The 52,119-nt window shown below is 50.8% G+C and overlaps 2 protein-coding genes across 5 annotated transcripts; one reads left to right on the forward strand and one right to left on the reverse strand.

Moving 5' to 3' along the window:
- The first annotated feature begins 8,187 nt into the window (after positions 1–8,187).
- On the forward strand, positions 8,188–14,005 carry Gli4 (GLI family zinc finger 4). 2 transcript variants are annotated; one of them, XM_087898910.1, is made up of 4 exons: positions 8,188–8,662; positions 9,732–9,863; positions 11,945–12,040; positions 12,706–14,005. In XM_087898910.1, the coding sequence occupies exons 2-4, from the start codon at positions 9,761–9,763 to the stop codon at positions 13,608–13,610; spliced, it is 1,104 nt and encodes a 367-aa protein (XP_087755036.1). In that variant the 5' UTR covers positions 8,188–8,662; positions 9,732–9,760; the 3' UTR covers positions 13,611–14,005. The 2 variants fall into 2 exon arrangements, with proteins under 2 accessions (XP_087755036.1, XP_085535301.1); XM_085679175.2 differs by lacking the exons at positions 8,188–8,662; positions 9,732–9,863 and adding an exon at positions 11,356–11,805.
- Positions 14,006–15,037: 1,032 nt separating this feature from the next.
- Positions 15,038–36,702, reverse strand: Top1mt (DNA topoisomerase I mitochondrial). 3 transcript variants are annotated; one of them, XR_015735617.1, is made up of 15 exons: positions 36,547–36,702; positions 34,021–34,133; positions 32,148–32,269; positions 29,459–29,581; positions 28,057–28,244; positions 27,265–27,409; positions 26,793–26,936; positions 26,374–26,559; positions 25,175–25,243; positions 24,856–24,970; positions 23,271–23,398; positions 22,596–22,690; positions 19,039–19,190; positions 18,723–18,939; positions 16,024–16,163 (listed from the first exon to the last, which is right to left on the reverse strand). XR_015735617.1 is itself a non-coding variant. In XM_087898862.1 (14 exons), exons 1-14 carry the CDS (start codon positions 36,648–36,650, stop codon positions 15,462–15,464), a joined length of 1,782 nt encoding a protein of 593 aa, XP_087754988.1. In that variant the 5' UTR covers positions 36,651–36,702; the 3' UTR covers positions 15,038–15,461. The 3 variants fall into 3 exon arrangements, 2 of the variants coding, with proteins under 2 accessions (XP_087754988.1, XP_087754989.1); XM_087898862.1 differs by lacking the exons at positions 18,723–18,939; positions 19,039–19,190 and adding an exon at positions 15,038–15,564 and having other exon boundaries at positions 16,017–16,163; XM_087898863.1 differs by lacking the exons at positions 18,723–18,939; positions 19,039–19,190; positions 29,459–29,581 and adding an exon at positions 15,038–15,564 and having other exon boundaries at positions 16,017–16,163.
- Positions 36,703–52,119: the final 15,417 nt, after the last annotated feature.

The raw sequence follows: 52,119 nt of genomic DNA on the forward strand, positions 1-52,119 counted from the left end.
GGTGGTCTCCCTTGGTCAAAGATGATTTTTCTTAACTCTGAATAAATCCAGAGCCTTTCATTTTCTGTGGAAACAAAAACAAAATCTCTTCTCCAAAGTAACATACCTTTTGACTTCAATTCTGAAGCCAAGGTATTTTCAAAATACCTATCTTGGATTAATTTTGCAGCATTTATAAGCAAGTATCTTTTAGCAGCTGTTGCTCCTTCCTCAGCATTTAAACAATTTAAAGAGAGCATAATAGCAAACAGTATCAAGATTCTCCATGTATTTTCCATCTTTGTGTGGCTTTATTTTAACCTCTATTTCTTTTATTTTTACTTTTAACTTTTGGCTTTTTGAGACAGGTTCTCTGCATATCTTTGTCCTGGAACTCCCTCTGTAGACCAGGCTATCCTTGAACTCCCAGAGATCCGTCTGTCTCTGCCTCCCCAGTGCTGGGAGTAAAGGTGTGTACCACCACATCCAACTATTCTCTTTCTTTCTTTTTTATTTTAAGGCTTTAAACCTTTTTCCTTTCAAGCCTGCATATATTTTTAACACACTGTAAACCACTTAGAGGCTTTCTTACTCTTTGAATCTCTCTTTACTGTATATCTCTCTTTTTCTGAGCACATGGGTCTTTAATTTGGTAAGAAATATGGAGAAAACAACAGTAAAAAGCTCTTAAGGCTTTTCAAGGTCCTTGCCAGGAAGCAAGCTGCAACAGTGTTTCCATAGTCCGGACTGTCTGCTTGAAAAAGTCAGTTTTCCCTGGCAAGACGGCCCAGAAAGCCGACATTTTAAAACAGCGCAATTTTTTTCCTGCTACAGCTGAAAACCAAAATGCTTTACTCTAGTCTTTCCCAAGCTTTCACAGGCTTTCTGTGATGCAGTTATCCACGTTGGGCGCCATTCTGTAACATGAGGGCCGGCTTGTTTGTGTTTTCTGTGCCTCCCAGTACCCCACAGCTGTTTAGTCCCAGAGAAAATTAACCACAGAACTCCGTAAGTTATAAAGCTGATTGGCCCTTTAGGTCAGGCTTCTTATTAGCTAACACTCTCATCTTGATTAACCCATTTTTCTAATCTATTTTAGCCATGTGGCTCAGTACCTTTTTCAGTGGGGCAGCTCACATCCTGCTGCTTTGGTGATCTGGGCAGGAGTGGGAGGAATCAACTTCCTCCTCCCCAGAATTCTCCTGCTCTCCTTGCATCATTTCCACTTCCTGTCTGTTTTTCCCGCCTATACCTCCTGCCTGGCCAATCAGTGTTTACTTAAAACATGATTGACAGAATACAGACAATTCTCCCACACCAGTTCCTGTTATGTCTCATTTAAATTTTTTATTTAAATTTTCTAATTAAAAAGATTTATATAAAAATTAAGATGGCTAAATGTAATTACAGATGTCTAGCTCTGACTTCTCCTTTTATTTTTTTCCTTTTTCTTTTATGGGCTCATTTGTCTGTGTGAGGGTGCTGGATCCCCTAGAACTGGAGTTACAGACAGTTATGAGCTGCCATATGTGTGCTGGGAATTGAACCCATGTCCTTTGGAAGAGCAGTCAGTGCTCTTAACCACTGACCATCTCTTCAGCCTCATTTTTTCCTGGTTCTTGTTAACAACAACAACAAAAAAGTGGTGCTGGAGAGATGGCTCAGCGGTTAAGAGCACTGACTGCTTTTCCAAAGGTCCTGAGTTCAATTCCCGGCAACCACATGGTGTCTCACAACCATCTGTAATGAGATCTGATGCCCTCTTCTGGTGTGCAGGAAAACATGTTGCATATAACCAATAAATAAATCTTTAAAAAAAAAAAAGTACCCCATTCAAGGTCATACATATTCAGAGCTCTTAATAAAATGAAAGATCATTGCATTGGAGACAGGCAGTGTGCTGTAAAATTCCAAGCCAAAAAAAAAAAAAAATTGCGTAATAATTTAAGATTTCCAAACTCCTAAGGTTACAGAGGTCTGCTCAGGACAACAGAAAACTGACTTAGAGATGTATGCCTAGCCATGTACGTCTTTGCTAATTGTGTTCAACACTAGACTTCTAAAAATTTTTAGATTAAAAAGAAGTTGAAAACGTGAACTATATTTGATAAATAAGGTCTATAAACTCCTTACGCCTATTCAGAAAGTGATTTAAAGACACAGGTCTTTGATAACTTTGTTAAGCTTTAGCTATTTGAATAAACTGAGTCATCCAAAACACTGATATAAAAAAATGAAAAAAAGTAAGGCTCTCAATCTCTCTGTGGACCGTATTTATGGCTTTATAAAGTTTCCAGTCCCTCTATGGACTGTATTTATGGTTTAAAGTTATATTTTACTGCTTGAGGATTTTCAATTAAATCTTCAATTCAAAATTTTAAGGCTAGGGCTGGAGAGATGGCTCAGAGGTTAAGAGCACTGACTATTCTTCCAGAGGTTCTGAGTTTAAATCTCAGCAGCCACATGGTGGCTCACAACCATCTGTAATAAGATTTTACCCTCTGTTGCCCTGCAGGGACACATGCAAGGAGAATGCTGTATACATAATTAATAAATAAATCTTTAAAAAAATTAAAGCTAAAACTTGATGGATAAAACTGCAAAATCCTAATCTTGTATAAGTTGTTAACTTGTCAACTGTTAAAGATATTAAGAATGCGAGCTAATGGTCAGTCACCTTATAAACAATCAAATTCTTTAGTGTGATCAGAACTATGTTTATAGTCATGCTAAGTCTTTCATTTACGGAATGACAAACTTAAACATAGTCACATAGAGGATAGATTCCTCTCTGTTTGGGGTACGGTGGGATGGAAGCAAAGGAAAGAGACCTAAACACCCTTTTCTGAGTCTGAGAATTTTGTTGGGCTTTTTCATTTTGTTTTGTTTCTAATGTCCTGTTTGTTTTTATCTGCCCAGAAGTCTGAGATCTGTACACAAACCGGAACTGTTATGTTATGCGTTTTCAAGACAGGGTTTCTCTGTGTATGCAGCCCTAGCTGTCCTGGGTTTCACTCTGGAGACTAGGCTGGCCTCAAACTCATAGATCTGCTTGCCTCTGCCTCCCAGGATTAAAGGTGTGCACCACCACTGGCTGACTCACAATGGGGTTTTTAATCAGTGTCTAAAGCCTTAGTTAGCAATTGAGAGGTTTTGGCTATGAGAGCCAGGTCATTGTTGGACCCCATTGTTAGGGGGAGGCCAAAGCAGGGGACCAGTTCTGGAGGAGCTTTTAAGATATTTGAGCAGTTTCAGTTTGGATAGGAAACACTTTTTGGTACCCACCCAGAAAAGGTCCCTATAAAATTGTATACTCCCCAGGCAGGCCTAATCTCAGTGAATTGGTTTCCAGGAGATCCCTGGGGTGTTCACCTTTCATCTGGATGCCTTTCTGGGTAAGGGCTCTCTGTTTTTTATTTACTTGAGCACAAATCTGGCACCTGGCTGAGACATCCTGAGCCAGGTTGTCCAGTCTAGGTATATCAGAGCTTGGTCTGAGCAACTCAGAAAGTTTTGTGTAGCCTGGTGAAGGTCAGTTAGAGTCCTGCCAACCGTCTGTGGGAGAATGATCCAGGATGTTTCCCTCTGGAGTCCTCCATCCACCTGTGACTTGAGCTGTCCATTCGTTTGCCTTCTCTGTTTTCTCTTGGTTGTACCATGGAGTCTCAGGCAACAGTGGGTCAGTCAGGGTATGTCATCAGAATATCCCTAGGCCCCACTGGCTTTAGAGCCACTTGTCACACAGCCTGGTTACCTCTTGCCTCAAGGGAGTCATCTTTTCCTGTTCTCAGAAGTGGAGGATAGCAATTCATAGGGGAAGCCAAATAGCCTCTGAGAGGGTTGTGGTTGGTTGTTTTTACTCCTTATTCTTTGTGAGGGCTGCTACCCAGCTCCCAAGTAAATCACACATGGAGTCTACAGCAGAGGGCCAAGATTTTCTGTGTTTTTAATGTCCTTCTCCCAAGTGATGAGAAGCCTCTTTTCTATAGATGGTACCATGGACATGCGCAGTAGTGGAGAAGCCCTCTTTTTCTGTAGATGGTACCATGGACATGCGCAGTAGTGGAGAAGCCCTCTGTTTCTAGAGATGGTACCATGGACATGCGCAGTAGTGGAGAAGCCCTCTGTTTCTAGAGATGGTACCATGGACATGCGCAGTAGTAAAAGCATAACGACTGCTTGTGTGTACAGTGGTGGAATTTCCCTTTCCCAGTCTGAGAGCCTGAGTCTGATCGATCAGTTCTGCTCCCCAGGTTTCATCTTTCTCCTCTCTGTGACATTCATGGATGAGCACCTGTGGGTCATTAGCAGGCAGGATGGCAGTGGGCTTCTCAAACCGGACTTGAGGGTTGTGGTGGTCTGAAAGAAAATGGCCCCCACAGGGAGTGGCACTATTAGGAGATGTGACCTTGTTAGAGCATGTGTGGCCTTGTTGGAGGGGTGGGCTTTGAGCTCTTCTATGTTCAAGCTAAGCTCAGTGTGGCACACAATTGCTTCTTCTGCCTGCGGGTCTCCAGCACCATGTCTGCCCGCATACGGCCATGTTTCCCACCGAGACGGTAATGGACTAAATCTCTGAAATTGCAAACCAGCCCCAATTAAATGTTTTCCTTTATAAAAGTCGCCTTGGTCTAAGCCTTAGCAACCCTAATGAAGACAAGGGTGGACCAGGAGTACAGGCTGGGACTGGGTCACATAGGCCTTAGACAGCCAGTGTTCTGGTGTTCCTCTGACACTTGAGCCTCAACAGTGTGGGGCTCACACTGAGTTCACTTATTTCATTAGACCAGCGGTAGCCACCACAACTCTTAGACAGGTGGGCCATCCTGCAGCTACAGGGTCCAATCCTGTGGACAGGTATACCACAGGGCTCTCCCATGATCCCAGATTTTGGGTTAAAACCCCTCTTTGTTTCATGGACAAACAGATGAAAAGGTTTTGAGACATCTGGAAATGCTGGGGCAGGAGCCAGTCAGAGCTACTTTTAAAGCCTCAAATGCTTTTTGTTTAGTCTCAGTCCAGATTAGGGGCTCAGTGCCCCCACCCTTTGTGCTGGTATATAGAGGCCTTGGTATTTCAGCAAACTCTGGTACCCAGAGGCAGCAATACCCAGCCACATGTAGGGACTCTTGAACCTGCCTCCCTGCTTTGAACCTGGGATCTTTTTATATATATATAGTTTATTAGTCAACATTTTTTAAGATTTATTTACTTATTATATATAGTGTTCTGTCTGCATATATGCCTACTCACCAGAAGAGGGCACCAGACCTCATTACAGATGGTTATGAGTCACCATGTGGTTGCTAGGAATTGAACTCAGAACCTCTGGAAGGGCAGACAGAAGCCAGTGCTCTTAACCTCTGAGCCATCTCTCCAACCCTGGAGCTGGGAATCTTAAGGATGGCAGCAATCCTACTCTGAGACAGGTTTTTTTCGCCTCCCTTCAGCTGGTAGCCAAGATGTAACCTCTGATGTACAGTCAGTCCTTCTTAGCTAATGCTCTGTAGTCAAATGTCTGTCACTCTTTTAGAATTTATTTTAGTTTTAGAGGCTAGGAAGAGGTTTGGTTAGAGTATACGTTGTAAGAGTATGGTCCCAGGAAACCTCTGACGAAGAGCAGAAGGTCAGCATTTAGTGTCTCATCAAACAGGGCTGGAGAATTTTCAAATCCGTGGGACTACCTGGTCCAGGGAAGTTGCCCACTGCAACCTCTCTCTGGATCTGACCATGTAAAAGCAAAAATGGGTTGATTCACCTGTGCTCATGGGAGGCTGAAGAAGACATCCTTCAGGTCCAAGACAGTGGACACCTTTTTCTCTGGAGGAGTCAGACTCGTGAGAACCAGAGGTCCCAGGTTTCTTCACAGGCAGGGGAGGTGTATTCCAGAGTGACTGGCAGGGCATCCAGAGAGGATGCCTGTCTCTCTAAACCTGGCAATGTGGACCACAACTTCCCTTTTTGTTTCCAGGGTCATTGGGTATTGTTTAGTCTGCAGAGAGCAGCTAAACTGATTAATTGAGCAATTATAGGAACTTGGTGTTGGGGCAATACTGAGGGGTTGGTTTCTGCCCATATCCCCAGGAACTGTAAATCTGAGAGCTGTATCCTTTGTCTGGGGACAGGACTTTCAGCTAGGAGATATTCTTCTGACGGAATCTGTACATCTAACTGCGTCTTATCATCAAAGAAGGTGACAGTGGCTTTCAGTTTACACAAAGGTCTCATCTTTCGATCAGTTCTCTGTTGTTAAACACCTTTGAGCTTCCTCCAACAACTTGGACCTATTTATACCTTTAAATTTTTAATTTTTTTTTTTGTGTGTGGGTGTTTCGAGACAGGGTTTCTCAGTAGCTATGGAGCCAGTCCTAGAAATCACCCTGTAGACCAGGCTGGCCTCGAACTCACAGAGATCTGCCTGCCTCTGCCTCCTGAGTGCTTGGATCAAAGGCATAGGCCACCACCCATGGCTAAATTTCTTAACTTGTATATTAACTAATATATAATACTATATTAACTAATATCTGGGGCTGACTAGAAGACAAAGGAAATATTTTCAGCAACTGTTTTACTCCTCCTAAAAAGGACCTGGATGCCTAGTGGTGGTGGCACATACCTTTAATCCCAGTACTCAGAGGCAGGCGGATCTCTATGAGTTCAAGGCCAGCCTAGTCTACAAAGCAAATTTCAGGACAAAGACACACACACAGAGACACACAGTAAAGACAATCAGGGGTGGCCACCACACATTCATATGCTTAAACAGCCACAAGGAATCCCGTGACATCTCACATGGATCCTGGGTACAGCCACATCCAACCTTTCCTATAGGTTCAAACAGAAGCTTCTTAACCAGTGTTACCTCCAGAGGTGACAGACCAGGTGACAGCATTAGGCAGGGACTGATCAAAGGGAGTCCTGGGGACCTGGGACATCCCATCCTGTAGGAACTCCTTGGTCATTGCACTCTTTTCGGCTCTGATACTACTACACCTGGGTGTTCAGGATTCCAGGGTAGCCTGTGTCTTTCTCAGGATGGGCTTTTAAGCACAAAAGCCATGTTCTGGGTTGGCACACTTCAGTTAACAAGAAGTCAGAGGCAGAACTACAGAAGCCAAAAAGCAAAGTTAATGCATTTAAATAGAGACTTTCCCAGAAGTGTGGCCTTTGATGGATTAGATCTTTGCCTTTGTTTTGACAGATGGGTGGTGTCTACGTGTTTAATTTTGTGTCCTGAAATGTGCTAAGGTCTGGAGGCCTGTTAAACACTGACCAGTCATGTGTACAGGAAGAGTTCCCAGAACCTCATGTAAGGATTCTGGGGTTAACTAGCCCTCCTGCCTAGGGAAGCTTAGGAAGTTCATGTGATGGTTGGGTGAGATGGAACCCTAGAGACCCAGCTGGAATCAAATCAACTTCTGCTGAGTGGACAAATGGAGTGTGTCCCATTTTTCTAACCTAACAAACCCAGCTGAGGCCTTTCCTACTACTTTGCATTTAAGGCTGTAAATCCAAGCACCAAGGAGGTCTGCATTAACCATCTGAGTGCAAAGGCTGTGCGATTAATCTCTCTCCCGGGAATCTCCCTGGATGAGAGTGAGGACCCTCACACTTTAACCACAGGGATCACAAGTGTCTGGTGTGATGGCTAAAGAAGCTCCATTTTGTGCTAGGCATCCAATTGGGTACCTAATAGCTGTTTGTCTGACAACCCTGACTCCTTGATGCCCACCCTCGCCCTTACCCCATCTGCCTGCTATGGTATAACTAACTGCTGGTTTGACTTCTGCAATGTGCTTATACAGACATTCAAGGACTATTTTGAAGTCACCCTGACCATCTAATCGAATCCTGCACAAGACAGCTCCTGTGGTTTTTCTCTTTTAAACCCCTTCTTACTGTGCCCGCTTCTGGGCAACACGTCTCTGATTTAGGTTAGATACTGTGGCCCTGCTAGCAGCATTGAAATGTTTTCTTTGGAGCCGGTTGTGATGGTACATGCCTTTAATCTCAGCGCTTGGGGGGGGCAGAGGCAGGGGGATGGATCTCTGTGAGTTGGAGGTCAGCCTGGTCTACAAAGCGAGTTTCAGGACAGCTAGGAGTCCGTTATGCAGAGAAACCCTGTCGGGGGTGGTGGTGCTTAATTATAATTTGAATTAAGTCTGGAGGTCTTTTCCCGTGATCTCGAACTCCATTATTGGCAGTAGCTCAGTCACAAGGGACAGCAGCTTCCTCGGTACTGATGCTGGTGCTGGTTACAAAATCGCAGCGACAATTCTTACAACCACATGCGAGGACGCACCCCTCACAAAGTCTGCAAGACTGTGTAAGGTCAGCTGCTGTCTGAAACAACGTGTGAGGTCCTGGTTGGGGCCAATTCCAGTACCGATACGAAATCCTCCGCAGCCCAACGCCAGGGCTCTGACGCCTCTTCCTCGCGCGAAGACGAGGGTTTCTGCCGGGCTTTTCGGCTGGTTTGAAAACAGATCTCCTGACGGATCTTTGTTGGGCCACAGGGCAGAGACCCTTCGAGGGGAAGCTACACAGAATAAAGGATTTGAGCCCCCAGAGACCACCAAGGCGAGGTCCTCCAGGATCCAGAGCGTCCCTGAATTGGGGGCGGGGCCTCCTGGAGGCGGAGCACTTCCGGCCAACGCGCGGGCGGTCTCCTCCCGCTCGCAAGGTGAGTGAGAGCCCCTCCCAGTGGGTCCAACCCGGACCCGTCGGTTCATCTGCGCGGTTGTCCGCTTGCTTCCCTTGCCGAGATTCCGGTCAGCCCCGGACCCGGACCTTGAGTGGTTTCAACCTGGGGGACCCGGCAGGGTGGCGCCACAGCGTCTGCCCCGTACTGGCACCCAGCGCCTCCGTCTTCTCCCGGCGGGTGCTGCTGCTCCTCGCCCCATATGTGTTCCCTGGCATCCTTTCTGCCCGTGTCACTGTGGAAGAAAACCGGCCTCTTTCTTTGGGCTTCATTCGTTTATGGCAAACCAAATTAAGAAAAAATCTCCCCTTCTTAAATTTTCTCGAGTCCTGTAGCTCAGGCTGGCCTTGAACTTGCTATGTAACCAAGGATGCCCTCGAACTTGTTTCTGCTGCCTTTACCTCCCAAACTGCTGGAGTTAGAGGCATGCTCCACCACACCCAGTTTTTGTGGTGCTGGGGATTAATAATGATAGGCTCAAAGCGTCAGGCATGCTAAGCAAGCATTCAACCAATGTGCCTTTGACACACACACCTGTGGATGGTGCTGTTGGAAATCTGAACTTGGGGACTACAACCTCAGGGTCTTCAGGATCTGGGAATGTATCCCTTCCTATTTTCATAAAGTTGCCCCTTTAAAAATTAGATTTAGAGTTCTCAAAAAAAAAAAAAAAGATTTAGAGAGCTCTCATGCCTCATAATCCCAAAGCCCCAACTGGGTGCAGGAGTATTCTCTGGAAGAATAAGCAAGCTTTTCTCTGCAGGCTTGTTGGGAAGAACACTTAGGCTGCTTTATTGAGAAGAGCTTCTAGGTCACTCTGACTTGCTGGTGATGCTTCCAGGCCCAATGAGGGTTTCACACTGAATAAGCAAGCAGCCCCCTTGTACTGGGCCCTGTAACTCCCCAGGAGTTCACCTGCCTTTTCTTGGCAACTTTCTCGGCTAAGCAGAGAAGCTAAGAATCACCTAGCGCTGCTCAGAAAGCGGATGTGATGCTCTTCTTCACCCACAGTCTCCATCCCCTCGTCTACCTTGGCTTTTATTTCCCATAGGTCCTAGGTGTTAAGCAGGTCTCAGGAAGATGGCAACCTTAGAGGACATTGAGGAGTTCACTCCTGTCTTGTCACCCAGCAGTCTCTCATCACCAGGGACACCTGGAGACCGGCACCGTGTGCATCCTCACGGTATTTGCCCCAGACTACTATGCCCCTCTGCCCTACCCCTGTGAGACTGGTCTGACCTGGGTCTTGGCCAACCAAGGAAGGGAGGGGTCACTTGGATAGCTCTGTCAGTGCTGGGGCCACTGGGAAAAGCCCCAAGGGAGTGATGGACAGCAGCAATGGTTGTGGCCATGCTCTACCTCCCTGGGGCCAGACCCCTGGCTGTTTCTTCCTCAGTATAGAAGGAAAAATGGCCTCAGCATGGGCCCTCTGTTAGGAAGAGAAGATCTCCCTCTGACATCATGTTCCAGGCCAGGAAGAGAGACAGGACTCTTGTCTGGCCAGTTTGGATGAGTTTGCCTCAGGACTTGCAGGGTCAGAGCTGCTGCCCTTGTTTCACGACAATGGGGTGGCCTCCTCAGTCAACTGTAAAGCCAAAGTAAAAGGGGTCCTGACCCAATACCACTGAGCATACCTCAGGTCTCGGGGTCATGTCATCCAGAGGCTTCATCCCTGAGGCTCATAGGGAGCCCCACTGCTCCCATGAAATAGTGCCAGTGAAGATAAGAGTCCACACAGGACCAACTCTTCCTGCAGGTCTAGAATTCTGGTGGCTGATACAGTGAAGCTGAGGTTTATGGAGGGCAGCTGTGTCTGTGCCAGGCACTTAGGTGATGCCAGAGACCAGCCACAGCTTATAGATGGACACTCACAGATAAGGACAGAGATCTCACTTCCCTCAGGACCCACAGGGGTCAACCCAAGACCAGATAGGAGCCCTAAGCCGTGTCCTGTTTGCTGTCTGGCTCCAGGACCCTTCTGCCTGTCACAAGGACAGTTCTTGGACAGGGCCTTACAGCACTATACTGTTCCTGGTGGGCCTGTGAACAAGGGACTCAAAGGAGCAAACATGGATTCTGGGCTAAGGTACGGTTGTTGGTGGAAGAGATTTGGTTTTTTTTTATACCAAGTCCTAGTGGAGTTTGGGAAGGCCCTGAGAGTCAGAGGCAGATGAGGGAATGGCAGTCACCCCTTGCACAGATATGCAGGGATAGGTGGTCTCTAGGCCTGCTTCCTAGCTGCCAGCAAATGCAGGTAGAACTGAGCCCGAGCTCCGTTCTGCTGCTGCTTCAGATGTGCTTAGAGGCCATGGATTCCTTTTCCTGTGTATCATCTTTTGTTTTCGTTGCGGCAGAGATCTCACAGTGTTGCCCAGGAGAGCCTTAAACTTGAGGTCTCCCTGCCTCAGCCTCTGAGTCTCTTGAATTACCCTGTGTTAGACCACTCCAGGCTCTGAGTCTCTGGGATTACCATGTGTTAGACCACGCCAGGCTCATTCTAAATTCCTTACCAGTGAAGACCCCAGTGTTCTGAAACCTGCCTGCAGCTCCCAGGACTCCTAGGAACCTTGGAGGCCCAACCAGGACATCTGGGTCCCAGCAACCTGCAGAGTCACCTTTGCACACAGTCATTTCAAGGTTCTTTCCTTTGGGAGTAGCGTGAGGTGAGGCACACAGGAAAAGCATAAGCAAACAATACACAAGGGTCCCTGTGCCAGGGACCTACAGGAAATGCTCCAAACCACCCTGGCTAACCTTCTCCGAGCAGGAGGCCTGGCTTGGCTACAGGGGACAAACAGTTCTAGGACCTCTCTGAACTTGCAGACACAGATCAGGAACCACGACTGCTTGTGGTGCTGAGACGGAGAAGATGGAACCTTGGGGCAGCTGCAGGACCTAGTGCAGTGAGCACTGGTGGGTGGGAAGGCAGCCAGACCAGAGTTGGCCAGGACACCAGCCAGCATGGGATGAGCACAGGAGCCATCTGGGCCGCTTTTGCTCACCTACAGAACTGAGGGAGAATGAGTTCCCAAATCCAGGCCTCCGGAGGGCTCCCTCAGTGGGGAAGCCAGGGTATTGGCACATATTGGGCTGATCTTCTCTTTGGGGGCACAGGGAGATGCTAGGTAGGTGATGGGTATCCTGTGTGTCAGGGTCTTGGCCCTAGAGCCTTGAAGTCCTACTCTTGGGTTGAGGAAAGAGGGAAGGGTCAGGAATGCTGCCCTCTGGAGGGTGGGGCATGAGCCTTGGTCCCCTGCCCTCCAGGCTCCCCCTGTTCCAGTCCTGAGGTGCCTTCCCAGGCAGCAGACCTGGACCTTCAAGACATAGAGGAAGTGGAGGTCAGCAGAGACACCTGGCTTGGTGAGTGAGCAGCCCCTGTCCCACCCTAAGCAGCCTTGGGAGACCCCAACTGGATGCAACACTCATCACTTCCCTGGACCTGCTGAGAGTCAGGGCCATCCTGCTGGGACTCTGCTTAAGCCTTGCTACCAGTTTTGTCTGCCCATAGAGACTGGGTGGACAGGGCTTTGGCTGTGTCTGTGATGCTGAGTCCATGATCAGTTCCATAGGAAGAGTGAATCTTAGGACCATCCAGACCCCATCCCTTTGGCAGAGTGGCCACAGACACTCCCATCTCCCGAGGTTTGTGGGGTAAGACGAGTGTCTGCCCAGCATTTCAGCCTGAAGGACTACTTGTCAGAGCTCTGTAAGTTCCAGGTCCCTGCTAGCCCTTAGTAGCAACCTGTACTTCCTTCTCCCAGCTAAGAAGGCATCACAGGAGTAGTGAACCACCAGAGAGGCTCCTGCCCAGGCTCAGGGCCTCCTGCTGATGGGGCCCAGCAGCTCCTAAAACTGGCTTTATTAGTCTTCTGGCCCACCCCCATCCCTCACCTTAGCACACTCTCTCTCACCAGTCAGCCTCTCCCTCCTCTGAATAGTCCCCATGCAGGCTTTCCCTGGCCTCAGCTCCTAAGAATGCCACAGTAGGGATGAGGCTGGGAGCCATCTACCATTTCTCCTTTCAGACTCTGAGTGGGAGCCCAAGAAGACTCCAGGCTCTCTCAGTTCCCACAGTCCTGGAGATGGCCTGGCCTCAGATGGAAGGGCTCTGAGGGGCCTCTTGAAGAGCCTCCCCAGCATGTCTAAGTGTGGGGACAGCTTTGGCCAGGAATGTACCTTGGAGCAGTCAGCAGACCTGCCTTCAGGGACCCTGCCCTGCTCTCAGAACAGGGATACTTGGCACATGGTGCTCTTGCCGCAGGGAGCCCAAGGGACAGAGGACAGCGCCAAGAAGGCAGAGCTGGGCAGTAGTTTGGGGCACAGCTGCCGGCAGGGCGCCAAGCCACACCGCTGCGAGACCTGTGGCAAGAGCTTCAAGTACAACTCTCTGCTGCTGAAGCACCAGCGCATCCACACCGGGGAGAAGCCTTATGCCTGCCACGAGTGCAGCAAACACTTCAGGAGCTGGTGGGGCTTCATGCAGCACCACCGCATCCACACGGGCGAGAAGCCCTATGAGTGCGGCGAGTGCGGCCATGCCTTCAGCCACAGTTCACACTTCACGCAGCACCTGCGCATCCACAATGGCGAGAAACCCTACAAGTGCGGCGAGTGCGGCCATGCCTTCAGTCAGAGCTCCAACCTGGTGCGGCACCAGCGACTGCACACTGGGGAGAAGCCGTACGTCTGCAGCCAGTGCGGCAAGGCTTTCATCTGGAGCTCCGTGCTCATCGAGCACCAGCGCATTCACACCGGCGAGAAGCCCTACAAGTGCGAAGACTGCGGCAAGGCCTTCCGAGGTCGGTCACACTTCTTCCGGCACTTACGGACCCACACGGGTGAGAAGCCCTTCACCTGTGGCACCTGTGGCAAGGCTTTTGGCCAGAGCTCCCAGCTCATCCAGCACCAGAGGGTGCACTACCGTGAGTAGTGCACACCCCAATAAAGCTTGTGATTGAACCTGCCCCTCTTGAGATGGGGATGCTTTATAGGTGCATGGCAGGACATGTCCTGTGTCCAAGTATGGTGGCTAAAGAAACCCAAAAGTGCACAGCCGTGACATCTACGTGTCATGATACGGCTAACTGCCCTTTGACTTCTGTGACCTGCTTATGCAGACATGCGAGGACTATTTGAGTTCTCCTTGGCTACCTAATCTTGGCAGAGCAGAACGGCTCCTGGCTGGCGTGTGCAGATGCTCAAGGTCTTCTTGTGGGTTTTGCCTTAAGAATCCTTCCCTCAACCCCCTCACACAGCAGTCCCTAGTCTGGCTCAGAGACTGCTGTCCTGCTAGTAGTATCAATAAATTTAACTAATTATAATCTAGATTGAGTCTGTGGTCTTTTCCTGGGGGGTCTCAAACCCTGAGAGTCCTTTGGGGCTGAGCCCTGAAACTAAGGAGTGGCCAGGTCTGCCCACAGCCAGAATACCATGGAATGGAGCTCCTGGGGGCGGGGGAGTGTGTGGAGCAGATGAGAGTCCGCTTGCCCAGAGGTGCCCACATTCTCCAAGCTGTGCTGCCATCCATCCTGGTGTAGGAGCCTGTCGTTGTGTTCCCTTACAAAACTGATTCTGGTTACTTTCTAAACATAGCGGGCTGTCCCCTGCTCAGTCCTTACGCATTTGCCTCTTCATCCCCTTGCACCCTCAGTGAAGAGGCTGCATATTATCTGGTTCTAGATTTGTCACATTCCAGAAAGTTCTACCCAGTGAAGCAGCTCTGTATAATTTTCACAGAGGTGTACCTTTTCCTTCATCTAGTTGACTAGACTGGCCCTGATTACCGCTGCCCAGCAATGAAGCCGTCTGGCTAAGCAGAGGGGCCGTGGGTAGTGCCTGTGTGCCATGGGTAGTGCCTGTGTGCCATGGTGGGCTCACGGGCATAATCACCCCTTGACAGTAGACATAGCCTCTGACCGTGGAAAGTCTGTAGCCACTGAGGGATAGAGGGTGGAACTGAGCAAAGGCAGTGCAGGGCAGGGCTACAGTGCCTCTGGCAAGCAATGAGCAGCCCGGAAGTTGGGGATGGGGGCGGGGCATAGAGCAGCCGTGGAAGAGCTAGACCCTGCTCGCTGAGTCCTGTAATTGTGGCTGCTTCTGACATGCCAGCCATGGTGACAGCATCCTAGGCCTGGAGAGCCACCAACAACCACCACGCTCTTCTGGAGTCCTCTGGGCTTTCCAGAAACTCAACATGGGAAGCTGGAACTTCGCTTTAATCCCTGGAGTAGGACACAGCACTCCAGGGAGGACAATGGAACGAGGAGCAGACAGCTGCTGGGCGCCCAGGCAATGCGTGCTAAAAAGACAGAAGGCACGGGAACTCAAGGAGCAGGACCAGAATGGAAGAATACAAGGTTGGGAAACGGAAGCAGCAAGACACAAACCGAAATTTATAGATGGGCGGGGGTACACTCAGTGGTAGAATGTGTGTCTGCCATGTAAGCCCTAGCTTCCATCTCAAGCGTGGCTGAGGTAGGAACGGATAAGGCACAGCTGTAACCTTGGGGGGCGCTAAGGTTACAGTCATCGGTCCCAGGGGCCCCAGCCTCCAGGCACCCCTTCTCTCTTCTGTTCCCTTCTCAAACAGAAGCCTCAGCCTGGGGGGCTGCAAGCACCTAGTGGGGGGAGTCAGGACGTGCTGAGGGTGCTTGCTTCCAAGGGCAGGCTGTTGGGGCCTTTGTTCTAGGCCACAACAACAGGCACTGTCCCCCCAACATTTTATTACAGAAAATGACAGTATTGCTTCACAGTGAGAAAAGTGTCAGGGGCAAGGGGCAGCTTAGAATTCAAAGTCTTCGTCTGCCCGCTCAAAGGCCCAGGCGAACCGCTCTCTCTGGGTCTTGCTGTAGATCTTCTCTATGGGCACTCCAAACCTCTTACACCTGTAGACAACAACAAGACTTGAGTCTTGCCCTGGGGGGCAAGGTGTGGAAAGAGGGGGGTGTCCTCAGCACATCAGGGTGGCCAAGACACCTTGTGCCATCCAGACCTATGTCCGAGGCACCACAACCAATTGTATTTCCTCCTCAGGTATCAAGACATTCCTGGTATGGTCCAGGTAGCCACTGGGCAAGGCCCGCCCTGCCTCCCATTCCCAGTGGGAAGAATAAGCACCCACATGATTCTGTGTTCCCAGGGTACTGCCAGCCCCAGCCACCCCCAAAGCTCAGAAGGAAGAGGCCTAAAGATAAGAGGACTCGGTATCAGGGACATCCAAGTGGTCCTTGTCACAGGAAGTTGTGCCTAGCACAAAATGGGAGTACCTATGGGACGATACTGAGACCTCTAGAACCCCCGGGTCACACACCGTCACAGTGGCCTCAGGCCTACTCACCAGGCAATGCTGATCCTGGGGTCCAGATAGTTGAGCTTGGCGGTGCCCAGCGCCACCTGCTTGTTCTCCTCCTTGTCTGTGGCCTGCATGCGCAACCGGGCCAGCTGTTCCTCCAGCTTCAGCAGCCGCCGCTGCTTCTGCAGCAATCTGTGGGGGAAAGAGATGCCTATTCCTGCTGCTGAGAGCAGATCACAGTCGCCACCTCCTCTGCAAATGGCCTCGCAGGCCTTCTCCAGGCACAAAGTGAGAAGTCCAGAGCCGGTCAAAGCTCAAGACAGGCACTCACTCACTACAGCCCAGGGAGGCCGCTGGCTCCACAGAGCAAGGCTAAGAACAGGCAACATGAACAGATGCCTTTATGACTGGAGAAGGTATTCAGCCCTTACTTCCATCTTTTTAAAGAAAATGAATGGGGCTGGAGAGTTGGCTCAGCAGTTAAGAGCGCTCTTCCAGAGAACCTGGGTTCAATTTCCGGCACTCACGTGGTGATTCAAAACTATCTGTAACTCTAGTCCCAGGGGATCCGATGCCCTCTCTGACCACACATACATGGTGCATAGACACATGAGCAGGTGAAATACACGGTGATTCAAACCTATCTGTAACTCTAGTCCTAGAGGATCCGATGTCCTCTTTGACCTCACCAGGCACATACATACAAGCAGGTAAAACATGCATAGACATAAAATAAATCTTAAAAAGATTTATTGAAGAAAATACATATTAGTTGGGAAGTTGTGGCACACACCTTTAATCCCAGAACTTGGGAGGCAGAGGCAGGTGGATCTCTGTGAGTTCGAGGCCAGCCTGGTCTACAGAGTGAGTTTCAGGACAGCCAGGGCTACACAGAGAAACCCTGTCTTGAAAAATTAATTAATTAAATGAAATTTAAAAAGAGGTGTTCCCTTTACCCTTCTCCTTACGTGCCCCCGGCAACCTGCTAACAGTCACAACACTATGCGGTACTCTGACCCCAACCCTCGGAATCAGTGCTCCGGACGCCAAAGCAGGAGAACAGACGTAGGTGGCAATGTGCCGCCAGGGGCGGCTTGGACACTCGGCACTTCCAGCAGGAGCCTTGCCATAGCAGCCTGCCCAGTGACAGCCACACTCCAGCAACGACAAAGTCGCTGTCAAGAGCACAAGCAGAAAGGGCAGGAACTCAAGTGTGACCTGTGGGCCACCATCCGCAGGAAGCCTCGTGCCCCGCAGAGCACTTCTGGTGACCCCGGACATTTCACAGCAGCTTCTCTGTGACAGCTGCACGCCTCGCTGAATGCCCTCTAGTCTAACTGGCATCTGCAGCGTGCCACTGTAAAAAGACAGCTCTGCACCTCGGGAAGCTGTCACAGGGAAGAAAGAAAAGACTTCAGCCCTTAAGAAGCACAGTCACGTGATCAGGAACGCTCAAGGACATTACAGAAGTACAAAGGACAGCAGGGACGTCCTGGAGAGCTGGACACAAAAGTCCCATCCCTGACTATAAGCCCAGAGCAACAGAACCCACTGACTGAAGAAATAAGAAACCCGGGCAGATAGATGTCAAGCGGAGACCAGGGTGGTCACTAAAAGTGTTTCCCAAAGCAAAGCCCCCTTATGGGCACAGCCAGAGCATTCTACCAAATAACCCCCAGGTCTGAAATAGAAAAGGGAAACGTGTCCCAGCTCATTTTCTGAAGCCAGAATTAGTCTGATCAAACCAGACAAAGGCATCCCTCTAGATACAGAACAAAAGCTCCAACGATACAGAAGCCTCCAGCAGGAGAGAAAGGACACAGCGCCCGGTCATGGGAACACGGGAAGGAAAGGCTGCACATCTGAAGACTAATCAGCGCCATCTAAAAGGACAAATGCCAGAAATCCTCTCAGCGGAAGACCATGTGACAAACCCCGGCACGCATCACGATCGCACGTGTGTGTATACACAACCCTGCAAATTCTGGGAGAAGCATCTTTGAAAACCCACAGAGACCATCATACTCTATGGGGCCGAAGAGTGAAAGCTTTGCCTCTCGGGTCAGACACAAGACAAGGGGACCCCACCGACTGTTAATCGTGTTCGAGAGGGTCTAGTCAAGTCAAGGAAAGGAAACGTAAGACCCAAGTGCCAGAAAGGAATAACTGAGTGCCTTTCCATGGTAGATATCCATCTGTGCCCACTCAACAGTTAGCAACTGCTTACAGGAGCAGGGAACGAAGCAAACAGACCACCAGCAGCGTATTTCTGTAAGTTAGGGTGGGATGAGGTCACCACATCTGGGCTTGGCTAGCACAGCTCACCGAGAGGCTGAGAGGTGGTGCCAGAACTAGTGTCTCAGGAGGGATCCTGCTCTTCTCGCTGGTCAGTGGGCGCACTGGGCTCAACACGTTTCACAGACAGATAATGTGGTTCACGTTGAGCCTGGCTTTCCTGGGTCTTAGCTTGAGGCAGAGGACTGGGACACACCTCAGCCGCTTTCCTGATGGGCGGCGTCTCACACAGACAGCCCCTCCTGTGTCATCCCGTTTGTGATGCCAGTGACAAAGGAACAGATACGCAAGGAGCATGGGCCTCTAACGTTTTCTTCCCTTGAAAACATTTCCCTTCGCTGAATCCTATGTCTCCTCTGCTGCAGGCTCCGTGCTCAGCACATGCTGCACCCCTGGGCATCAACTCAGATGTGGCCCTGAGGCATGACAACCATGGGCATCAAAGGTGAGACTCACTAGATTCACTGTAACGCGTGGAAGTGGTGTGGCAGTGGACGACACTCCTCTGTGCACCTGGAGCCTGAACCCAATGCACTAAACCCACGGTCAGGGGACTGGAGGGATAAGAGGGCTGGCTGCTCTTCCAGAGACTCCGATTTGATTTCCAGAACTCACAAAGCAGCAAGCGCTCAGCCAGAGGATCTGATGCCCCCTTCTGGCCTCCTTGGGCATTCTGTGCACACACAACATGAAGACAAAAACATCCATATGCATAAAAATAAATACACAATTACTTTAAAAAAATAATGCTAGGGTAAGATGTTCAGATCACCTGTGGAAGACTGTGTGGTGGTGCACACCTTTAATCCCAGCACCCAGGAGGCAGAGACAGATGGATCTCTGTCAGTTCAAGGCCATCCTGGTCTACAAAGGGAGTTCCAGGCCAGCCAGAGCTGTGTAGTGAGACCTTGGTGACAACCTCCCCTGGCAAAACCAAACAAACAAATACAAAAAGGGTTACATGGCTTCTGCATCCAGGTGCGTGGAGACACTTACACTGCTTAACACAATCTTCACAGTCTCATGAATACAGTGGACTCGGCCGCCACAAAAGAAGCAGGGATGGGTGTGTTAGAGGCCACAGCTGCTCCTGCAGCGGGGGTGGGGGGGCGGGGTGGGGTGGGGTTAGAGTTGAACCTGAGTTAAGGTCTGAAAGGTCTCCGTAAGTGGCCTGACCACGGTTGTGCCTCCTGGAAGCTTTGGAAGGAGACAGACCTGGGAAGTTGTGGGGGGTGGGAGCCACCCTGGGCCCTGAAGTAGTAGAGCTGGGTTGCTATTGGGCTGATGCCCCCTGGTACCCAAAGGCTGGGGATCCAAGCTGATATGCCTTTTCTGAGCAGGTCTGTTCTGACTCTACATGTTGAGGTGTGCAAAGGCTCACAACTGGACTCAGTCCAGGCCACTTCTCTGGAGTCATGAACTCACAGGTCTTCCTGCTGGTTCTCGTCCTACCTAAACCTGACATTACCCACCATGGCAGCCCTGCCAACTCTGGCACTCCTCTGGGGTCCTAGGCTGCCTGCTGGCTGGGAGTCTAACACTGGCCATCTTAAGGAATCAGGAGTGGCAGCCTGTGACCATTCCTAGCACGTGGATCCTATAACTGCTACCACAGCACAAGCTGCACAAGGCACACCAGACGGGACTCAGTGCTCGAGGACTCAATGCTGTTGTCAGTCTCCTGCATGAGCAGTTTGCAGCCTTTGACAAAGGGCCTGATCCCATTCTGCCTTTCCCTGGGGAGGCAGTGTGGCTGCCAGACACAGTTAGCTCCAAATGGAACTGGTCACTGCAGAAGTGATCAGAAGCAAGGCCTGGGCAGGGCACACGAGCTCCCTTACACCTGGGAATTTGGGAGTATGCTTGGCTTCGCCAGGACCCATTCTGCCTTCTAGTCACATCTGTGAAGATGCTTTTGTCCAGATGTGGCCTTCGGATAAAAGCAAGGGTTTGCAGGGTTGTACTTACTGAATGGGAATGTGGATCATGTATCAAGGTGTGTGAGTGGGGGGGATACTGTGAGGTGCAGGTGTGGAGGGGGCAGCACTGAGGACAGATGTGAGGTGCAGGTGTGGAGGGGGCAACACTGAGGACAGATGTGAGGTACAGGTGTGGATGGGGCAGTAATGAGGACAGATGTGAGGTGCAGGTGTAGAGGGGCGGCAATGAGGACAGATGTGAGGTGCAGGTGTGGACGGGCAGCACTGAGGACAGATGTGAGGTGCAGGTGTGGAGGGGGCAACACTGAGGACAGATGTGAGATGCAGGTATGGAGGGGGCAGCACTGAGGACAGATGTGAAGTGCAGGTGTGCAGGGGGCGGCACTGAGGACAGATGTGAAGTGCAGGTGTGCAGGGGGCGGCACTGAGGACAGATGTGAAGTGCAGGTGTGGAGGGGGCAGCACTGAGGACAGATGTGAGGAGCAGGTGTGCAGGGGGCAGCACTGAGGACAGATGTGAGGTGCAGGTGTTGAGGGGGCAGCAATGAGGTTCTGAAACCATGAAGTGACAAGGCAGCCACACAGAGAGGTCTAGACTCAGCCCAGATATTCTGCGTGTTCTGCTGTCACAGATCTCAGCCATGAGCACAGTGTATATTGATCCTGTGCCCTGTTATCACTGGACTCAAAGTGGCCTGGGGAACCCTTAATAAAGCTAGCCATTAATAATCCAAATATGAGCTGAAAATTCCATTTACAACTGCATAAAAACATAATACTTAGCTTTTCCTTGATAAACTACAAATGTTTGCTGAGAGAGATAAGATTTAGTTTTGATTATATTAATTTCCCTTTTATAGACTCTCACATAACCCAGGATGGCCCTGAACTTTCTATGTAGTTGATCCCGACTTCTGAAACTCCTGGTCCTCTCCCTCCCAAGCACTGGGATTACAGATGTTTACTGATTGTGTTCAGACTCATGGTGTGGTATTCTCAATTCAATTGGCAAACCCAATACCACCCCCACAGTCATGGGAGAGGCTTTCAAGTGTTCCCATGTAGCCAAAACTATCTTTAAAGAGAAAAACAGGAGGGGGCTGGAGAGATGGCTCAGAGGTTAAGAGCACTGACTGCTCTTCCAGAGGTCCTGAGTTCAGTTCTCAGCAACCACATGGTGGCTCACAACCATCTGTAATGAGATCTGGTGCCCTCTTCTGGCATGCAAGCATTCATGGAAGGAATGTTGTATACATAATACATAAATAAATTGTTTATGTTGTATACATAATAAATAAATAAATCTCTAAAAAAAAAAAGAGAGAGAGAAACAGGATTTAGGCAGTGGTGCATGCTGAGAGCCCCAGCCCTCCAAGGCAGGACTGTGAAGTTGAGACCAGTGTGGGGTACACAATAAGACTGTGTCTCAAACCAACAAACAAACAAACAACAAAAAAGAAAACAGCTGGAGATCTCATCCTTCCTGATCCCAACATGCAGCCAGCAGGATGAACTGGGGCTGACACAGGACACAGATAAACAGAACAAAACCAAAGTCCAAAAATGAACCCCGCATCTGCAATCAACCAATTTCCAACACAGGTGCCAGGTGCATTTGGCAAGCGTAGAGACCTTTCCTTAGCACACAATGCCAGGAAGTGAGGCTGGACCCTCAGACCCCAGACAAAAGCGAATTCAAGATGACCCGAGGACTTCTGTGATAGCTAGCTCAATAAAGCTCTCACGGGAGAACTTGGGAATCCACCTGCATTGTGGAGCCAGACAAAGCGGTAGGCGCAACCACTGCCAGAAATGACGTAAGAGAAACAAGACCCAGTGGGCTCACCAGGCAAGGCAGCCACACCTAAAACCCCAGAGAAGCCTGTTGAGGCTGCTCTAGGCCGGGAGGGTGGGAGGGGCTGCTGATGGCCATAGGATCTCTTTCTGAAACTGGCCACACACCTCCTGTCAGAACTGTGGGCTTGCTTTTGCTTTTTGTTTGGTTTTGGTCCTTTTTGAGACAGGGTCTTTCTGTGTAGCCTTGGCTGCCCTCGAACCTGCTTTGTAGACCAGAACCCATAGATCTGCCTGTCTCTGCCTCCGCAAATGCTTAAAGGACACTACCCCACCCAACAGACCTGTGCACTTTGAAAGGGTAAAATGTGTGCCAGGAAAATTAGCTCAACCAACTGCCCAAGATAAAAACCAGAAAGAGCCACAGCCGGCCTGCAGCCTGCAGCAGGCGCCAGGGCTGTTCCTTATCACACAGTTCTGTAATTGCATTACTTCTGTTTAGGAGTAAAGACTTTCAGAAATCACAAAATTAGCTAAAGAAAACCCAAGGCTGACCACACCCAAATGTCTTTCAAGGCGGCAGTCCCACACGTACCTTTTGGGCTTGTTCTCCCCTCGCGTTCTAAGGTCAGCCTTGGCCTTCTCCACCTCCACCTGGGCCTCAGTCACCTGGGCCTTCTTGGCCTCAATCTGTGAAGAAATCAACCCTGACACGGCTGTTTCTGTCCCTCAGGATTCTCCCCACAGCTGTTGGCCCAATACTCCTTTGGGGGTTACAGTAGATAGAACTCAGAGGCTCACAAATACTGGGTAAACTACTCCAGATGCCACCTCTGCCCTGGCCTTCCATTCTGAAACAACTCAGATGACTGAACAGCCTGGGATAAGACCCCGTGAAGCCACATGGGGCTGACCCTATCTTGTCCTGTGGCTAGGAGTGAGGTCAAGAGACCTCCAGGGCCCAAGAGTGCCACCTGCACCAGCCACAAATGGATCCAACATGCCCGCCGCCAAACCTCTTTGCAAAACTAGAACACAGGCTGTGTCCTAGTAGGGAGATGAGAGGCAGCCTATCTCGCTCTGAACCTAGAAGCTGGTTCCTTCCATGGCTGAGGAGGTCATGGCCCTGAGCGATTCCAAGTCCCTGGCCCCAGGCTCCGGGAGCAGCTATACCCACCACACATTCCTGCCCTTCGCGGCTGCCTGGCCCCAGGAACGGAAGGAGAATGAGACAGTGGCCTGGGGACAGTTACTGCGGGCGCCTTCCCACCTTTTGCTGGAGTTTCTGCATCGACTTCTCAAAGGTCTTGGGGATTGCTCTCTGGTGATTACAGAGGACAGCCACAGCCCGGTTCGCCCGGTTGTAAGCTAAGACTTTGGAGGTCAGGCTGTCTTCAGCTGAGCAAAGACAATGGCAACCGTCACTCTGCCGCCCCCTGCTCTGGCCTTCCTTCCTCCCTCCTGTCCCTGGAGGAGCTGACAATGGAGGCCGGGCCTTGGCATGCCAGGCAAGCGTTCTGCACTGAGCTACATCCTTGGCCCTTTAGGGCTCTTTCCAGACATGTTGTAAATGTGGGTCCCTTCTATGACACAAAGTCCCAAGGAGGCAATGACCTAAGACGTCCCCACAAGCCAGGGACAAGTTTAGTCACAGCAGTGAGGCACTGAGAGGCCTCACCTTATGTGGGAGCTGGACTATGTCCTATTTGGCAGAGGCAGGAGCCCCAAAGCCGACCCAGGCTCCACCATTTCCTTCTGGAATAGAGTAACCTGAAGCCCCGAGGCCCGAGGAAAGGTGAGGTCATGTTGTCTGAGCTTGTGCAGTCCGGGGTCCTCACCACAAGGACCCACAACACTGAGGCCCTATTACCCGAGCTTCACTAAGTCACATTATCCCCAGTTATGTCACTGAGAAGCCAAGGTTCCGATGTTACGTCACCCACGCGCATGGCCACTTGTCTCACACTACCTCCCACCTGAAAAATTCTAAGACCAGGCATCCACAGAGCAGGTGGCCGTTCTTACAAGACTTACAAAATCATACTCGGAAACAGGACCCTGAGGTTTCTTTTCTTCAAGGTTGGGCCTGGGAGGATGTTCTCTTGCCCAGGTTTCTGGCTTCCTATGACCCTCTAGAAAGGTGTCCCCTACCTACTTGCCTGCCCTGATACCCGAGAGATGAGCTTACTGGCCCCAGGTCAGTCTTTGAGGCTGCCTGGGATTTAGTGGGTGAATAGCCTGGATTAAACATTTAATGGCACTGAGTCTTCGCCTTGCCCTGACTAGCGAGTTCCCAAGTCCATGGGGCTCAGTGTCTCCTTGAGGAAACCCTGCCTAGGAAGTGGAGTGGGCAGGGGTGGTCAGCATTGACCTTCATACTTTTCCATGCTGGGAGAAGCAAAAGAAGCAAATACTGGGCAGGCTTTGTCTACACTGAGCATCTGAAGACAGCAGGGGGAGACAGAGATCCCAGGTTGACAGCAGAGGAATAAGAAACAAACTGGGAAGGTCTGAGGGTACAAAAGGGGTCAGGAGGGACTGGGGTACAGAAGCCTCCAAGATCTGACTAAGGAAGAGAGGCAAGGCCCTACCTAGAGGAGGAGGGGTGAGGACAGACTGCAGACGGGCACTGGCTAGCAGAGGTGGGGCAGAAAGCACGATACCTCCTGACTGGGGGCCAGCGAGGCCATTCCCGCACAGGGACTGACCTGGAGCAATCTTCCACCAACAGACAGCCGTGCCCAGCCCTACATCAGCTCATGCCTAGGACAAGCCAAGGTGCAGCCAGCCCATAGGCAGCTCCCATAGGGGACAGTCTGGGTGGCCCCCAGGGTCGGGTGTAAGAACCTACTCACCCCTGGTCAGCACCCGCAGCTGCTCCTGCAGAGTGATGGAGGCATTGTAGGTCCGGAACACCTTGGCTGTCAGCCCCTCCATCAAGTCCTGCAAATGCTTGTTCAGGCTGGCAGTCTGGGCACAGAGAGGAGAAGGAAGTCATGGATAGTTTCCTTGGAGACATGAGTGTCGTGGGCTATTCTCAGCCTCCAGGAGAGAGGGCAGGGAAGGGGGCTTCAGCTTCTGGGTCAGAACAGAGAACACACTGGGGACAAAGACAAGCCAGACTTGAGTCCCCCCTCCTTTCCTGGACCCCTTGTGCCCATCATGCAGGCTTACAGTCAGCGCATCAAACAGGTTGTCCCTTGGGTCTTTGTCCTTCATGAAGTCCTGAAGATTCTGGAACACCTGAAACAGAAGAGCTTAACTTACGGCCACATTGAGACTTCTGCGCAGAAGCCAGCAGCGCAGGAAGGTGGTCTCGTGAGGACAGCAAAGATCACACCGTGCATGCACATCTGCAGAGGAGAACAGAGGGGTATACACACCAAGTCCTGGAAAGAGGTGGGGTCAGCATAGTGCCAGGCCTACCCACTGCAACCTGCATCTGTGCCTCCCAACCCAAGCCTGCACGTGGTCACTCACTGCTAACCCATCCACGGCCGTGTGGTTGAGCAGGCCTTTTGTGTCTCTACAGATTCACTCAGTGGCTTTAGCAGGCAGCTGTGGCCAGCCACGCGGACTTCCACCCAGGTGACCCAGGGCCCTGTACTTGTGGCCAGATCTGACACACCTAGCATCACAGGGCCGACTCCCTCCTCTGCGCCCTTTCAGGACATGGCATGAAGATCCTCCTGGCCAGGCCAACTTCCAGAGGAGATTGCCCAGGTCGGGCTGGCCTTTCCTTAGTTTTAGGTTTTGCCCATCCTGCCCAAGGTGCCAAGGTGGCACCAAATCATCCTTGGAACCTTATAACTTGACCCTCTGTAGAAACAGGCTGGCCACAGGTATAGCTATCAAGATGGAACCACCTAGAACATGGTGGCCCTGCCCCTGAGAGGATAGCACTGTGTGAGAGAAGATGACGGGAGAAAGCAGCTGCATTCAACAGAGGCCGAGCATAACCAGCAGCCGCATCAAATCTCATGGGGCAGAAACCAAGAGAGCAGGAAAGAGACCTCACAGGGTGAGGCAAAGCCAAGGCGTGGGTGGCACCAACGGAAGCAGAGGGAGGCAAGAATCAGAATGTTTTCCCCATGCTCCTAAGGAACTGGCACCCAAACCCTGATGTCAGGTCTCCCAGACCAAAATACTTATAATAGGAGTGTGCGTGACTGTGTGTGTGCATGCATGTGTGTGTATGCGTGTATGTGTGTGCATGCATGTGTATGCACGCGTGTGTGTGCACGTGCATGTGCGCTTGTGTTTAAGCCCTGGCTATGATGCCTGATCACACAGCCGCAGGAGACACTGCAAGGTGCAGCAGGCCCCGCCCTGTCAGAGATCCCATTGTGAGCAGGGTCAAAGGGGAAACTCACAAGCTTTTCCACCGGCACATGGTTATTATAGCGGATGGAATCCTTCCCCAGGAAGTCCAGCTCCATAACATGCTCTTGGCTGTCCACCTTTCCGTGCAGCCGGACATGCTCCACACGGAGCGAGCAGCAGCCCACGGTGTCAGCTGTCTCCCCCTCTTCCTTCTCATTTCCTGTTCGCAGTGCCAGCTAGACCAGGGTAGACACCAGTCAAGGCATAGAAACACCCTCCTGTCACTCATACATTGACACATGCACAAGCATGAAGTCGAACTAGCTCACACACACACACACACACGTTTACACATATCCATACAATTACACCTGCACACACGTAACTATTTGATGGAGGCTCCAGCTCCAGGGAGAAGCCCCCATTGTCCTTGCTGCCAAGCTCTCAAGGTCCCCGCACCATGCTATACCTTATCGATAAAATAAAGAGCCACAGCCAGCTGCCTTTTCTTCATTTCTGGGGACCTCCAGTCAGTCTGATACTGCGCGCGGATCTTGTTGACAACCCCCTTCAAGCGTCGTGCTATCTCATACTTCTGCCAATCCATCTCCCCCTACATGAAGACAATAAACATCACTCCGCGTCCTAGGAAGTGGCGGGGCAGGTGACTGGACACCTTCCCAACCCAGGCAGGTTTGACTGGGTGACGGGTGAGGCAGCAGAGCCTGGTTCAGAAACCTGAGCCCCACTCAGATTCCTGTTAGATGACCCTCACCGGGCCCAGCTGCTCTCAGCATCGGCTGGCTGGTCCTGGATAATCGCTACAGGCTGAACTAACAGGCTGAAGACTGTCCCACGCCTGCTGCCCTGGAACAGCACAGAAGGGACGGCCTGATACGTGCTCCGGGACACAGAGCTCCCCCACAGGGTCATGCTCTTACCTTTAGCCTGGAGCTGGGGTTCAGTATGATGTACTTGGAGGAGTTCTGGATGTTCTCTGTCCATGCAGCCAGCCATGTGACTGTGTTGTCTGCGCGCACCTCTTTCCACTGGTGGCCAGCTGGGGGCTCGGGGATCTTGGAATCCCTGCAGTAGAGCGGGGGTGGTTACAGTTCCAAGTTCTTGATCCTCAAATACAAGCAACTCAGGGTAACTTTCCCACATGTGACTTGCAGCCACACTCCTACGCAGGTATGGCTTCAAGCTCAGACTAAAACAGCGGCCAACTTATATGTGCGTGTGTCCATGGGCACGCTCCCCCCCCCCCCACCCCACAAGATCAGACCAGAACAGAAAGCTCTGTGCAGAGAACTTGGAAGCCCCAGCTCACATCCCAGGTGGGTGCTGCACACCACTGTCACTAGGGTCGCTGGAGTTTGAGGGGTTACACAGGACCAGCAGTAGGTAATAGCAGCCCAGCACCAACACAGAATGCAGTAAGCCCTACGCCCATCATGCTGTTAGGTATCTGGAAAGCCAGACACTGAAAACGCACAGGACACCTCCCGTTAGGAGAACTCCAGCCCTGCTGAGCAAGACAAGAGGTTCTTCTGCTGGTGCAGAGAGATGCTGTCCGCAGCTACACCTGCTGACCCCGAGCCCTGCCAAGACCCAGTGAGGGGTCCTATCCCAAAGAGCTAAGGACAAAAGTCACCTTACCAGGCAGTCTGGGCTAGACCCAGCCAGGGTCCAGTGTCCACCCACGAGAGCCTGGCTGGCTGGGTCCCACTTACCTGCTGCAATTGATGACCACATCCTCTGGCATGACTCTCCTCTTCAGCATCCCCATCTTGGGATGGTCACCTCGGCCACGGAATAAGCCAGGGGGCTCTGTCTTGAAATTGCCTATTTTTTCTCTATTGCCATCCAAGATGCAGTAGCCAAACTCCTGCTGCAGTTTTGCGGCCTCTTCTTTTAGTTTCTGAGTTAAAACAATATATGGGCATTAGGGGAGACGCTAAAACCAACCCAGTTCCTATGCTAGCCAAGGTCTCTCCTGCTGCTGCTGCTGCTGCTGCTGCAGGCCTCAAAGCCCTGGCTCTCTAGGGCGCGCATGGCACCAAATTCCTCAAGCTACACTTCAGCAGGAGCAGGGTAGCCTTCAAGGTAGGAGGAAATGAGCCAGGTTCTGGAATCACCCCAAATCCCCGCAATAGCTGGACAAGAAGTAGACAACTGAGGAAGAACTACATGGGGGGCTCTGTTAAATAGAGAGGGGGTGTGGAAAGCAGCTCGGTAGAGCCAGTTCACCCCCATATTCCCGCCCTGGGGCCCTCCACTGCTCACCCCCACATTCCCGCCCCCCTCCGCTGCTCACCCCACATTCCCGCTCTGGGGCCCTCCACTGCTCACCCCCACATTCCTGCCCCCCTCCACTGCTCACCCCACATTCCCGCTCTGGGGCCCTCCACTGCTCACCCCCACATTCCTGCCCCCCTCCACTGCTCACCCCCACATTCCCGCCCCCCTCCGCTGCTCACCCCACATTCCCGCTCTGGGGCCCTCCACTGCTCACCCCCACATTCCTGCCCCCCTCCACTGCTCACCCCCACATTCCCGCTCCCCTCCACTGCTCACCCCACATTCCTGCTCTGGGGCCCTCTGCTTCTCACCCACACATTCCCGCCCCCTCCGCTGCTCACCCCACATTCCAGCTCTGGGGCCCTCTGCTTCTCACCCACACATTCCCGCCCACCTCCGCTGCTCACCCCACATTCTCGCCCTGGGGCTCCCTGCTGCTCATGACATTTCAAATGGCAGTGTGTACCTTCTCTCCCACCCCGCTTTGGTTTTTCAAGCAGGTGTATCCTGGCTGTCCTAGAATTCACTCTGTAGATCAGGCTGGCCCTGAACTCACAGAGATCCACCTTCCTTTCCTCCTGAGTGCTGGGATTAAAGGCGTGCACCACCACCACCCAGCGGTAGTGTAGTTTCAAATGTGACCCTGGAAAACAGACTTACATCCTGGACACGTTTAAAAAAGGGGGTGTTACTGGAAAGTACTCAGCACCTGCTGTGACAGCGCCCAGAGCCTGGTTCTCCTCCTAAGGCTCTGTGGGAGCAAGGCTCTGTGAAGGGCTCCCTGCCGCTTGCACCCACCAGCCACAGCCCAGTGTCCCAGGACCCACTGCTGACCTGCTTCTGCTCCCTGGGCAGGGTCCTGCGGGCCTCAGTTCTTTCCACGAAGTGCCTGTGGATCTCCGTGAAGTCACATTTGTCAAGCTGTGTGATAAGCTTCCTCTCCTCAGCTGTCATCTCCTGTCCCCAAACCAGCAACAAGTGCTCAACGCTCTAATCCAGGCACCTCCCTATGGCACAGTCCACACTTGGGGCCCACTGCACAGGATCACCGTGAGGCTGGACTCTGGGCAGAGTGCTAAGGCCATCCCACTAACCAGTGGTTCTCAACCCATGGATCATGACCCCTCTAGGGGATTGAACAACCTTTTCACAGGGGTTGCATATCAAATATCCTGCATATCAGGTATTTACGTTATGGTTCATAAAAACAGCAAAATTACAGTTAAGAAGTAGCAACAGAGTGATTTTATAGTTGGGGTCACCACTGCATTAATGGGTCGCAGCACTAGGAAGGCTGAGGGCCACTGCACTATACCCTCAGCCTCCAACCGCTATTCTCTCAGAGGTCCAGGTGCACAGTGGAGGCCTGTGGATAAGTCACGTGACTTCAGCTGGCAATAGCTGCCTCCGTGGTAAAGCATGGACGCATGACGAGGTAAACCCAGACAAACAGGGACATCTGGGAGGACAGTTGGTAAGTCTCAGGTGCAGACCTGTGGCCCTGACTCACATCCTGAGCCTTGCTCCTTCAGAAAACTGCCAAACGAAATCGCCAAGTGAAGCCCTGAATCCACATCCTTCCCCAGGGCAAGGCCTCCCATGCCCCACACCATCAGGGGCCAAAGATTCTGCTGACAGAGCGGCTCACCCCAGGCTCCCAGTGACAGAACCGCATGACTCTCAGACTCCAGCCAGCAGTAACAGACTCTACTAGAACAGATCCGGGGTGGTGGTCTGGGATAGCCAAGGATAACCGTTTCCAAATGTAATTTAATTTTTCAGTAACGAGAGCGGTAAAATGCCCGAGCCACTAGCCGCACTTTGGAGATCCCCATCCTGTGCAAATTGTCCCTGTGGGTGTGATGACAACTGTACTTTTGGGACAATTAAAAAAGAAAGCTGGAAAGTGCTGGATAAGCTGCAGCAAATTCACTTGATGCAATATTAAAAATCCCTCTTGCCTTTGGCCAGACTATGCAGTCAAGTTAATAATATGTCTTACGATCACTTAAGGCTATGAACGTGGGACTGGAGAAATGAATGGCTGCTCTTCTAGAGGACCTGGGTTCAATTCCCAGCATCACATGGCAGCTCACGACTGTCTGTAACTCTAGTTCCAGGGGATCCATCGCACCAGGCATGTGTGATGCACATATCTCTGCATGCAAGCAAAATACCCATGCACATAAAATAAAAGAGTATATACTTAAACCCTGCTGTGTTACTGTGTACTCAGCCTGTTTGTTTAACCTGCCTTTAAGAAAACAATGTAACTGGGCTGGAGAGATGACTCAGAGGTTAAGAGCACTGGCTGCTCTTCCAGAGGTCCAGAGTTCAATTCCCAGCAACCACATGGTGGCTCACAATCTCTATAATGAGATCTGGTGTACTGTTCTGGCATATAGGCATACATCCCAGAATACCAGAATACTATATACATAGTAAGTAAATTTTAAAAAAAGAAAAAGAAAACAATGTAACCAACTTTACTATGCCTTAGATTCTCTATGTGTCAGCTTTTACAACCAAAGCTAATGTATAGCTTTAATATTAAACTATGCACTCTTCCATGCCCCGACCTAAAATAATGTGCTTTCTGTAACTGTTCAATAAAATACAGAACAAAGCACTTTGTTAGGGACAGACAGGTACAACAGACAGGTCACATACCACAAAGCATAGAGAATTCAAATTTGGGATTATTCTTGGTCAAAACTAGGCAGAAGGAAGTCTTATGTGACATCAGTGCAATCATATACGTTACAGAAAGAAACAATGTGGCGGTGGCGGCGCACGCCTTTAATCCCAGCACTCAGGAGGCAGAGGCAGGTGGATCTCTGTGAGTTTGAAGCCAGCCCAGTCTACAGAGCAAGTTACTAGTACAGGCTCCAAAGCTGCAGAGAAACCCTGTCTCAAAAAACTGAAAGAAAAGAAAGAAGGAAGGAAGGAAGGAAGGACAGAAGAAAGGAAAGAAGGGGGGAAGAAAGTAAGTTGGGTATGGTGGGGCACACCTTTAACCCCAGCACTCAGGAGACAGAGGCAGGTCTCTGTCCGGCTACACAGAGAAACCCTGTCTCAAAGAATTCAAAAATAAAAATATCCAAATGGCAAACAAAGAGATGCTTGATGCTGTCAGTCACTAGGGAAATGCTGGGGGTACAGGCTTGTGGTTGCTAGGTAACAAGATGCAAAGATCAGGCCAGGCTCACAAGTAACACGTTTTAAAAATCAAGGGAAGAGAGAAACCTCGCGCCATCTTCGCATCTCCATACTGTGCGCTTATTTTCACAGGGCCAAAAAAACGTCCTTTGGACTGCTCCAGCCTCCCACTCTGAGAGCTGGATGCCATCGTCCGAGCCCCCAGGACAAGGCCACCACAGTCTGCTACGCTCGGCAAACACTGTAGTCACTGAAAGCTGGACAGGCTATAGAGATGGCCGCTGGCTGGACATCCACCCCAGAATGTCCCACCAGACAGGTCCGGGACGGCTGCTGGGGCTGCTGGGACCACTGAGACACACACCTTCCGCCAGTCGCTGAAGAAGTTCCTCTGGAAGACTTCCTTGGTCGTACACTCGAGATGCAGAATTTTCCCATACAAAGTGGCAACCTCCTCCGCCGCCAAGCTCAGCTTCACTGGCTTTCCTGCGGAAGGCACACATGCTGACTGAGGGACCGCCACGGGCCCCATCCAGGTGACACAACCTCCTACCTTAGTACGCAGTACACTCTGAGCACACTGAAGCTAAAACGACCAGCATTTGCATAGGGTAAAGGTGACAGGCTCCCAGGGCAGCAACGGGAGCATCACCGTGGGTGGCAGCAGCACCAGTCACTCGCTGCTTTACTATGCTACATCTTGCTGCAAAGTTTGTATTATATAAAAAAACAACGTGTATTTCATTATTATTGTATGTGTACACATACATCTCACACAGGTGTAGGGCACCACGCATGCCATGGAGGGCCTGTGGAGGTCAGAGGACAACTTTGCGGAGTGAATTCTCTCCTTCCATCTCTATGTGGGCCCCAAGGATCAAACTCCAGTCACCGGGCTTAGAGAGCACTGAACCATCTTGATGGTCCCAAAACAAATGCATTTAAGAAAAATTTTCATTTTATTGCAGTTTTGGGGTGAACCTGGGGCATCATGAATACCAGGAAAGCACTCCATCGGAGCTACACCTTGGCCCTAACATGTGCAATTCTTTTTATTCACTTATTATGTATACAATGTTCTGTCTGCATGTCTTCATGTGCAACAGAAGAGGGCACCAGATCTCATTACAGATGGGTATGAGCCACCATGTGGTTGCTGGGAATGGAACACAGGACCTCTGGAAGAGTGGCCAGTGCTCTTAACCGCTGAGCCCTCTCTCCAGCCCCAACATGTACAATTCTGAAATGTAAATTTCCACATAGGAAATTAAAGGAACAAAATAAAAGTTAATGCATCAGGTGAGAGTGTGACCCTCCACGCTCAGTGACTTGCTGCAGTTCTTGGAAAGGTCAGCGTGACACAGAGTGCACAGGAGCCACACAGAATACCAGGTGTGGGCCAAGGTTATTCCTGATGCAAATCTCTCAAACGAGTGTCGGAAGAGTTTCAGAACCAGAATTTCAGTAAAGACGTGTACAGGTAAAGGCACTTGCCAAGTTTGATCCTAGGTCTGATGTAAAAAAAAAAAAAAAAAGATAGAAGAAGAAAGCTGACTCCATAAACATAAAGTTGTTCTCTGACCTCCATAGTGCACTGTAGCACGTGTGCCTGAGACCACATCATAGGTGGCTATGGGCCCAGCACATGTGCACACAATCATAAGGCAAAGACAAGTACATCTCTCAGTTCGAGGCCAGCCTGGTCTACATAGTAAGTTCCAGGACAGCCAGGGCTACATAGTGAGACCCTATTTCAAAATACCAAAAGCGGATGAATAGGAGCAGGTTCTGCATTCCACACACACACAAGGACATACATGGCACACCCTGTGTACCTCCACCACCACCTCTCACCAGATGCCAGTCTAGATGCAGATGTGCACTGTCAATGTGTACTCAGGAGAGGCTGGGAGATCAAAGCAACTCACCCCAACCTTGGGCGAGTCTGGATACAATTGTGTCCCTGAAACACAAACTTGTGTCTCCTTTTTCCTGTCTCTCAACACTCACACACACACACACACACACACACACACACACACACACAGTTTCTGGGGGACTCCAGGGGGACTCCAGGGGTGGCCCCTGCCCTCTATGCTATCAGCCAGTCCATCAAGAAGCAGGGAAGAGGACTCTGCACCCTATGCTGGGAAGGTCAGCATATCTTCTCAGCATGGTAACCGTGTACAGAGACAAAGTCAGCCCAAACCCACGAGTACACAGACCCTCGCCCTCACCATCATAGAGGAAGTGTACGCCGTCAGGAAGCGGCTCGTAGGCAGGGGTGAAGTAGGGGCCCTTGTGTTCCAGCTGCCTCCACTTCACACCGTTCGTGCCCTTTTCTTCCCACCTGAAAAGAGAGGAGCGTGACAAGTGGAGCCCCGCTCTCACCACACCAGGCCATTCGGGGATTTCCCCCTTGGCCTATGCTTTACCTAGGAGGAAGACCATGCCTAACGAGGTAGCGCAAAAGCTGACAGGCTGCCACACTCCAGTGTGTACCCGCCAGGGTAAACTCAAGGTGCCCAGCTGTGTAGAAAGGGGGGTGATGCCCCTTTCTGAGGCTCAAGGGATCCCCAGCTTGGCCCCTCTGGAACCTCTTCACAGGGTGCCACAGAGAACTCCTCAGAATAGCCATCACACCTGGCAATTAAAAGAGCGTGGCTGCTAAAGGGAGCCCAGCCTGTGAGGAACAGGGGGATGGGAGGGCAGGAAGATAGAAGCGTGACTGCATGCACAGAGGAGTAGCGAGCAGAAGGAAGCAAGGGCAGGGATGGAGGCGGGCACCTCAGGGGCTGACACTGGGTGTGGCACCAACTCTGAAGGCACCCTGGCAATACAGCATGCCCTGGCTGGCTCCATGCGAGGTCTTCCAAGTGTGTCTCCCGATCCTCCCCACACAGCGCATCCTTTCCCAGGCTAGACCCATCCAGGAGCCAGTAGGACACAGCCCAGCATGGGGTCACATCCTAACTGCATGAACTCTCCTGGTCTATTCATCTGGGACACAGACACCACGGATGAGCTGGACACTGAGATGCTGGGAGAAGATGGGACGGGATGGATGGGAGGCTCTTTACCAGCAAGGTCCTGGGTACCACAAGGGACAGAGAGAAATCCCAGCAGAGCAGTGGTCAGGATGGGAAAAGGCAGATTGAGACGAGCAGTCCTAAAACCTGGTTGGGTCTAACCTCAAACTTTAGTGCTCCTGTCTCAGCCTCCCACATGCTGGGATTAAGTATATTATCATAAGATAATATATAAGTATATATTATCTTACATAGCTGGGATAATAATAAGTGCATATTGTCATGCCTGGTTTGACATTTTGTTTGTTTTGGTTTTTTTGAATTTTTTCTGTGTAGCCCTGGCTACCTTGGAACTCACTTTGTAGACCAGGCTAGCCTTGGAACTCACAGAGATCTGCTTGCCTCTGCCTCCCCAAGAGCTAGGATTAAAGGTGTGTGCCACCACCGCCCTCTAAGGGGGCTTTCCTGATTCCTGCAGTGAAGGAGTCAAGTGGAGGGGAGCTACGGTGAGTGAAAGTGAGGAGGTCAGGGGACAATGGACCAGGTCCCAACCAGAAAGCAATTCCGGGTATGCCCTGGGAAAGCAAGGGGTGGACCAGGCTTCACAAGCACTGAGAGCTCTGGCAAATTTGGATGCCTGAGGGGTGTTGTGTGGACAATGCAGGAAGGGGAGGGAGAAAAGTGGCGGCCAGGTCAAAGGTTCCAAATCTCATTATTTTACGGATCCAGGTGGCACACAGACCCTGCTGTTAGTCCGCTCTGGCACACCCTAAAGATGGAATCTAGGTCTGAAGATGGCAGAATGCAGAAGAGCTTCAAGACAAGGGCTCAGACACTTTCCCCCAGCGTCCACCCAGTCCAGTGTCACAAGATGTGGACAGCAGAGAGAACTGCTAGGTGGATTCTACCGCCATCTCCGTTTCACAGACAAGGACACGGAAATCAAAGCTATAAACTCACTGTGGCGTAAGTGACATTCCCTTGTCCCGGCAGAGACAGAGTACCAAGCAAGGGCACCAAAAGCAAGTTACCTGGGTGTCCTGCTGTGCACCTGCAATCTAGAAGCTTCTCCCAGAGGACACAATTCTGCCCCATTGGGACAGGCAGGATAGGCACGACTTTCCCTGGCAGCCCAGGTCCCAGAACTTAGCTCCCCCAGCAGGGGCTGAGCTACCAAAGGCCTGCAGGCCTGCTGTAAAAGTTGACCCTGGAAGAGCTGTCTTCACTGTGACACCCCCCACCCCACCCCACCCCCACACTCCTGCAATCACATCAGGACACCTCTTCCCTAAGTACTAATTAAAAACAATCCCTCAACAGAGAGCTCTGCCTGGGTGCTTCCGGGAACCTCAGGGCAGGAGGTTGAAAAGCCCTAAACGCTTTGAGACTCCCAGCCTGGACACCCATCCCAACCCCAGGCCTCAAGTGCAGAGCCTCTTCCTCAGTCCTCAGGAAATCCAACAGGACAGGCTGGTGACCCAGAGAAAGGACTGAAAGCTAAGGCCATGTGACAAAGAGCGTAGGAATCCTGAAGTGGGTCCGAGTCCAACCAGAGAACTTGGGAACTACACTCCAAGGGGGCCTCCTCCAACCAAATGCCGCAGCTCGGAGGCCCAGCCCAACCGCGAGCGTGACCGAATTTCCCAACGTGCCCGGTGTGACCCGGCAGGATTCGGCAAGTCACTTACAAATGCTGCACCCTGTCTCCCCTGAGCTCCGTCCCACCCGCCTTACCCTGCTCTGCTGGCCTTCACGCCCCGGGACGCCTGACGGCAGGGGACGCGGCGGGGGACATGCTGGAAACGCCGGCACAGGACTCTGAGCCATAGCAGCAGCATGCGTGTACGAGCCTGGGCTCTACCGGCTTTCTGGGGGCCACGCCCTTCAGGCATAGCCCCGCCTCCACTCTTCCCGGAGTCCCGCCCAGCCCCTCCCTCTTTGAGACAGCTTCCCCAGCTTGGGCCAAGTAGTGCCACTGCTCTTTCCCGCACCTCTACCTGCCATGGCAGCTTGGAGAAGTCATGAGTAGACCCACATGTTCAGAGGCCTCTACCTAAGCGGTAAAACACCAAATGCCTGCGCTTCCAGGAGGACGCGGTTGCAGGCACCAGTCGTTCAGTACAAAGCAACCTCCCCTGGGCAACTGATCAACAGCACGGAAAGTTTTGCAAAGATTGCTGTTGCTCAGGTCCGCCGCCAAAAGACCAGGGACATGAACCATAGGCGCCTCATTTCCCACACTCAGATCTCAAAGCATCTGTACCAAGCAGCAAAAACCTTCCAGCCAGCAGCAGGCAGCTCTAGTAGTTCCCCTAAAGCGCCATACAAGCCTGCAAGAAGCTGGAGAGAAGGAAACCTTGGGATGAGACCCAGGGGGAAAAGCAAGCTGGCTCTCTTGGGCCCGCCCACAGCCACCAACTTACTGGATTCTTACTGACATCTAGCGGTCAGAGGCAGGAACACAGAGGCGGGAGGAGACTAATGGGCCCCCTGCTGGACACATCCAGAACTACAGAAAGTTGGCTAGGTATGGTCAACAGACCAGCAGGAGGCTCTGGAAGAGCCCTGGGTTTTCCAGGTCTGTAGCTGCTTTCCCTGGACCCTTGTCTCCTTGAAGACCAGCTAGGGTTGCCAAGTTGGGAAGCATGCATGGCTTCACAGCGTTCAAGTCCTCACAGCAGGTAAGAGGAGCCCTGCTTTGCACACGAGACCAGGCTTGAAAAAGCATTTCAGGAGGACCGTGATGAACGCTGGAGCTGACAGTCAGACATCCTGACCCCAAAGCCCACCATAAGACTATTCTGTGGCAGCACGGTCCACTCACAGGCTGTAGCCCCCAACAGAGACCTGGATGGGGGGGGGGGTCCTATACAGTTCAGGATAAGCAGGAGCATTTGACTTCAACACACACTCAATACAACCATTTCACCATGTCTAGCATACAGGACAGTTCACATGGCTTTTTTCAACTTGATGGGCTACAATGACTTGTGCCTTCCGATGGGACACTGCTCAGGAGGTGTCTCCGAGGCCATCATCTGCTCTTCTACTAGACAAGTTTAAGTTAAGATCTTTCCGAACCTCAACCTCCTCCAGCACCTCCCTCCCTCGTAGAGTCTGATCAGAGCAAGGCTCTGTATGCTACCCCAGTCCAGGCAGTCCCCAACAAGCTCACCCTCACAGCACATATGTCAGACTGTGTGTCCTGCTTCAGGACTTTCTCTTCCAGTTCCCCATCCCGTAATCTCCCTGCCTTCCCTTTCTTTTCTCTCCTGGAAGCCAAAGCCTCCAGCTTTAGGCTTACCAAACCCTGTAACTCATCTCCTGAGTTCCCACCTAACCTGCCATCTTCTTCTCTCTTGGTCCCTGCAGCTCACACATCAAGCACCTCCTTCCCAATGGAAGCACCATCTCCTGCTGCTGCTGCTGCTGCTGCTGCTGCTGCTGCTGCTGCTGCTGCTGCTGCTGCTGCTGCTGCTGGTTTGGCCAAACTTTTCATGGGCGCTGCTGTCCTTGAAGCCGGCCACTGGCTATCTCCTGATACAGTGTCTTCTAAAGCCCTTTATTCTCTCCCTCTTCAAATTTCTTCTTGTCCTCTTTCTTCCTGTCCTTTTGGATTTTGCACAGCCCTCGCCCTGGCTCTCCTCTCCAGGAGTGCACAGATACTGTCTTTTCGGTGCCGTTGGGTCTTGAGGTAGAACCAACCAGAGACCCTGTCATGTCCACTGAAGCCCACTTTCTCCTTGTCTGTGGGATTTCCTGAGAGCTGGGGACCTACTGAAGAGAAAATACACTTTAGGCAGCACCTGACTGAGACCATAAGAGGGAAGATGGCTTCACGTTTGTCTGCCTAAAATGGCAACTGGTTTAGTATCTAGAGACTAGATATTTTAAAATTAGGACACATTTGCCCAGTGTTGTGTGTGTGTGACATGTACAAGACAGTGAGTTAAAGTTATGAGTATGAGTCACATATGGCACACAGGTAATGGATGGCTGAAGTTTTCTAGTACATGCTAACTAGCATCAGTGGTGGGTTCTCTCCTCCCTCCCTCAACATTTAACGTTGTTCTTAATGGTGTTTGGACAATTCCTTGCCCAAGTGCTAAAACAAGCATTTCCCCAGGTTTCTGAAAGCCATTTACTGAAGCACGATTAATAAAAACTCAGAGAGAGAAATTGGGGTTCAACCTGAAGGTCAGAAAAGCAAAACAGCCAGCCACTGGCTCTTTCCTCTACCTCAGTCCGAAATGGTGATTCTGCCCCCAGGAATCCCAGAATGAGACTGAGAGTTGTCTCCTCCTGTCTTGTAACCCTCTCTAGTTCTGGGATTAAGGGTGTGCACCACTACCATCTAGTTTCTATGGCAAGTAAGTGTGGCTACTGGGATTAAAGGTGTGTGTCATCACTGTCTGGTCTGTGAGGCTGGCCAGTGTGGCTGTCTTACTTTTCTGATCCTCAGGCACACTTTATTTATTAAAATATTAATGAAATGCCACTACAATTTACACAGAGGCTGACCAGATGGCTCAGGGATAAAGGTACTTGCTACACGAGGCAGACATGAGTTTGATCCCAGAACCCACGTAAAGGTCGAAGAGAACCAATTTCAAAGTCATCCTCTGACCTTCACAAGTGTACCATGGCACATGTGCACACACACATAATAAATGGTGTGGTTTTTTTAAGCTGTTTACACGGTGTAATTCTATTATTTCTACTGTAAAATATACCAAGGACTTCTGCACTTGACCTCAGACAATCAGTACATCAGTCACTTCTAAGTATCTGGGACTGGATATTTCATGTGGAACTATTACTCTACACACAACATTGGTAAATAAAATTGTAAGCCTTGGTAATAACCTGAGGATCCATTGGTCCTGCTGCCACATGGGACCATGCTTCAGCCACTGAGTCCCAGATCAACTGCTTCCCTGCACAGTGATGGCTCAGCACACATCGGTCATTCCCACTTTCGCACACAGACCCAGGTTGTTCTGGAACATAGCGCTAATGAGAAATGAATTCTCTATCCTGCCCCTTTGTGAATGCAACTCTGTCACGGCCTAGGACCGTGCAGGACCCAGGATGGATGGTGCCTGTGAAATTGTGGAGGCAAGCCTCCTCAGCAACTGAGCACCGCACACACATGGCCACATTTTAGCCACCGGTCTGTCCATCCTTGAGATCCATTACACACAGAGCTACAAGCTCACAAGAATCGGGGACAGGACAGTTCTCACAGGGCCTAGGAGAGGCAAGCACTCAGGATGACCTGATACGGATGCTGGACACAGGAATCCAAGGACACTAGCCTGAGTCTGCAGCAATAGCAAGCCCAAACTACGGCGCACTAGCTGGCCCTGCCAGATCTTTCCAAACTCGTGCACACAACACACGTTGTCACTGTGAGGTGTCACTCACACCCACGAAGAGCAGAACCTCTGGGAGCCCCAGGCTGTGCTCCCACACCACCGGCTGGCACTTCAGCAGAGAGTTTGTCTCTGTTTTAATTCAAGCCCACATACGTCTTGCATTAATTAGAGTAGTAAAGTTTAGCACCCACTCAGGGCTTTCGCGAAATATACAAAGAGCACACTACACGGGCCCAGAACACAAGAGAGGGGAGTTCACACTTGAAGCGTGCTGCTTAAAATCGGTCAGCAGAAAGACGGCACAGCCCCACCCATAGGCCTCTTTTCCGCATTAACTCCAACGGCTGACGCTGCTTCTAGAAGAATCTGAATCTTTTTCCAACCCCCTTCTCAGGAGTAGCTATGCATGGAAAGCCTCCCCCTAGGGACTGAGGTCACTCTGAGAGAGGCCTGCTTTTCCTCACTGGGCACACTCTCCTGGTCAGAGACATGGGAGGGGGGCATGCATGGGAGGTGCCTTGCTTTGAGGCAGACTTGCGAGGGACATTGCCGTTTGTCATGGGGCGTGAAAACGTATGTGAAGCTCACTTCTCGACTCCTGTGTGACCGAGATTCAGAAGTCCCGCAGCCAACTTGAAGGCTTCAAAGCAGGATTTGAAAGAGGAAAGTTCTGTTCCAAAGACTGCATCTAGGATTCCCTGTAAGAAGTCTGAGGCAGAAGACCTCACAACGTCATCTCCAGAGTGGAGAGTAAGAACTTCTCACGGGACCAGAGGACACCAGGAACCAGGGTTTTGATTAGGCCTTGCCTTCAAATCTCCTTTCCAAGATCCCAGGAGATCACAAGGCTGGAGCAATAGACATCTAAAGGGCTCCAGTGGGAAGTGAGGTCACATTCCAGGAGGTCTTCCTTTGGGGGGAGGGGGTTTTAAACAAGGTCTCAGGTAGCCAGGTAGGCCTCATACTCATTACGTAGTTGGGGATGACCTTGAACTCGTGACTTCCTGCTTCCACCTCCCAAACCCTAGAATTCCAGGGGTGAGCCTTCCAGGCAGTTTTTAAAACAGGACCCCCCTCCCGAGTCAAGGCTGTGAGGTACCACCACTGGCCAGGCTGGGTGCTCAGGACCGGAGGGTAAGGAGGGCAGACCATCCAACTCAAACCTCAGACTCATTGAGGAGATTGGGACACTGCTGCTGTCTGGTGGGCAGGAGCCCCCTGAGTCTGGGGGTGGGGATGGGCTGCAGGGGTGGGAAAGTCCTTCTCTCTATCCCAGAGACCCCATCTGCCCTCCCTTTCGGGGAAGGCCCAGTCACCAGCGGCTCCGCACAAGCTTCCCACCTGAGTCCCCATCACCAACACAGCAACCAGAAAATGTATGTCAAGGACAAGAGAATGACACGCTCGGCTTCACACAGAACCTCCAGCCCTGCTTTGTTGACCTCTGCCACAGGCTCAGGGTCCCTTGTGACTCTTGTGACCCTCGTGGCCACTCTCACTAGGCCATTCCCCAGTGCTCTGTCAGGCCCAGCTGAAGATGCTACCACTGGAGTTTGGGCAACGGCAGGATGTGGCAGGAGGGTCCTGAGCTAGCAGGACCTTCGCTCAATCAGCTGTTAGTCATGCATTGGATGACAAAGAGAGGTTTGGAAAATCATTTTCCTTCAGGGTCTGACCCAGGGACTCAGAGTGAGTCACACAGACACCCACACCCCCCAAACACACACACACACACGCCAAGCGTCTTCTCCCTTCCCCCATATTTGCGGCCGAGGAGTCTCACAGAAGGAGCAGAGAGTCCTGGCCAGGTGTCATCACGGCTATGGCGCTAACAGTAGAGGAGCCCAGCCATGCCTCTCATCTGCTGGAGAGACAGCTGAGCTCCTGTCCTTTTGACTGGAGACCGCACCTGACAAAGCAGAAGTCCCAGCGGGATAGATCCCCTGACTCTCAACCCCAGCTAACCCACTGCTCTACCTTAAAGATGACACCCAGTGTGGCTGCTCAGAGCACTTCCTCACTATCTACAGGAGTTCTGCGAAGCAGCTCCTCCCCGCACGGCACCTCAGCCGCAGACACCTCAGCCGCACCTCACATGTCGGGCTGATCTGTTAAACAACAACCACGATGTCATTATCACACTCGAAAAAGAGGCAAAATCCCTTAATAGCATCAGATTCCCAGAGAGCGCTCAGCGTGCTTCAGCCGCCCCTTGGCTTCCTAGTTTTGACTTTTATTTACAAGGCTGGGGGCTGATCCCGAGGTCTTGAACATGCTAGGCAACCATTGGACTCATCGCCTCTGAACCTTATATAACCTTATAACCTCTAATCAAAACTCTGACGCATTTGATCGTACTTTCTGAGTTATTAATTATTTATTAAAGCCCTGGCTGCTCTTCCAGAGGACCCAGTTTCAGTTCTGTGCTGGATAGTTTCATGTCAACTTGACACAAGCCAGAGTCACGGGAGAGGAGGGAACCTCAGTTAAGAAAATGCCCCCATAAGATCAGGTTGTAGAAACCCTGGAAGGCATTTTGTTAACTAGTGATTGATGAGGGAGGGCCCAACCCATTGTAGGTGGTGCTATCCCTGGGCTAGTGGTCCTGGGTTCTGTAAGAAAGCAGGTTGAGCAAGCCAGATGCACAAGCAGTACCCTCCATGGCCTCTGCATCAGCTCCTCCCTCCAGGCTCCTCCCTGCTTGAGTTCCTGCCCTGACTTCCTTTGATGGTGACTGTGGTGTGGAAGCCTAAACTGAACAAACCCTTTCCTCCCCAAGCTGCTTTAGGTCGCGGCGTTTCATCACAGCAACAGTTACCCCAACTAAGACAAATTCCCAGCCCCCACATGACAGCTCACAACCATCTCTAACTCTGATTCTAGGGAATCTGACTCCTTCTTTCGTGTCAGATTCCACAGACAGCAGGCATGCATGTGGCACACAGATATACATGTAGCAAAAGACAATACATACAAAATAAAATGAAAATGGTAATATTTACTTTATTATTTTTATTTGTGTGTGTATGTGTGTATATGAGTGTGTATTGTGTATATGTGTGTATGTATGTGTATATGAGTGTGTGTGTATGTGAGTATGTGTATATGTGTGTGTCTGTGTGTATGTATGTGTATATGTGTGTGTCTGTGTGTATGATTGTGTGTATATGTGTGTGTCTGTGTGTATGAGTGTGTGTATATGTGTGTGTGTATGAGTGTGTGTATGTGTGTGTGTGTGTGTGTGTGAGAGTGTGTGTGCGCACATGCATGCACATTTGTGTGCACAGACGCACGCAGAGACCAGAGGGAGTTAGAAGAGGGAGGTCAGGTCCCCAGGCACTGGAGCAGCTGGAACCTTCTAAGGTGAGAGCTGGGAGAGCAACTGCAAGAACAGGGAGCACTCCTAACCACGGAGCTGCCTCTCCAGCCCCCTTCCTTTTCATTTTTAATTACATATCTTTTCAACTTTTGAAACTTCAATTTTAAGTTTAGACAAGCTTAAGCGTGTGCCGAAGAAGAATATTAAAAAAAAAAAAAAATCAGGGCCTGGAGAGAGGGCCCAGTAGTTAAGAGCACTTGATGAGCAGGGCAGTGGTGGCGCACATCTTTAATACCAGCACTTGGGGGCAAAGCCAGGTAGATCTCTGAGTTCAAGGCCAGCCTGGCCTACCGAGAGAATTCCAGGACAGCCAGGGCTACACAGAAAAGCCCTGTTTCAAAACAAGCAAACAAACAAAAAGAGCACTTGATGAACCCAGATTCAGTTCCCGGCACCCATAACAGCAGCTTACAGCTATCTTTAACTCTAGTTCCAGGAGATCCAGCCCCCACTTCTGGCATCTGTGGGCACCAGGCAAGAAAGTGGTGCATATATATCCATGCAGACAAGCTTACACACATAAAAGTAATAATATTTTTTTTAAAAAAATCCTATAAACTGAGCTGGGGCCAGACTGTTCCGAACGTGACCTAATAACTCAACACAGTCTCCACCAAAACCCAGCTGGATTTCTTAGTGGCAGAAATTGACAGTTTGGTCAAAAGGAAACCTTCATGGAAACAAGAGACCCTCAATAACAAACATGGTCTTAAAACTCAAAAAACAAAGCTGGAGGACTCCCTTCCAGCTGTGTAAGCATCAAAGCTATGGTAATCAAGACCTCATGGCCCTGGCGTGGGATAGATATACAGGCCAGTGGGGCCTGAGAGTCCAGAAGTGAACCCTGTATCTGACAGCAATGATTTCAAGCAGGGGCTACACCATCCATGGTGGTGGTGGGGGTCTTTAGTGGCTGGTGTTGGCTGTCAGCATGAAAAGAACCAAGTTCAAATTCTTCACAACATGAGCACGACTTCAACGGAACAACCAAAGCTACCAAAGCACAGGTGAGAATCTTTGTGACAACGACATTTTGAATAGGACACCAAACGTACAGCAAGCAAAAATAAAGCAGACTAACTAGAGTCACCAACATTACAAAATTCTGGGTTGGGGTTGGGGTTCGGGGGTACAAGTGTCTACTGTGTGTAAGGCCCTGGGCTTGAGAGTCAGTTCCTACTCCCACGCCCTAGAACCCTCTCTATTAGAAAGTGGAAAGCAAAGCTACAAGGAGCGGGCGGTGGTAGCACACACTTTAATCCCAGAACTCGGAAAGCAGAGGAGGGCAGAGCTCTTTGAGTTTGAGGCCAGCCTGGTCTACAAAGCTAATTCCAGGACAGCCAAGGCTGCACTAAGAAACCCTGTCTCAAAACAAACAAACAAACAAACAAAAACCCACCAAAATAAACAGAAAACACAACAACAAAAACAAAGCCACAAAGGAGCTGGGTCCAGTGGAGGACACCTGTATCCTAGCACTAGGGAAACAGAAACAAAGGTTGTGAGTTTGAGGCCATCCTGGGCTATTTAGTGAGACGGGATTCTTAAACAAAACTACAGGGCTGGCCAGATGGCTCAGTGGGTAAGGGTTCTTTCTGCCAAGCCTGATGACCTGTGTTTGATCCCCAGGAACAGAATTCCCCACAAATGCATGGCTCTCTCCATCCTACCCCCCAACACAAAAAAATGTTTAATTTCATTTTTGTTTTTGTTTGTTTGTTTATTTGTTTGTTTGTTTTGAGACAGTGTTTCTCTGTGTAACAGCCCTAGCTGTTCAGGAACTCACTGTAGAATAGCCTGACCTCAAACTTGCAGAGATCTGCCTGCCCCTGCCTGCCGAGTGCTGGGATTAAAGGCGTGCACCACCACCGCCCGGCTGAAAACCTTTTTCTGACTACGATGAATTGACACCTCATATCCACTAGCACAGCGAAGAGGAAGAGATGAAAGCTCGCAGTACTGGCGAGGGTGTGGGGAAATACCTGACACAGTGATGGGGGAGAAAATGGCAAGACTGTTGAGGAAAGTTTAGCTGTCCTTCGGCGTGATGGCTGGTCTTGTCTGTCACCTTGACTGGATCTGGAATTAACTAAGCCCTAATCCGCTGGGCATGCTTGTTCTCTTGAATGTATTCGTTTGAAATGGGAGATGTTGGGATAATCATTTGTACATTGTGTGAAGATGTACCTGTGGTTTTTTTTTTTTCCCATCTGCCTAAGGCACTTTCTGATTTAATGAAGAGCTGAATGGCCAATAGCAAGGCAGGAATAGGATGGGCCAGACTTCTGGGCACAGTTAGTAACTCTAGGAGGGAATCTAAGGCGGGAGGGTTCACCAGTCAGATGTGGGGGAAGTTGGAAACAAGATACTGAGGCGAGGTAACAAGTCACATGGTAAAACATAGGTCAATATAAACAAGTTAATTGAAGTTTTAAGAGCTAGTTGGGAACAAGCCTAAGCTAAGGTCAAGTTTTCATAATTAGTAAAATGTCTCTGTGTCATTATGAAAGAGCTGGCCGTCCAAACAAAGTCAGACTATAGGGAAAAACCTGCCCTAAATGTTGGCAGTATCTCCCAGGGTACTCCCAGCCTAGATACAAAGAAGCAAGTTCAAGAGGAGGCTTTGCTTTCTGCCTCTCACGGTACAAGTTCCTTCTCTGCTGTGTTGATAAGACACCATGATCAAAAGCAACTTACAGAAAGAAGGATGCATTTGGGCTTATGGTTTCAGAGGGATACATGTTCATTATGCCAGGGAAGCATGCCAGCACGTGGCAGGCGTGGCACCAAGAACAGGAAGCTGAGAGCTCACTGCTCTACCATCACCATGAAACAGAAAGAACAAAACCTCAAAGCCCTCCCTCTGTGGTGGACTTCCTCTGACAAGGCTGCACCACCTAAACCTTCCCCCCCAGAAGTGCCGCCAGCTGAGGACCAAATGTTCAGTTCCCGAGACTGTGGGGGACATTTTTCATTCAAACCACCACCCTTGCCTTCGCGTATCTGGAGTTAACCTGTCCTGTTGCTGTCGTTCTTCACCAACATCCGAGCCCTCCCTGTGCACTGAGGATCAGTAGCCTACCAAGAATCTTCAGGCCGGCACCAGGGTGGGATGAGTCCATCATTCAGCCTTGCAGACCGCCCAACTACTGGTTCTCTGCATCGCTAGTGTGAGACAGCCATTATGGACCACCCAGACCACGCTGTGTACGCCAATCTAATACGTCCTCTTTGCAATGTGCACATACTCGCTCTTCACTCTGTTCCTCCAGAGAACACTAACTGGATCTCTAGTAGTGTAGACGAAAACAGGTATTGAAGCAAATACAACCGTGTTGGACAGCAGGTGAAAGGAGAACAGCCCGAATTTGGAGCAGATGAAGCAACACCCAAAGGCGTCTGTTTATACAACACTATTTCCAGCCTTGAGAGGGAACAATGTCCCAGCAGTTGCCGTGTGGACGGAACCTGAAAGCATGAGATGTGGACAATTGCAGGCACAGAAGGGCAAGCACCATAGCATTCTTGCTCATCTGAAATGTCCTTACAAAGTACACCCGCGGACAGGAAACAGAGCTGTGGCTGCAGACAGAAGAGCTGGGGAGAAACTTCTGAAGGGTCCTTGGGATGATACAGGAGTTTTGGGGTGATACAGGAGTTTTGGGATAATACAGGAGTTTCAAAGCAGAGCGGGGGGGGGGGGGGGCGGGCGCGGGTGAGATGGCTGCATGTGGCTGTGAATATAACCCAGTGTGGCTGTGCTTAGACACCTCAAAGTGGCAAAGATGAGGGGGTTCCTGACTTGTAAGTTTTATCGAAATTTAAAAAAGAACCTAAAAGTAAAGTCCCTACATTGCCCTGGCATTTTCCGTGCTGGACCGCAGTGTGGGTCACAGAACTCACTATTCTTCTGGCCCCTGGCCCTGAAGCTGCGGACTCAACCAGAGACACATCTGCCAACGCAATGTTTACATTTCTGCAGAACTGTAGCAGCACTTGAAACTGGCCATATTTCACTGCAAAAGCTCCAATTTCGGCCTCTACCTAAATCGGTAGCCTAAGAAGCGTGGGCATGCGGACCAGCATGCATCTTTAGTGGCTCACCACCAGGGCTGCAGCTGTGGCGGCTGTAAAAGGGAATGGGCCATTTCCTCAGCAGGAAATTAGCAACAGGACTTGATTGTTGCAGATTAGACAGCAGATTAAACTACTCCCGAGTCCCAAAGCCAGGTGCCTGGTTCTTAAGTGAGCAGCCTACGGTGCCAGCTCAAGCTGCTTAAATCCAAGCTCCATCCACTATGAGCTGAGACGTCCGTGCGGCCAGACTCCAGCATCCAACCTTTCAAAAACAAAACTCTGTGCTTTCCCCCTCCAGACCCGTGCCTGACCTACTCTCCTGGGTCACAAGAAAGCAGCTGTAAAAATAGCAAATAAGCCAGGAGGTGAAGAAACTCAAGGCAAGCTTGGCCTCTCCAGCTGCGGCCACTCGGCTCTCAGAGAAGCCTGTGGTTCCAGGCACTGTCACCAAGTCACAACTACCTCCGACAAGATCATCTGTGTAAAACAAAACCAAACACACACAAAGGGCCCACAGTGCTGGGGAGAGGACAGTCCCCTGAGGGCTATCACACAGATCTTCAAGGACTGGGTTTCCTCACGTGTCTGAATGCGACTCACATTACCAACCTGTTCCACCGTCTCTGGATTCCTATGCGACCAAAACAAACGCTGCAGCCTGAATTCTATGGCCTGGTCAGACTCTCAGAACAAAAGTGAGGTCTCTCCCACCCTCCCATCACATATACAGAAGGACATCCCACATCAACCTCCTTGCTCCTCAGTTTGCCTCAGCCTCCAGTCCAGGCCCACTCTGGTGGTCTGTTATACCAGGCCCCGACTGCCTGCCCCATAACTCTCCCTCCCTTAGCTGTCTCCACCGTTTAGAGATGAGATCAGGCAGGACATGGTGATTCAAAAGCTGAGTCGGCAAGCACAGAACCCGTGTGAATGAAACTCACAACTCATAAGCCAGCAAAGGCAAAAGCACGGTCCCCTGGCAGAAGCAGTCTTCTTCCTCACTGAGGACTCCTTCACACCAGGCCCTGGCTGTAACCCGTCACCCATCTCTGTAGCTGAGAAAGTATGTGTCTAGGAGGTACCGAAGGGGCCCTCCAGGCCAGCCACAGGAGAGCTCTGAAGGATCAGAGAGTGGACCCCACAGCAGGACCTCTATGGCCTGCCATTCCTGAGGCTGGTGTTCCAGCTGGCTGAGTCTACATGGAGCACCCAGGGATGACTTTCTCCCATCAGCCCACCACCCAGAGAACAGCAAAGTCATTTGGTTCTGATTGTCAGTAGGCATTGTTTCCTGTTGAGCCCATTACAGTAGAACTGGTTTCCCAGGAGAGTGTGCCAGTTAACTGGTTCTGTGCGTTTTCTTGGGTCATATGTCATGCTCATATTTTCAAATCAATCAAGTATTAGAAGCAAGATGAATGTGCCATACTGAAAGAAGGTACTGCCACGTGGTAAAACGTAGAGAAGAAATATGGGTTAATTTAAGATGTAAGAGCTAGTCAGTAACAAGACAAAGCTAATGGCTGAGCATTTACAATTAATAAAAAGTCTCTGTCTGGTTATTTGGGAGCCAGCAGTCCTGACAAAAACTGCCTACAGTCTACAAAAATGCCCAGTTCACCAGGCTTGCCTGAGTGCTGAGGCTTTCAGACCTTAAATGAGGAGGGGGGAAAAGCAACTGTAAGTAGAGGGGGTACAAGGTGATGGAAGAGGAGTGGTTAGGTCTGAGTGTGGGGAAATGAGGAAGGAATAGGAAAGAGCAGTACACAGGCCTTGAAGACAAAAAGAGCAGGAGCCACAGTTCGTAAGGCGAGCGGGATGGGGTGTGTGGGATCCAGGCAGAAGCCCTGCAGCACAGGAGAAAGAGCCAAGGGGCAAGCACATCCAGGAGGTCCCTAGGCTGGGTCAGAGCCAGATTCTCATGTGTCTTATTCCCCTTCTTGTCTGAAATGGACAGCCAGAGCAGGGCAACTGCCCGAGGACTGGGCCCAAGTTCCTGAGTAAAAAGATGTTCAGTGTACCAAAAGGAGAGGGGACACTGCAGGACACCAAGGACGAGTGACGCCAAGGAGAAGGTCATCACCACAAGGAGGCTGGTCCCAGGGAAACAGTACCACCAAGGACAGATGATAACCCTGCTGCTCTCTGTGCCTTGCCCCCCAGCACAGCTGTGAGGTCCCATCTCCTCTACTGCCATCCCAGAGCCTTTGGGGCAAGGCAGGACACAGCACCAACACAGGGATTATAAGCCACCCAGACAGATGTTGATGGGTGACCAAACCCTACTGTGCATACACATGCACACACACACACACACACACACACCATTCCTATGCAGAGTCCCAGTGCTGCTATACCTCCTATTACAGCCCCAGAAGTGCTGCATTCGGTACATGTACGAAGCAGGCACGGCACAAGAGAGAATCCAAGATGTGTGAACAAGATGCTTGTTGCTTGCTGCGGCGGGCTTCCCGCCAGGAACTGCAGACATAGTCTGGAACACTCACAGTAAGCCAGGCACCATCTGCTGTCCCATCACACTGGCCAGAGGAAGGCATTCAAGAGCCAACGTGTAGCTCAGTCTGGACCATCAGTGGATACGGCCTGAGTGACAGAGTGGACAGAGATCCCAAGCGAGGGAGCATACGGACCAGGGTGAGTCCTGAGCAGAGCGCTGCCAGCTCAGAAGCAGGGCCTTGTGCACACATTTAATTTCTGAGGTGGATCCAGGAAGTACAGGAGGAGCTGGAAGTGAGGCCACTTCCCCTGACTTGAAGCCTCTTGCAGCCCTGTGGCACACTGTGATTATCCCCTCTGATCCCCATTCACAAATGGATGGAGTAATTTATGTGGGCATCAACCTTGGCAGCTCTGGTAAGCTGTGGACCCTGACTAGCGCCTTTCAGGGGACGATGGGCATCAGTCAGGGCCCTTAGGCAGGATGCCTTCCAGAAGCAGCTCCATTGCTGGGTCTCAGACAGAAGGGGTCTGAACCACATGCCTGGCAGGAGTCAGAGTGGGTTGAATACTGAGCTTGAGAGGAAGTAAAGGACAGTACTTGGGCTCCAGTTTACACCGTTTCAGGAGAAATGGACACTGGGGGGACGTGCAAACACACTCCCTGCCTCTACAGTGGGGCTGCTTTATAAATCGTAGCCCATGTTCAGGGTTATTAACGAGGCTATCTTCCTGTCTTCTTTACAAATAGGTGTTAGGCAAATAGCTGTTTTCCTGTGTTGGTGACTGATGAGGACCAGACGTCACCACGGAGATGGCCGGCTGCCATGCTCTGCAGAGCCTTTGCATAAAGATAGCATCTAATATGCATTTGTGCCTGGATTCGCTGAAATCCCACGGAGACTGAATTCATTTTACTCCGATGCCATGGGAACAATCGCCAAAGAGGATCCTGTGAAGGCAGCATATATCACACCCTTCTTACACGCCATCTCCAACACGTGACGACAGCAACACCACTCAGTCACCGAGATTAAAAATTAGTCAGACGTGGAAAATGGAAACAGGGCTTCAGAAGGAGGAGGGACGGTTGCGCTGAATGATGCCCCTCTTTGGCGTAGTAAATAAATGATATATATTTCCTGATGACAAATATTTTCCAGGGCAGCCATGTCTAGGTGGTCTCACCGTCAGCTGATTGGCTAGATAGGCATCAAAACTGTGTTACACCTTGTGTCTGAGAAACAAAGTCGGGCAAATACACAACAATGACATCAGAGTCACCTCCATCCAGGTCGAATCCAGATTAGACCACAAGTGAGAAAGTGCCCTTGGAACTGGGGTTTGGGGGACTGAATCTGGGCCCTTGTCTGCAGAAGGTAAATGTTCTCCCACTGAGCTACAGCTGCAGTCCCAGTAATATTCCGCCCAGGTGTCACTGACTTCAAAAGACACAGCTCTGTGTGTGTGTGTGTGTGTGTGTGTGTGTGTGTACATGCCTGTGTGTGTGTGTGCCTGTATATGTATACATGCCTATGTGTGTGAATGAATGGGTACATGATGTGTGTGAGTATGTGGGAGGAGATGTGTGTGTGTGCATGCTTGCACGTGTGTGTACATGGTGCGTATGCATGTGGGGGATGTGCCTGAGTATGTGGTTTATGTGTGCAAGTATGTGTGTAGGGTATGTGGAAGTGAGTGGGTAGGTGGGTGGGTGGGTGGGTGCTGTCAGAGGCTGCTTGTTTGTTTCCCAGCCACCCAGACTCCCAAAATAATCACATAGAAATCTATATTAATTGCAATACTGTTTGGCCAATAGCTTAAGCATATTTCTGGCTAACTCTTATATCTTAAATTAATCCATTTTTATTAATTTCCATATTGCCACGTGGATGTAGCTTACCGGCAAGGTTCCCGTGGGCACTGGCAGAGGCATCTCTCTCCTGCCAGCGACTGCATGGCTTCTCCCTGACTCCATCTACTCTCTCTCTCTCTCTATCTCTCTTCCAGCTTGAC

This window comes from Myodes glareolus, chromosome 19, assembly GCF_982192425.1.
Source record: "Myodes glareolus chromosome 19, mMyoGla1.1, whole genome shotgun sequence".
Lineage (NCBI taxonomy): Eukaryota > Metazoa > Chordata > Mammalia > Rodentia > Cricetidae > Myodes > Myodes glareolus.

Bases quoted from the DNA above. Each gene is read 5' to 3' on its own strand.
- Gli4 (XM_087898910.1), top strand. From the start codon at position 9,761: ATGGCAACCTTAGAGGACATTGAGGAGTTCACTCCTGTCTTGTCACCC. The intron at 9,864-11,944 runs GTATTTGCCCCA...CCTGCCCTCCAG, and splicing joins GCACCGTGTGCATCCTCACG to GCTCCCCCTGTTCCAGTCCT. The intron at 12,041-12,705 runs GTGAGTGAGCAG...TTCTCCTTTCAG, and splicing joins CAGCAGAGACACCTGGCTTG to ACTCTGAGTGGGAGCCCAAG.
- Top1mt (XM_087898862.1), bottom strand. From the start codon at position 36,650: ATGCTGCTGCTATGGCTCAGAGTCCTGTGCCGGCGTTTCCAGCATGTC. The intron at 26,560-26,792 runs GTATAGCATGGT...ACCCTGGTCTAG, and splicing joins CTCTTTATTTTATCGATAAG to CTGGCACTGCGAACAGGAAA. The intron at 25,244-26,373 runs GTGAGTTTCCCC...CTTCTGTTTCAG, and splicing joins ATGTGCCGGTGGAAAAGCTT to GTGTTCCAGAATCTTCAGGA.